Source organism: Hemitrygon akajei, chromosome 1 (assembly GCF_048418815.1).
Source record: "Hemitrygon akajei chromosome 1, sHemAka1.3, whole genome shotgun sequence".
Classification (NCBI taxonomy): Eukaryota; Metazoa; Chordata; class Chondrichthyes; order Myliobatiformes; family Dasyatidae; genus Hemitrygon; species Hemitrygon akajei.
This window is the reverse complement of record NC_133124.1, coordinates 10,944,036-11,016,124: the sequence shown is the minus strand read 5'-3', so window position 1 is coordinate 11,016,124 and position 72,089 is coordinate 10,944,036.

Below are 72,089 nucleotides of genomic sequence, written 5' to 3'. Positions count from 1 at the left end.
TGGGGGAGAGAGATGATGGGGGAGAGATGATTGGGAGGCAGATGATTGGGGAGTCAGATGATGGGGGAGTGAGATGATGGGGGAGAGAGATGATGTGGAGAAAGATGATGTGGAGATTGATGATGGGGAGAGAGTGATGGTGGGGAAGAGATTATGGGGAGAGATGATAGGGGGAGAGATGATGGGGAGAGAGATGATAGGGGAGAGAGACGACGGGGAGAGAGATGCTGGGTGGAGATAGATGATGGGGAGAGATGACAGTGGAGAGATGAAAGGGGAGAGAGATGATACGGCAGAGAGATGATAGGGGAGAGAGATGATGGGGAGAGAGCAATAATCGGGGAGAGATGATAGGGAGAGAGATGATGTGGAGAGAGATGATGGGGAGAGAGATGATGGGGGAGAGAGATGATGGGGAGAGTGATGATGGGGGGAGAGATGATGGGGGTGCAATGATAGTGTGAGATGATAGGGGGAAGATGATAGGGGAGAGAGATGATAGGGGAGAGAGACGATGGGGAGAGAGATGCTGGGTGGAGATAGATGATGGGGAGAGATGATAGGGGAGAGATGACACTGGAGAGATGAAAGGGGAGAGAGATGATACGGCAGAGAGATGATAGGGGAGAGAGATGATGGGGAGAGAGCAATAATGGGGGAGAGATGATGGGGAGAGAGATGATGGGGTGTGAGATGATGGGGGAGAGAGATGATGTAGAGAAAGATGATGGGGAGATTGATGATGGGGAGAGAGTGATGATGGGGAAGAGATGATGGGGAGAGATGATAGGGGAGAGATGATGGGGAGAGATGATAGGGGAGAGATGATAGGGGGAAGATGAAAGGGGAGAGAGATGATGGGGAGAGAGATGATAGGCGAGTGAGACGATGGGGAGAGAGATGCTGGGTGGAGATAGATGATGGGGAGAGATGATAGAGGAGAGATGACAGTGGAGAGATGAAAGGGGAGTGAGATGATAGGGCAGAGAGATGATAGGGGAGAGAGTTGTTGGGGAGAGAGCAATAATGGGCGAGAGAAGATGGGGAGAGAGATGATGCGGAGAGAGATGTTGGGGAGAGAGTGACCATGGGAGAGAGAGGATGGGGAAAGAGTGACGATGGGGAGAGATGATGGCGAGAAATGATGGGGGAGAGATGATGGGGAGAGAGTTGATGCTCAGTGGATGGGGGAGAGATGATGGGGAGATGATGCTCAGTTGAATGGGGAGAGATGATGGGAGAGTGAGATGATAGGGGAGAGAGATGATAGGGGAGAGAGATGATAGGGCAGAGAGATGATAGGGGAGAGAGTTGTTGGGGAGAGTGCAATGATGGGCGAGAGAAGATGGGGAGAGAGATGATGCGGAGAGAGATGTTGGGGAGAGAGTGACCATGGGAGAGAGAGGATGGGGAAAGAGTGACGATGGGGAGAGATGATGGCGAGAAATGATGGGGGAGAGATGATGGGGAGATGATGCTCAGTTGAATGGGGAGAGATGATGGGAGAGTGAGATGATAGGGGAGAGAGATTATGGGGAGAGAGCAATGATGGGGGAGAGATGATGGGGAGAGAGATGATGGGGAGAGTGATGATGGGGGAGAGAGATGATGGGGAGAGAGATGATGGGGAGAGAGATGATGGGGAGAGAGATGATGGGGTGTGAGATGATGGGGGAGAGAGATGATGTAGAGAAAGATGATGGGGAGATTGATGATGGGGAGAGAGTGATGATGGGGAAGAGATGATGGGGAGAGATGATAGGGGAGAGATGATGGGGAGAGATGATAGGGGAGAGATGATAGGGGGAAGATGAAAGGGGAGAGAGATGATGGGGAGAGATGATAGGCGAGTGAGACGATGGGGAGAGAGATGCTGGGTGGAGATAGATGATGGGGAGAGATGATAGAGGAGAGATGACAGTGGAGAGATGAAAGGGGAGTGAGATGATAGGGCAGAGAGATGATAGGGGAGAGAGTTGTTGGGGAGAGTGCAATGATGGGCGAGAGAAGATGGGGAGAGAGATGATGCGGAGAGAGATGTTGGGGAGAGAGTGACCATGGGAGAGAGAGGATGGGGAAAGAGTGACGATGGGGAGAGATGATGGCGAGAAATGATGGGGGAGAGATGATGCGGAGAGAGTTGATGCTCAGTGGATGGGGGAGAGATGATGGGGAGATGATGCTCAGTTGAATGGGGAGAGATGATGGGAGAGTGAGATGATAGGGGAGAGAGATTATGGGGAGAGAGCAATGATGGGGGAGAGATGATGGGGAGAGAGATGATGGGGAGAGTGATGATGGGGAGAGAGATGATGGGGAGTGAGGTGATAGGGGTGAGAGATGATGGGGAGAGAGCAATGATCGGGGACAGATGAAGGGGGAGAGATGATGGGGAGAGGAGATGATAGGGGAGAGAGACGACGGGGAGAGAGATGCTGGGTGGAGATAGATGATGGGGAGAGATGACAGTGGAGAGATGAAAGGGGAGAGAGATGATACGGCAGAGAGATGATAGGGGAGAGAGATGATGGGGAGAGAGCAATGATGGGGATAGATGATGGGGGCGAAATGATGGGGGAGAGGAGATGATACGGAGAGGAATGGTGGGGAGAGAGCAATGATGGGGGAGAGATGATGGGGAGAGAGAGATAATGGGGTGAGCGATATGATGCACAGAGAGATGATGTGAGAGAGATGATGGGGGAGAGAGATGATAGGGAGAGATGATGGGGAGAGATGATGGGGAGGCAGATGATGGGGGAGTGATTTGATGGGGGAGAGAGATGATGTGGAGAAAGATGATGTGGAGATTGATGATGGGTAGAGAGTGATGATGGGGAAGTGATGATGGGGAGAGATGACAGGAACAGATGATGGGGAGAGATGATAGGTGAGCAATGATAGGGGAGAGATGATAGGGGGAAGATGATAGGGGAGAGAGATGATGGGGAGAGAGATGATAGGGGAGAGAGATGATGGGGAGAGAGATGCTGGGTGGAGATAGATGATGGGGAGAGATGATAGGGGATAGATGACAGTGGAGAGATGAAAGGGGAGAGAGATGATACGGCAGAGAGATGATAGGGGAGAGAGATGATGGGGAGAGAGCAATAATGGGGGAGAGATGATGGGGAGAGAGATGATGGGGAGAGAGATGATGGGGAGAGAGATGATGGGTTAGGGAGATGATGGGGAGAGAGATGATGGGAAGCGAGTGACGATGGCAGAGAGAGGATGGGGAGAGAGTGACGATGGGGGAGAGATGATGGGGAGAGAGATGATGGGGTGAGTGATGATGGGGGAGAGAGATGATGGGGGAGAGTGATGATGGGGGAGAGATGATGGGGAGGCAGATGATGGGGGAGTGAGATGATGGGGGAGTGAGATGATGGGGGAGAGAGATGATGTGGAGAAAGATGATGTGGAGATTGATGATGGGGAGAGAGTGATGGTGGGGAAGAGATGATGGGGAGAGATGATAGGGGGAGAGATGATGGGGAGAGATAATAAGAACAGATGATGGGGGAGAGATGATAGGGGAGCAATGATAGGGTGAGATGATAGGGGGAAGATGATAGGGGAGAGAGATGATAGGGGAGAGAGACGATGGGGAGTGAGATGCTGGGTGGAGATAGATGATGGGGAGAGATGATAGGGGGGAGATGACAGTGGAGAGATGAAAGGGGAGAGAGATGATACGGCAGAGAGATGATAGGGGAGAGAGATGATGGAGAGAGAGCAATAATGGGGGAGAGATGATAGGGAGAGAGATGATGTGGAGAGAGATGATGGGGAGAGAGATGATGGGGGAGAGAGATGATGGGGAGCAATGATAGGGTGAGATGGTAGGGGGAAGATGATAGGGTAGAGAGATGATAGGGGAGAGAGACGATGGGGAGAGAGATGCTGGGTGGAGATAGATGATGGGGAGAGATGATAGGGAGAGATGACAGTGGAGAGATGAAAGGGGAGAGAGTTGATACGGCAGAGAGATGATAGGGGAGAGAGATGATGGGGAGAGAGCAATAATGGGGGAGAGATCATGGGGAGAGAGATGATGGGGTGTGAGATGATGGGGGAGAGAGATGATGTGGAGAAAGATGATGGGGAGATTGATGATGGGGAGAGAGTGATGATGGGGAAGTGATGATGGGGAGAGATGATAGGGGGAGAGATGATGGGGAGAGATGATAGGGGAGAGATGATAGGGGAGAGATGATAGGGGGAAGATGAAAGGGGAGAGAGATGATGGGGAGAGAGATGATAGGGGAGAGAGACGATGGGGAGAGAGACAATGGGGAGAGAGATGCTGGGTGGAGATAGATGATGGGGAAAGATGATAGGGGATAGATGACAGTGGAGAGATGAAAGGGGAGAGAGATGATACGGCAGAGAGATGATAGGGGAGAGAGATGATGGGGAGAGAGCAATAATGGGGGAGAGATGATGGGGAGAGAGATGATGGGGAGAGAGATGATGGGGAGAGAGATGATGGGTTAGGGAGATGATGGGGAGAGAGATGATGGGAAGAGAGTGACGATGGCAGAGAGAGGATGGGGAGAGAGTGACGATGGGGGAGAGATGATGGGGAGAGAGATGATGGGGAGAGTGATGATGGGGGAGAGAGATGATGGGGGAGAGTGATGATGGGGGAGAGATGATGGGGAGGCAGATGATGGGGGAGTGAGATGATGGGGGAGTGAGATGATGGGGGAGAGAGATGATGTGGAGAAAGATGATGTGGAGATTGATGATGGGGAGAGAGTGATGGTGGGGAAGAGATGATGGGGAGAGATGATAGGGGGAGAGATGATGGGGATAGAGATGATAGGGGAGAGAGACGATGGGGAGAGAGATGCTGGGTGGAGATAGATGATGGGGAGAGATGATATGGGGGAGATGACAGTGGAGAGATGAAAGGGGAGAGAGATGATACGGCAGAGAGATGATAGGGGAGAGAGATGATGGGGAGAGAGCAATAATGGGGGAGAGATGATAGGGAGAGAGATGATGTGGAGAGAGATGATGGGGAGAGAGATGATGGGGAGAGAGATGATGGGGAGAGTTATGATGGGGAGAGTTATGATGGGGAGAGAGATGATAGGGGAGAGAGACGATGGGGAGAGAGATGCTGGGTGGAGATAGATGATGGGGAGAGATGATAGGGGGGAGATGACAGTGGAGAGATGAAAGGGGAGAGAGATGATACGGCAGAGAGATGATAGGGGAGAGAGATGATGGGGAGAGAGCAATAATGGGGGAGAGATGATAGGGAGAGAGATGATGTGGAGAGAGATGATGGGGAGAGAGATGATGGGGAGAGAGATGATGGGGAGAGTTATGATGGGGAGAGTTATGATGGGGAGAGAGATGATAGGGGAGAGAGACGATGGGGAGAGAGATGCTGGGTGGAGATAGATGATGGGGAGAGATGATAGGGGGGAGATGACAGTGGAGAGATGAAAGGGGAGAGAGATGATACGGCAGAGAGATGATAGGGGAGAGAGATGATGGGGAGAGAGCAATAATGGGGGAGAGATGATGGGGAGAGAGATGATGGGGTGTGAGATGATGGGGGAGAGAGATGATGTGGAGAAAGATGATGGGGAGATTGATGATGGGGAGAAAGTGATGATGGGGAAGTGATGATGGGGAGAGATGATAGGGGGAGAGATGATGGGGAGAGATGATAGGGGAGAGATGATAGGGGAGAGATGATAGGGGGAAGATGAAAGGGGAGAGAGATGATGGGGAGAGAGATGATAGGGGAGAGAGACGATGGGGAGAGAGATGCTGGGTGGAGATAGATGATGGGGAGAAATGATAGAGGAGAGATGACAGTGTAGAGATGAAAGGGGAGAGAGATGATAGGGCAGAGAGATGATAGGGGAGAGAGATGATGGAGAGAGAGCAATAATGGGGGAGAGATGATAGGGAGAGAGATGATGTGGAGAGAGATGATGGGGAGAGAGATGATGGGGGAGAGAGATGATGGGGAGCAATGATAGGGTGAGATGGTAGGGGGAAGATGATAGGGTAGAGAGATGATAGGGGAGAGAGATGATGTGGAGAAAGATGATGGGGAGATTGATGATGGGGAGAGAGTGATGATGGGGAAGTGATGATGGGGAGAGATGATAGGGGGAGAGATGATGGGGAGAGATGATAGGGGAGAGATGATAGGGGAGAGATGATAGGGGGAAGATGAAAGGGGAGAGAGATGATGGGGAGAGAGATGATAGGGGAGAGAGACGATGGGGAGAGAGACAATGGGGAGAGAGATGCTGGGTGGAGATAGATGATGGGGAAAGATGATAGGGGATAGATGACAGTAGAGAGATGAAAGTGGAGAGAGATGATACGGCAGAGAGATGATAGGGGAGAGAGATGATGGGGAGAGAGCAATAATGGGGGAGAGATGATGGGGAGAGAGATGATGGGGAGAGAGATGATGGGGAGAGAGATGATGGGTTAGGGAGATGATGGGGAGAGAGATGATGGGGAGAGTTATGATGGGGAGAGTTATGATGGGGAGAGATATGATAGGGGAGAGAGACGATGGGGAGAGAGATGCTGGGTGGAGATAGATGATGGGGAGAGATGATAGGGGGGAGATGACAGTGGAGAGATGAAAGGGGAGAGAGATGATACGGCAGAGAGATGATAGGGGAGAGAGATGATGGGGAGAGAGCAATAATGGGGGAGAGATGATAGGGAGAGAGATGATGTGGAGAGAGATGATGGGGAGAGAGATGATGGGGAGCAATGATAGGGTGAGATGATAGGGGGAAGATGATAGGGGAGAGAGATGATAGGGGAGAGAGACGATGGGGAGAGAGATGCTGGGTGGAGATAGATGATGGGGAGAGATGATAGGGAGAGATGACAGTGGAGAGATGAAAGGGGAGAGAGTTGATACGGCAGAGAGATGATAGGGGAGAGAGATGATGGGGAGAGAGCAATAATGGGGGAGAGATGATGGGGAGAGAGATGATGGGGTGTGAGATGATGGGGGAGAGAGATGATGTGGAGAAAGATGATGGGGAGATTGATGATGGGGAGAGAGTGATGATGGGGAAGTGATGATGGGGAGAGATGATAGGGGGAGAGATGATGGGGAGAGATGATAGGGGAGAGATTATAGGGGAGAGATGATAGGGGGAAGATGAAAGGGGTGAGAGATGATGGGGAGAGAGATGATAGGGGAGAGAGACGATGGGGAGAGAGATGCTGGGTGGAGATAGATGATGGGGAGAAATGATAGAGGAGAGATGACAGTGTAGAGATGAAAGGGGAGAGAGATGATAGGGCAGAGAGATGATAGGGGAGAGAGTTGTTGGGGAGAGAGCAATAATGGGTGAAGAAGATGGGGAGAGAGAGGATGCGGAGAGAGATGTTGGGGAGAGAGTGACAATGGGAGAGAGAGGATGGGGAAAGAGTGACGATGGGGAGAGATGATGGTGAGAAATGATTGGGGAGAGATGATAGGGGGAGAGATGATGGGGAGAGAGTTGATGCTCAGTTGATGGGGGAGAAATGATGGGGAGATGATGCTCAGTTGAATGGGGCGAGATGATGGGAGAGTGAGATGATAGGGGAGAGAGATGATGGGGAGAGAGATGATGGGGAGAGTGATGATGGGGAGAGAGATGATGGGGAGTGAGGTGATAGGGGAGAGAGATGATGGGGAGAGAGCAATGACGGGGGATAGATGAGGGTGAGAGATGATGGGGATAGATGATGGGGGTGAGATGATGGGGGAGAGAGATATTGTGGAGAAAGATGATGTGGAGATTGATGATGGGTAGAGAGTGATGATGGGGAAGAGATGATGGGGAGAGATGATAGGGGGAGAGATGATGGGGAGAGATGATAAGAACAGATGATGGGGGAGAGATGATAGGGGAGCAATGATAGGGTGAGATGATAGGGGGAGAGATGATGTGGAGAGAGATGATGGGGAGAGAGATGATGGGGAGAGAGATGATGGGGAGAGTTATGATGGGGAGAGTTATGATGGGGAGAGAGATGATAGGGGAGAGAGACGATGGGGAGAGAGATGCTGGGTGGAGATAGATGATGGGGAGAGATGATAGGGGGGAGATGACAGTGGAGAGATGAAAGGGGAGAGAGATGATACGGCAGAGAGATGATAGGGGAGAGAGATGATGGGGAGAGAGCAATAATGGGGGAGAGATGATAGGGAGAGAGATGATGTGGAGAGAGATGATGGGGAGAGAGATGATGGGGAGCAATGATAGGGTGAGATGATAGGGGGAAGATGATAGGGGAGAGAGATGATATGGGAGAGAGACGATGGGGAGAGAGATGCTGGGTGGAGATAGATGATGGGGAGAGATGATAGGGAGAGATGACAGTGGAGAGATGACAGGGGAGAGAGTTGATACGGCAGAGAGATGATAGGGGAGAGAGATGATGGGGAGAGAGCAATAATGGGGGAGAGATGATGGGGAGAGAGATGATGGGGTGTGAGATGATGGGGGAGAGAGATGATGTGGAGAAAGATGATGGGGAGATTGATGATGGGGAGAGAGTGATGATGGGGAAGTGATGATGGGGAGAGATGATAGGGGGAGAGATGATGGGGAGAGATGATAGGGGAGAGATGATAGGGGAGAGATGAGAGGGGGAAGATGAAAGGGGAGAGAGATGATGGGGAGAGAGATGATAGGGGAGAGAGACGATGGGGAGAGAGATGCTGGGTGGAGATAGATGATGGGGAGAAATGATAGAGGAGAGATGACAGTGTAGAGATGAAAGGGGAGAGAGATGATAGGGCAGAGAGATGATAGGGGAGAGAGTTGTTGGGGAGAGAGCAATAATGGGTGAGAGAAGATGGGGAGAGAGAGTATGCGGAGAGAGATGTTGGGGAGAGAGTGACAATGGGAGAGAGAGGATGGGGAAAGAGTGACGATGGGGAGAGATGATGGTGAGAAATGATTGGGGAGAGATGATAGGGGGAGAGATGATGGGGAGAGAGTTGATGCTCAGTTGATGGGGGAGAAATGATGGGGAGATGATGCTCAGTTGAATGGGGCGAGATGATGGGAGAGTGAGATGATAGGGGAGAGAGATTATGGGGAGAGAGCAATGATGGGGGAGAGATGATGGGGAGAGAGATGATGGGGAGAGTGATGATGGGGGAGAGAGATGATGGGGAGTGAGGTGATAGGGGAGAGAGATGATGGGGAGAGAGCAATGACGGGGGATAGATGAGGGTGAGAGATGATGGGGATAGATGATGGGGGTGAGATGATGGGGGAGAGAGATATTGTGGAGAAAGATGATGTGGAGATTGATGATGGGTAGAGAGTGATGATGGGGAAGAGATGATGGGGAGGCAGATGATGGGGGAGTGAGATGATGGGGGAGTGAGATGATGGGGGAGAGTGATGATGTGGAGAAAGATGATGTGGAGATTGATGATGGGGAGAGAGTGATGGTGGGGAAGAGATGATGGGGAGATGATGGGGGAGAGATGATGGGGACAGATGATGGGGGAGAGATGATAGGGGAGCGATGATGGGGGAGAGAGATATTGTGGAGAAAGATGATGTGGAGATTGATGATGGGTAGAGAGTGATGATGGGGAAGAGATGATGGGGAGAGATGATAGGGGGAGAGATGATGGGGAGAGATGATAAGAACAGATGATGGGGGAGAGATGATAGGGGAGCAATGATAGGGTGAGATGATAGGGGGAGAGATGATGTGGAGAGAGATGATGGGGAGAGAGATGATGGGGAGAGAGATGATGGGGAGAGTTATGATGGGGAGAGTTATGATGGGGAGAGAGATGATAGGGGAGAGAGACGATGGGGAGAGAGATGCTGGGTGGAGATAGATGATGGGGAGAGATGATAGGGGGGAGATGACAGTGGAGAGATGAAAGGGGAGAGAGATGATACGGCAGAGAGATGATAGGGGAGAGAGATGATGGGGAGAGAGCAATAATGGGGGAGAGATGATGGGGAGAGAGATGATGGGGTGTGAGATGATGGGGGAGAGAGATGATGTGGAGAAAGATGATGGGGAGATTGATGATGGGGAGAAAGTGATGATGGGGAAGTGATGATGGGGAGAGATGATAGGGGGAGAGATGATGGGGAGAGATGATAGGGGAGAGATGATAGGGGAGAGATGATAGGGGGAAGATGAAAGGGGAGAGAGATGATGGGGAGAGAGATGATAGGGGAGAGAGACGATGGGGAGAGAGATGCTGGGTGGAGATAGATGATGGGGAGAAATGATAGAGGAGAGATGACAGTGTAGAGATGAAAGGGGAGAGAGATGATAGGGCAGAGAGATGATAGGGGAGAGAGATGATGGAGAGAGAGCAATAATGGGGGAGAGATGATAGGGAGAGAGATGATGTGGAGAGAGATGATGGGGAGAGAGATGATGGGGGAGAGAGATGATGGGGAGCAATGATAGGGTGAGATGGTAGGGGGAAGATGATAGGGTAGAGAGATGATAGGGGAGAGAGATGATGTGGAGAAAGATGATGGGGAGATTGATGATGGGGAGAGAGTGATGATGGGGAAGTGATGATGGGGAGAGATGATAGGGGGAGAGATGATGGGGAGAGATGATAGGGGAGAGATGATAGGGGAGAGATGATAGGGGGAAGATGAAAGGGGAGAGAGATGATGGGGAGAGAGATGATAGGGGAGAGAGACGATGGGGAGAGAGACAATGGGGAGAGAGATGCTGGGTGGAGATAGATGATGGGGAAAGATGATAGGGGATAGATGACAGTAGAGAGATGAAAGTGGAGAGAGATGATACGGCAGAGAGATGATAGGGGAGAGAGATGATGGGGAGAGAGCAATAATGGGGGAGAGATGATGGGGAGAGAGATGATGGGGAGAGAGATGATGGGGAGAGAGATGATGGGTTAGGGAGATGATGGGGAGAGAGATGATGGGGAGAGTTATGATGGGGAGAGTTATGATGGGGAGAGATATGATAGGGGAGAGAGACGATGGGGAGAGAGATGCTGGGTGGAGATAGATGATGGGGAGAGATGATAGGGGGGAGATGACAGTGGAGAGATGAAAGGGGAGAGAGATGATACGGCAGAGAGATGATAGGGGAGAGAGATGATGGGGAGAGAGCAATAATGGGGGAGAGATGATAGGGAGAGAGATGATGTGGAGAGAGATGATGGGGAGAGAGATGATGGGGAGCAATGATAGGGTGAGATGATAGGGGGAAGATGATAGGGGAGAGAGATGATAGGGGAGAGAGACGATGGGGAGAGAGATGCTGGGTGGAGATAGATGATGGGGAGAGATGATAGGGAGAGATGACAGTGGAGAGATGAAAGGGGAGAGAGTTGATACGGCAGAGAGATGATAGGGGAGAGAGATGATGGGGAGAGAGCAATAATGGGGGAGAGATGATGGGGAGAGAGATGATGGGGTGTGAGATGATGGGGGAGAGAGATGATGTGGAGAAAGATGATGGGGAGATTGATGATGGGGAGAGAGTGATGATGGGGAAGTGATGATGGGGAGAGATGATAGGGGGAGAGATGATGGGGAGAGATGATAGGGGAGAGATTATAGGGGAGAGATGATAGGGGGAAGATGAAAGGGGTGAGAGATGATGGGGAGAGAGATGATAGGGGAGAGAGACGATGGGGAGAGAGATGCTGGGTGGAGATAGATGATGGGGAGAAATGATAGAGGAGAGATGACAGTGTAGAGATGAAAGGGGAGAGAGATGATAGGGCAGAGAGATGATAGGGGAGAGAGTTGTTGGGGAGAGAGCAATAATGGGTGAAGAAGATGGGGAGAGAGAGGATGCGGAGAGAGATGTTGGGGAGAGAGTGACAATGGGAGAGAGAGGATGGGGAAAGAGTGACGATGGGGAGAGATGATGGTGAGAAATGATTGGGGAGAGATGATAGGGGGAGAGATGATGGGGAGAGAGTTGATGCTCAGTTGATGGGGGAGAAATGATGGGGAGATGATGCTCAGTTGAATGGGGCGAGATGATGGGAGAGTGAGATGATAGGGGAGAGAGATGATGGGGAGAGAGATGATGGGGAGAGTGATGATGGGGAGAGAGATGATGGGGAGTGAGGTGATAGGGGAGAGAGATGATGGGGAGAGAGCAATGACGGGGGATAGATGAGGGTGAGAGATGATGGGGATAGATGATGGGGGTGAGATGATGGGGGAGAGAGATATTGTGGAGAAAGATGATGTGGAGATTGATGATGGGTAGAGAGTGATGATGGGGAAGAGATGATGGGGAGAGATGATAGGGGGAGAGATGATGGGGAGAGATGATAAGAACAGATGATGGGGGAGAGATGATAGGGGAGCAATGATAGGGTGAGATGATAGGGGGAGAGATGATGTGGAGAGAGATGATGGGGAGAGAGATGATGGGGAGAGAGATGATGGGGAGAGTTATGATGGGGAGAGTTATGATGGGGAGAGAGATGATAGGGGAGAGAGACGATGGGGAGAGAGATGCTGGGTGGAGATAGATGATGGGGAGAGATGATAGGGGGGAGATGACAGTGGAGAGATGAAAGGGGAGAGAGATGATACGGCAGAGAGATGATAGGGGAGAGAGATGATGGGGAGAGAGCAATAATGGGGGAGAGATGATAGGGAGAGAGATGATGTGGAGAGAGATGATGGGGAGAGAGATGATGGGGAGCAATGATAGGGTGAGATGATAGGGGGAAGATGATAGGGGAGAGAGATGATATGGGAGAGAGACGATGGGGAGAGAGATGCTGGGTGGAGATAGATGATGGGGAGAGATGATAGGGAGAGATGACAGTGGAGAGATGACAGGGGAGAGAGTTGATACGGCAGAGAGATGATAGGGGAGAGAGATGATGGGGAGAGAGCAATAATGGGGGAGAGATGATGGGGAGAGAGATGATGGGGTGTGAGATGATGGGGGAGAGAGATGATGTGGAGAAAGATGATGGGGAGATTGATGATGGGGAGAGAGTGATGATGGGGAAGTGATGATGGGGAGAGATGATAGGGGGAGAGATGATGGGGAGAGATGATAGGGGAGAGATGATAGGGGAGAGATGAGAGGGGGAAGATGAAAGGGGAGAGAGATGATGGGGAGAGAGATGATAGGGGAGAGAGACGATGGGGAGAGAGATGCTGGGTGGAGATAGATGATGGGGAGAAATGATAGAGGAGAGATGACAGTGTAGAGATGAAAGGGGAGAGAGATGATAGGGCAGAGAGATGATAGGGGAGAGAGTTGTTGGGGAGAGAGCAATAATGGGTGAGAGAAGATGGGGAGAGAGAGTATGCGGAGAGAGATGTTGGGGAGAGAGTGACAATGGGAGAGAGAGGATGGGGAAAGAGTGACGATGGGGAGAGATGATGGTGAGAAATGATTGGGGAGAGATGATAGGGGGAGAGATGATGGGGAGAGAGTTGATGCTCAGTTGATGGGGGAGAAATGATGGGGAGATGATGCTCAGTTGAATGGGGCGAGATGATGGGAGAGTGAGATGATAGGGGAGAGAGATTATGGGGAGAGAGCAATGATGGGGGAGAGATGATGGGGAGAGAGATGATGGGGAGAGTGATGATGGGGGAGAGAGATGATGGGGAGTGAGGTGATAGGGGAGAGAGATGATGGGGAGAGAGCAATGACGGGGGATAGATGAGGGTGAGAGATGATGGGGATAGATGATGGGGGTGAGATGATGGGGGAGAGAGATATTGTGGAGAAAGATGATGTGGAGATTGATGATGGGTAGAGAGTGATGATGGGGAAGAGATGATGGGGAGGCAGATGATGGGGGAGTGAGATGATGGGGGAGTGAGATGATGGGGGAGAGTGATGATGTGGAGAAAGATGATGTGGAGATTGATGATGGGGAGAGAGTGATGGTGGGGAAGAGATGATGGGGAGATGATGGGGGAGAGATGATGGGGACAGATGATGGGGGAGAGATGATAGGGGAGCGATGATGGGGGAGAGAGATATTGTGGAGAAAGATGATGTGGAGATTGATGATGGGTAGAGAGTGATGATGGGGAAGAGATGATGGGGAGAGATGATAGGGGGAGAGATGATGGGGAGAGATGATAAGAACAGATGATGGGGGAGAGATGATAGGGGAGCAATGATAGGGTGAGATGATAGGGGGAGAGATGATGTGGAGAGAGATGATGGGGAGAGAGATGATGGGGAGAGAGATGATGGGGAGAGTTATGATGGGGAGAGTTATGATGGGGAGAGAGATGATAGGGGAGAGAGACGATGGGGAGAGAGATGCTGGGTGGAGATAGATGATGGGGAGAGATGATAGGGGGGAGATGACAGTGGAGAGATGAAAGGGGAGAGAGATGATACGGCAGAGAGATGATAGGGGAGAGAGATGATGGGGAGAGAGCAATAATGGGGGAGAGATGATAGGGAGAGAGATGATGTGGAGAGAGATGATGGGGAGAGAGATGATGGGGAGCAATGATAGGGTGAGATGATAGGGGGAAGATGATAGGGGAGAGAGATGATATGGGAGAGAGACGATGGGGAGAGAGATGCTGGGTGGAGATAGATGATGGGGAGAGATGATAGGGAGAGATGACAGTGGAGAGATGACAGGGGAGAGAGTTGATACGGCAGAGAGATGATAGGGGAGAGAGATGATGGGGAGAGAGCAATAATGGGGGAGAGATGATGGGGAGAGAGATGATGGGGTGTGAGATGATGGGGGAGAGAGATGATGTGGAGAAAGATGATGGGGAGATTGATGATGGGGAGAGAGTGATGATGGGGAAGTGATGATGGGGAGAGATGATAGGGGGAGAGATGATGGGGAGAGATGATAGGGGAGAGATGATAGGGGAGAGATGAGAGGGGGAAGATGAAAGGGGAGAGAGATGATGGGGAGAGAGATGATAGGGGAGAGAGACGATGGGGAGAGAGATGCTGGGTGGAGATAGATGATGGGGAGAAATGATAGAGGAGAGATGACAGTGTAGAGATGAAAGGGGAGAGAGATGATAGGGCAGAGAGATGATAGGGGAGAGAGTTGTTGGGGAGAGAGCAATAATGGGTGAGAGAAGATGGGGAGAGAGAGGATGCGGAGAGAGATGTTGGGGAGAGAGTGACAATGGGAGAGAGAGGATGGGGAAAGAGTGACGATGGGGAGAGATGATGGTGAGAAATGATTGGGGAGAGATGATAGGGGGAGAGATGATGGGGAGAGAGTTGATGCTCAGTTGATGGGGGAGAAATGATGGGGAGATGATGCTCAGTTGAATGGGGCGAGATGATGGGAGAGTGAGATGATAGGGGAGAGAGATTATGGGGAGAGAGCAATGATGGGGGAGAGATGATGGGGAGAGAGATGATGGGGAGAGTGATGATGGGGGAGAGAGATGATGGGGAGTGAGGTGATAGGGGAGAGAGATGATGGGGAGAGAGCAATGACGGGGGATAGATGAGGGTGAGAGATGATGGGGATAGATGATGGGGGTGAGATGATGGGGGAGAGAGATATTGTGGAGAAAGATGATGTGGAGATTGATGATGGGTAGAGAGTGATGATGGGGAAGAGATGATGGGGAGGCAGATGATGGGGGAGTGAGATGATGGGGGAGTGCGATGATGGGGGAGAGTGATGATGTGGAGAAAGATGATGTGGAGATTGATGATGGGGAGAGAGTGATGGTGGGGAAGAGATGATGGGGAGAGATGATAGGGGGAGAGATGATGGGGAGAGATGATAAGAACAGATGATGGGGGAGAGATGATAGGGGAGCAATGATAGGGTGAGATGATAGGGGGAAGATGATAGGGGAGAGAGATGATAGGGGAGAGAGACGATGGGGAGAGAGATGCTGGGTGGAGGTAGATGATGGGGAGAGATGATCGGGGGGAGATGACAGTGGAGAGATGAAAGGGGAGAGAGATGATACGGCAGAGAGATGATAGGGGAGAGAGATGATGGGGAGAGAGCAATAATGGGGGAGAGATGATAGGGAGAGAGATGATGTGGAGAGAGATGATGGGGAGAGAGATGATGGGGGAGAGAGATGATGGGGAGCAATGATAGGGTGAGATGGTAGGGGGAAGATGATAGGGGAGAGAGATGATAGGGGAGAGAGACGATGGGGAGAGAGATGCTGGGTGGAGATAGATGATGGGGAGAGATGATAGGGAGAGATGACAGTGGAGAGATGAAAGGGGAGAGAGTTGATACGGCAGAGAGATGATAGGGGAGAGAGATGATGGGGAGAGAGCAATAATGGGGGAGAGATCATGGGGAGAGAGATGATGGGGTGTGAGATGATGGGGGAGAGAGATAATGTGGAGAAAGGTGATGGGGAGATTGATGATGGGGAGAGAGTGATGATGGGGAAGTGATGATGGGGAGAGATGATAGGGGGAGAGATGATGGGGAGAGATGATAGGGGAGAGATGATAGGGGAGAGATGATAGGGGAAGATGAAAGGGGAGAGATGATGGGGAGAGAGATGATGGGGGAGAGAGACGATGGGGAGAGAGACGATGGGGAGAGAGATGCTGGGTGGAGATAGATGATGGGGAGAGATGATAGGGGATAGATGACAGTGGAGAGATGAAAGGGGAGAGAGATGATACGGCAGAGAGATGATAGGGGAGAGAGATGATGGGGAGAGAGCAATAATGGGGGAGAGATGATGGGGAGAGAGATGATGGGGAGAGAGATGATGGGTTAGGGAGATGATGGGGAGAGAGATGATGGGAAGAGAGTGACGATGGCAGAGAGAGGATGGGGAGAGAGTGACGATGGGGGAGAGATGATGGGGAGGCAGATGATGGGGAGAGAGTGATGGTGGGGAAGAGATGATGGGGAGAGAGATGATAGGGGAGTGAGACGATGGGGAGAGAGATGCTGGGTGGAGATCGATGATGGGGAGAGATGATATGGGGGAGATGACAGTGGAGAGATGAAAGGGGAGAGAGATGATACGGCAGAGAGATGATAGGGGAGAGAGATGATGGGGAGAGAGCAATAATGGGGGAGAGATGATAGGGAGAGATATGTTGTGGAGAGAGATGATGGGGAGAGAGATGATGGGGAGAGTTATGATGGGGAGAGTTATGATGGGGAGAGAGATGATAGGGGAGAGAGACGATGGGGAGAGAGATGCTGGGTGGAGATAGATGATGGGGAGAGATGATAGGGTGAGATGATAGGGGGAAGATGATAGGGGAGAGAGATGATAGGGGAGAGAGACGATGGGGAGAGAGATGCTGGGTGGAGATAGATGATGGGGAGAGATGATAGGGAGAGATGACAGTGGAGAGATGAAAGGGGAGAGAGTTGATACGGCAGAGAGATGATAGGGGAGAGAGATGATGGGGAGAGAGCAATAATGGGGGAGAGATGATGGGGAGAGAGATGATGGGGTGTGAGATGATGGGGGAGAGAGATGATGTGGAGAAAGATGATGGGGAGATTGATGATGGGGAGAGAGTGATGATGGGGAAGTGATGATGGGGAGAGATGATAGGGGGAGAGATGATGGGGAGAGATGATAGGGGAGAGATTATAGGGGAGAGATGATAGGGGGAAGATGAAAGGGGAGAGAGATGATGGGGAGAGAGATGATAGGGGAGCAATGATAGGGTGAGATGATAGGGGGAGAGATGATGTGGAGAGAGATGATGGGGAGAGAGATGATGGGGAGAGAGATGATGGGGAGAGTTATGATGGGGAGAGTTATGATGGGGAGAGAGATGATAGGGGAGAGAGACGATGGGGAGAGAGATGCTGGGTGGAGATAGATGATGGGGAGAGATGATAGGGGGGAGATGACAGTGGAGAGATGAAAGGGGAGAGAGATGATACGGCAGAGAGATGATAGGGGAGAGAGATGATGGGGAGAGAGCAATAATGGGGGAGAGATGATAGGGAGAGAGATGATGTGGAGAGAGATGATGGGGAGAGAGATGATGGGGAGCAATGATAGGGTGAGATGATAGGGGGAAGATGATAGGGGAGAGAGATGATATGGGAGAGAGACGATGGGGAGAGAGATGCTGGGTGGAGATAGATGATGGGGAGAGATGATAGGGAGAGATGACAGTGGAGAGATGACAGGGGAGAGAGTTGATACGGCAGAGAGATGATAGGGGAGAGAGATGATGGGGAGAGAGCAATAATGGGGGAGAGATGATGGGGAGAGAGATGATGGGGTGTGAGATGATGGGGGAGAGAGATGATGTGGAGAAAGATGATGGGGAGATTGATGATGGGGAGAGAGTGATGATGGGGAAGTGATGATGGGGAGAGATGATAGGGGGAGAGATGATGGGGAGAGATGATAGGGGAGAGATGATAGGGGAGAGATGAGAGGGGGAAGATGAAAGGGGAGAGAGATGATGGGGAGAGAGATGATAGGGGAGAGAGACGATGGGGAGAGAGATGCTGGGTGGAGATAGATGATGGGGAGAAATGATAGAGGAGAGATGACAGTGTAGAGATGAAAGGGGAGAGAGATGATAGGGCAGAGAGATGATAGGGGAGAGAGTTGTTGGGGAGAGAGCAATAATGGGTGAGAGAAGATGGGGAGAGAGAGGATGCGGAGAGAGATGTTGGGGAGAGAGTGACAATGGGAGAGAGAGGATGGGGAAAGAGTGACGATGGGGAGAGATGATGGTGAGAAATGATTGGGGAGAGATGATAGGGGGAGAGATGATGGGGAGAGAGTTGATGCTCAGTTGATGGGGGAGAAATGATGGGGAGATGATGCTCAGTTGAATGGGGCGAGATGATGGGAGAGTGAGATGATAGGGGAGAGAGATTATGGGGAGAGAGCAATGATGGGGGAGAGATGATGGGGAGAGAGATGATGGGGAGAGTGATGATGGGGGAGAGAGATGATGGGGAGTGAGGTGATAGGGGAGAGAGATGATGGGGAGAGAGCAATGACGGGGGATAGATGAGGGTGAGAGATGATGGGGATAGATGATGGGGGTGAGATGATGGGGGAGAGAGATATTGTGGAGAAAGATGATGTGGAGATTGATGATGGGTAGAGAGTGATGATGGGGAAGAGATGATGGGGAGGCAGATGATGGGGGAGTGAGATGATGGGGGAGTGAGATGATGGGGGAGAGTGATGATGTGGAGAAAGATGATGTGGAGATTGATGATGGGGAGAGAGTGATGGTGGGGAAGAGATGATGGGGAGAGATGATAGGGGGAGAGATGATGGGGAGAGATGATAAGAACAGATGATGGGGGAGAGATGATAGGGGAGCAATGATAGGGTGAGATGATAGGGGGAAGATGATAGGGGAGAGAGATGATAGGGGAGAGAGACGATGGGGAGAGAGATGCTGGGTGGAGGTAGATGATGGGGAGAGATGATCGGGGGGAGATGACAGTGGAGAGATGAAAGGGGAGAGAGATGATACGGCAGAGAGATGATAGGGGAGAGAGATGATGGGGAGAGAGCAATAATGGGGGAGAGATGATAGGGAGAGAGATGATGTGGAGAGAGATGATGGGGAGAGAGATGATGGGGGAGAGAGATGATGGGGAGCAATGATAGGGTGAGATGGTAGGGGGAAGATGATAGGGGAGAGAGATGATAGGGGAGAGAGACGATGGGGAGAGAGATGCTGGGTGGAGATAGATGATGGGGAGAGATGATAGGGAGAGATGACAGTGGAGAGATGAAAGGGGAGAGAGTTGATACGGCAGAGAGATGATAGGGGAGAGAGATGATGGGGAGAGAGCAATAATGGGGGAGAGATCATGGGGAGAGAGATGATGGGGTGTGAGATGATGGGGGAGAGAGATAATGTGGAGAAAGGTGATGGGGAGATTGATGATGGGGAGAGAGTGATGATGGGGAAGTGATGATGGGGAGAGATGATAGGGGGAGAGATGATGGGGAGAGATGATAGGGGAGAGATGATAGGGGAGAGATGATAGGGGAAGATGAAAGGGGAGAGATGATGGGGAGAGAGATGATAGGGGAGAGAGACGATGGGGAGAGAGACGATGGGGAGAGAGATGCTGGGTGGAGATAGATGATGGGGAGAGATGATAGGGGATAGATGACAGTGGAGAGATGAAAGGGGAGAGAGATGATACGGCAGAGAGATGATAGGGGAGAGAGATGATGGGGAGAGAGCAATAATGGGGGAGAGATGATGGGGAGAGAGATGATGGGGAGAGAGATGATGGGTTAGGGAGATGATGGGGAGAGAGATGATGGGAAGAGAGTGACGATGGCAGAGAGAGGATGGGGAGAGAGTGACGATGGGGGAGAGATGATGGGGAGGCAGATGATGGGGAGAGAGTGATGGTGGGGAAGAGATGATGGGGAGAGAGATGATAGGGGAGTGAGACGATGGGGAGAGAGATGCTGGGTGGAGATCGATGATGGGGAGAGATGATATGGGGGAGATGACAGTGGAGAGATGAAAGGGGAGAGAGATGATACGGCAGAGAGATGATAGGGGAGAGAGATGATGGGGAGAGAGCAATAATGGGGGAGAGATGATAGGGAGAGATATGATGTGGAGAGAGATGATGGGGAGAGAGATGATGGGGAGAGTTATGATGGGGAGAGTTATGATGGGGAGAGAGATGATAGGGGAGAGAGACGATGGGGAGAGAGATGCTGGGTGGAGATAGATGATGGGGAGAGATGATACGGTGAGATGATAGGGGGAAGATGATAGGGGAGAGAGATGATAGGGGAGAGAGACGATGGGGAGAGAGATGCTGGGTGGAGATAGATGATGGGGAGAGATGATAGGGAGAGATGACAGTGGAGAGATGAAAGGGGAGAGAGTTGATACGGCAGAGAGATGATAGGGGAGAGAGATGATGGGGAGAGAGCAATAATGGGGGAGAGATGATGGGGAGAGAGATGATGGGGTGTGATATGATGGGGGAGAGAGATGATGTGGAGAAAGATGATGGGGAGATTGATGATGGGGAGAGAGTGATGATGGGGAAGTGATGATGGGGAGAGATGATAGGGGGAGAGATGATGGGGAGAGATGATAGGGGAGAGATTATAGGGGAGAGATGATAGGGGGAAGATGAAAGGGGAGAGAGATGATGGGGAGAGAGATGATAGGGGAGAGAGACGATGGGGAGAGAGATGCTGGGTGGAGATAGATGATGGGGAGAAATGATAGAGGAGAGATGACAGTGTAGAGATGAAAGGGGAGAGAGATGATAGGGCAGAGAGATGATAGGGGAGAGAGTTGTTGGGGAGAGAGCAATAATGGGTGAGAGAAGATGGGGAGAGAGAGGATGCGGAGAGAGATGTTGGGGAGAGAGTGACAATGGGAGAGAGGATGGGGAAAGAGTGACGATGGGGAGAGATGATGGTGAGAAATGATTGGGGAGAGATGATAGGGGGAGAGATGATGGGGAGAGAGTTGATGCTCAGTTGATGGGGGAGAAATGATGGGGAGATGATGCTCAGTTGAATGGGGCGAGATGATGGGAGAGTGAGATGATAGGGGAGAGAGATTATGGGGAGAGAGCAATGATGGGGGAGAGATGATGGGGAGAGAGATGATGGGGAGAGTGATGATGGGGAAGAGAGATGATGGGGAGTGAGGTGATAGGGGAGAGAGATGATGGGGAGAGAGCAATGACGGGGGATAGATGAGGGTGAGAGATGATGGGGATAGATGATGGGGGTGAGATGATGGGGGAGAGAGATATTGTGGAGAAAGATGATGTGGAGATTGATGATGGGTAGTGAGTGATGATGGGGAAGAGATGATGGGGAGAGATGATAGGGGGAGAGATGATGGGGAGAGATGATAAGAACAGATGATGGGGGAGAGATGATAGGGGAGCAATGATAGGGTGAGATGATAGGGGGAAGATGATAGGGGAGAGAGATGATAGGGGAGAGAGACGATGGGGAGAGAGATGCTGGGTGGAGATAGATGATGGGGAGAGATGATAGGGAGAGATGACAGTGGAGAGATGAAAGGGGAGAGAGTTGATACGGCAGAGAGATGATAGGGGAGAGAGATGATGGGGAGAGAGCAATAATGGGGGAGAGATGATGGGGAGAGAGATGATGGGGTGTGAGATGATGGGGGAGAGAGATGATGTGGAGAAAAATGATGGGGAGATTGATGATGGGGAGAGAGTGATGATGGGGAAGTGATGATGGGGAGAGATGATAGGGGGAGAGATGATGGGGAGAGATGATAGGGGAGAGATGATAGGGGAGCAATGATAGGGGAGAGATGATAGGGGGAAGATGCTAGGGGAGAGAGATGATGGGGAGAGAGATGATAGGGGAGAGAGACGATGGGGAGAGAGATGCTGGGTGGAGATAGATGATGGGGAGAGATGATAGGGGAGAGATGACAGTGGAGAGATGAAAGGGGAGAGAGATGATACGGCTGAGAGATGATAGCGGAGAGAGATGATGGGGAGAGAGCAATAATGGGGGAGAGATGATGGGGAGAGAGATGATGGGGAGAGAGATGATGGGGAGAGAGATGATGGGTTAGGGAGATGATGGGGAGAGAGTTGATGGGAAGAGAGTGACGATGGGAGAGAGAGGATGGGGAGAGAGTGACGATGGGGGAGAGAGATGATGGGGAGAGAGATGATGGGGGAGAGAGATGATGGGGGAGAGATGATTGGGAGGCAGATGATGGGGGAGTCAGATGATGGGGGAGTGAGATGATGGGGGAGAGAGATGATGTGGAGAAAGATGATGTGGAGATTGATGATGGGGAGAGAGTGATGGTGGGGAAGAGATTATGGGGAGAGATGATAGGGGGAGAGATGATGGGGAGAGAGATGATAGGGGAGAGAGACGACGGGGAGAGAGATGCTGGGTGGAGATAGATGATGGGGAGAGATGACAGTGGAGAGATGAAAGGGGAGAGAGATGATACGGCAGAGAGATGATAGGGGAGAGAGATGATGGGGAGAGAGCAATAATCGGGGAGAGATGATAGGGAGAGAGATGATGTGGAGAGAGATGATGGGGAGAGAGATGATGGGGGAGAGAGATGATGGGGAGAGTGATGATGGGGGGAGAGATGATGGGGGAGCAATGATAGGGTGAGATGATAGGGGGAAGATGATAGGGGAGAGAGATGATTGGGGAGAGAGACGATGGGGAGAGAGATGCTGGGTGGAGATAGATGATGGGGAGAGATGATAGGGGAGAGATGACACTGGAGAGATGAAAGGGGAGAGAGATGATACGGCAGAGAGATGATAGGGGAGAGAGATGATGGGGAGAGAGCAATAATGGGGGAGAGATGATGGGGAGAGAGATGATGGGGTGTGAGATGATGGGGGAGAGAGATGATGTAGAGAAAGATGATGGGGAGATTGATGATGGGGAGATAGTGATGATGGGGAAGAGATGATGGGCAGAGATGATAGGGGAGAGATGATGGGGAGAGATGATAGGGGAGAGATGATAGGGGGAAGATGAAAGGGGAGAGAGATGATGGGGAGAGAGATGATAGGTGAGTGAGACGATGGGGAGAGAGATGCTGGGTGGAAATAGATGATGGGGAGAGATGATAGAGGAGAGATGACAGTGGAGAGATGAAAGGGGAGTGAGATGATAGGGCAGAGAGATGATAGGGGAGAGAGTTGTTGGGGAGAGAGCAATGATGGGCGAGAGAAGATGGGGAGAGAGATGATGCGGAGAGAGATGTTGGGGAGAGAGTGACCATGGGAGAGAGAGGATGGGGAAAGAGTGACGATGGGGAGAGATGATGGCGAGAAATGATGGGGGAGAGATGATGGGGAGAGAGTTGATGCTCAGTGGATGGGGGAGAGATGATGGGGAGATGATGCTCAGTTGAATGGGGAGAGATGATGGGAGAGTGAGATGATAGGGGAGAGAGATTATGGGGAGAGAGCAATGATGGGGGAGAGATGATGGGGAGAGAGATGATGGGGAGAGTGATGATGGGGGAGAGAGATGATGGGGAGAGAGATGATGGGGAGAGAGATGATGGGGAGTGAGGTGATAGGGGAGAGAGATGATGGGGAGAGAGCAATGATCGGGGAGAGATGAAGGGGGAGAGATGATGGGGAGAGGAGATGATAGGGGAGAGAGACGACGGGGAGAGTGATGCTGGGTGGAGATAGATGATGGGGAGTGATGACAGTGGAGAGATGAAAGGGGAGAGAGATGATACGGCAGAGAGATGATAGGGGAGAGAGATGATGGGGAGAGAGCAATGATGGGGATAGATGATGGGGGCGAGATGATGGGGGAGAGGAGATGATACGGAGAGGAATGGTGGGGAGAGAGCAATGATGGGGGAGAGATGATGGGGAGAGAGAGATGATGGGGTGAGAGATATGATGCACAGAGAGATGATGTGAGAGAAATGATGGGGAGAGATGATGGGGAGAGATGATTAGTGAGAGATGATGGCGAGGGAGATGATGGGGGAGAGAGATGATAGGGAGAGATGATGGGGAGAGATGATGGGGAGGCAGATGATGGGGGAGTGAGTTGATGGGGGAGAGAGATGATGTGGAGAAAGATGATGTGGAGATTGATGATGGGTAGAGAGTGATGATGGGGAAGTGATGATGGGGAGAGATGACAGGGGGAGAGATGATGGGGAGAGATGATAGGAACAGATGATGGGGGAGAGATGATAGGTGAGCAATGATAGGGGAGAGATGATAGGTGAGAGAGACGATGGGGAGAGAGATGCTGGGTGGAGATAGATGATGGGGAGAGATGATAGGCGGGAGATGACAGTGGAGAGATGAAAGGGGAGAGAGATGATACGGCAGAGAGATGATAGGGGAGAGAGATGATGGGGAGAGAGCAATAATGGGGGAGAGATGATAGGGAGAGAGATGATGTGGAGAGAGATGATGGGGAGAGAGATGATGGGGAGCAATGATAGGGTGAGATGATAGGGGGAAGATGATAGGGGAGAGAGATGATATGGGAGAGAGACGATGGGGAGAGAGATGCTGGGTGGAGATAGATGATGGGGAGAGATGATAGGGAGAGATGACAGTGGAGAGATGACAGGGGAGAGAGTTGATACGGCAGAGAGATGATAGGGGAGAGAGATGATGGGGAGAGAGCAATAATGGGGGAGAGATGATGGGGAGAGAGATGATGGGGTGTGAGATGATGGGGGAGAGAGATGATGTGGAGAAAGATGATGGGGAGATTGATGATGGGGAGAGAGTGATGATGGGGAAGTGATGATGGGGAGAGATGATGGGGGAGAGATGATGGGGAGAGATGATAGGGGAGAGATGATAGGGGAGAGATGAGAGGGGGAAGATGAAAGGGGAGAGAGATGATGGGGAGAGAGATGATAGGGGAGAGAGACGATGGGGAGAGAGATGCTGGGTGGAGATAGATGATGGGGAGAAATGATAGAGGAGAGATGACAGTGTAGAGATGAAAGGGGAGAGAGATGATAGGGCAGAGAGATGATAGGGGAGAGAGTTGTTGGGGAGAGAGCAATAATGGGTGAGAGAAGATGGGGAGAGAGAGGATGCGGAGAGAGATGTTGGGGAGAGAGTGACAATGGGAGAGAGAGGATGGGGAAAGAGTGACGATGGGGAGAGATGATGGTGAGAAATGATTGGGGAGAGATGATAGGGGGAGAGATGATGGGGAGAGAGTTGATGCTCAGTTGATGGGGGAGAAATGATGGGGAGATGATGCTCAGTTGAATGGGGCGAGATGATGGGAGAGTGAGATGATAGGGGAGAGAGATTATGGGGAGAGAGCAATGATGGGGGAGAGATGATGGGGAGAGAGATGATGGGGAGAGTGATGATGGGGGAGAGAGATGATGGGGAGTGAGGTGATAGGGGAGAGAGATGATGGGGAGAGAGCAATGACGGGGGATAGATGAGGGTGAGAGATGATGGGGATAGATGATGGGGGTGAGATGATGGGGGAGAGAGATATTGTGGAGAAAGATGATGTGGAGATTGATGATGGGTAGAGAGTGATGATGGGGAAGAGATGATGGGGAGGCAGATGATGGGGGAGTGAGATGATGGGGGAGTGAGATGATGGGGGAGAGTGATGATGTGGAGAAAGATGATGTGGAGATTGATGATGGGGAGAGAGTGATGGTGGGGAAGAGATGATGGGGAGAGATGATAGGGGGAGAGATGATGGGGAGAGATGATAAGAACAGATGATGGGGGAGAGATGATAGGGGAGCAATGATAGGGTGAGATGATAGGGGGAAGATGATAGGGGAGAGAGATGATAGGGGAGAGAGACGATGGGGAGAGAGATGCTGGGTGGAGGTAGATGATGGGGAGAGATGATCGGGGGGAGATGACAGTGGAGAGATGAAAGGGGAGAGAGATGATACGGCAGAGAGATGATAGGGGAGAGAGATGATGGGGAGAGAGCAATAATGGGCGAGAGATGATAGGGAGAGAGATGATGTGGAGAGAGATGATGGGGAGAGAGATGATGGGGGAGAGAGATGATGGGGAGCAATGATAGGGTGAGATGGTAGGGGGAAGATGATAGGGGAGAGAGATGATAGGGGAGAGAGACGATGGGGAGAGAGATGCTGGGTGGAGATAGATGATGGGGAGAGATGATAGGGAGAGATGACAGTGGAGAGATGAAAGGGGAGAGAGTTGATACGGCAGAGAGATGATAGGGGAGAGAGATGATGGGGAGAGAGCAATAATGGGGGAGAGATCATGGGGAGAGAGATGATGGGGTGTGAGATGATGGGGGAGAGAGATAATGTGGAGAAAGGTGATGGGGAGATTGATGATGGGGAGAGAGTGATGATGGGGAAGTGATGATGGGGAGAGATGATAGGGGGAGAGATGATGGGGAGAGATGATAGGGGAGAGATGATAGGGGAGAGATGATAGGGGAAGATGAAAGGGGAGAGATGATGGGGAGAGAGATGATAGGGGAGAGAGACGATGGGGAGAGAGACGATGGGGAGAGAGATGCTGGGTGGAGATAGATGATGGGGAGAGATGATAGGGGATAGATGACAGTGGAGAGATGAAAGGGGAGAGAGATGATACGGCAGAGAGATGATAGGGGAGAGAGATGATGGGGAGAGAGCAATAATGGGGGAGAGATGATGGGGAGAGAGATGATGGGGAGAGAGATGATGGGGAGAGAGATGATGGGTTAGGGAGATGATGGGGAGAGAGATGATGGGAAGAGAGTGACGATGGCAGAGAGAGGATGGGGAGAGAGTGACGATGGGGGAGAGATGATGGGGAGGCAGATGATGGGGAGAGAGTGATGGTGGGGAAGAGATGATGGGGAGAGAGATGATAGGGGAGTGAGACGATGGGGAGAGAGATGCTGGGTGGAGATAGATGATGGGGAGAGATGATATGGGGGAGATGACAGTGGAGAGATGAAAGGGGAGAGAGATGATACGGCAGAGAGATGATAGGGGAGAGAGATGATGGGGAGAGAGCAATAATGGGGGAGAGATGATAGGGAGAGATATGATGTGGAGAGAGATGATGGGGAGAGAGATGATGGGGAGAGTTATGATGGGGAGAGTTATGATGGGGAGAGAGATGATAGGGGAGAGAGACGATGGGGAGAGAGATGCTGGGTGGAGATAGATGATGGGGAGAGATGATAGGGTGAGATGATAGGGGGAAGATGATAGGGGAGAGAGATGATAGGGGAGAGAGACGATGGGGAGAGAGATGCTGGGTGGAGATAGATGATGGGGAGAGATGATAGGGAGAGATGACAGTGGAGAGATGAAAGGGGAGAGAGTTGATACGGCAGAGAGATGATAGGGGAGAGAGATGATGGGGAGAGAGCAATAATGGGGGAGAGATGATGGGGAGAGAGATGATGGGGTGTGAGATGATGGGGGAGAGAGATGATGTGGAGAAAGATGATGGGGAGATTGATGATGGGGAGAGAGTGATGATGGGGAAGTGATGATGGGGAGAGATGATAGGGGGAGAGATGATGGGGAGAGATGATAGGGGAGAGATTATAGGGGAGAGATGATAGGGGGAAGATGAAAGGGGAGAGAGATGATGGGGAGAGAGATGATAGGGGAGAGAGACGATGGGGAGAGAGATGCTGGGTGGAGATAGATGATGGGGAGAAATGATAGAGGAGAGATGACAGTGTAGAGATGAAAGGGGAGAGAGATGATAGGGCAGAGAGATGATAGGGGAGAGAGTTGTTGGGGAGAGAGCAATAATGGGTGAGAGAAGATGGGGAGAGAGAGGATGCAGAGAGAGATGTTGGGGAGAGAGTGACAATGGGAGAGAGGATGGGGAAAGAGTGACGATGGGGAGAGATGATGGTGAGAAATGATTGGGGAGAGATGATAGGGGGAGAGATGATGGGGAGAGAGTTGATGCTCAGTTGATGGGGGAGAAATGATGGGGAGATGATGCTCAGTTGAATGGGGCGAGATGATGGGAGAGTGAGATGATAGGGGAGAGAGATTATGGGGAGAGAGCAATGATGGGGGAGAGATGATGGGGAGAGAGATGATGGGGAGAGTGATGATGGGGAAGAGAGATGATGGGGAGTGAGGTGATAGGGGAGAGAGATGATGGGGAGAGAGCAATGACGGGGGATAGATGAGGGTGAGAGATGATGGGGATAGATGATGGGGGTGAGATGATGGGGGAGAGAGATATTGTGGAGAAAGATGATGTGGAGATTGATGATGGGTAGTGAGTGATGATGGGGAAGAGATGATGGGGAGAGATGATAGGGGGAGAGATGATGGGGAGAGATGATAAGAACAGATGATGGGGGAGAGATGATAGGGGAGCAATGATAGGGTGAGATGATAGGGGGAAGATGATAGGGGAGAGAGATGATAGGGGAGAGAGACGATGGGGAGAGAGATGCTGGGTGGAGATAGATGATGGGGAGAGATGATAGGGAGAGATGACAGTGGAGAGATGAAAGGGGAGAGAGTTGATACGGCAGAGAGATGATAGGGGAGAGAGATGATGGGGAGAGAGCAATAATGGGGGAGAGATGATGGGGAGAGAGATGATGGGGTGTGAGATGATGGGGGAGAGAGATGATGTGGAGAAAAATGATGGGGAGATTGATGATGGGGAGAGAGTGATGATGGGGAAGTGATGATGGGGAGAGATGATAGGGGGAGAGATGATGGGGAGAGATGATAGGGGAGAGATGATAGGGGAGCAATGATAGGGGAGAGATGATAGGGGGAAGATGCTAGGGGAGAGAGATGATGGGGAGAGAGATGATAGGGGAGAGAGACGATGGGGAGAGAGATGCTGGGTGGAGATAGATGATGGGGAGAGATGATAGGGGAGAGATGACAGTGGAGAGATGAAAGGGGAGAGAGATGATACGGCTGAGAGATGATAGCGGAGAGAGATGATGGGGAGAGAGCAATAATGGGGGAGAGATGATGGGGAGAGAGATGATGGGGAGAGAGATGATGGGGAGAGAGATGATGGGTTAGGGAGATGATGGGGAGAGAGTTGATGGGAAGAGAGTGACGATGGGAGAGAGAGGATGGGGAGAGAGTGACGATGGGGGAGAGAGATGATGGGGAGAGAGATGATGGGGGAGAGAGATGATGGGGGAGAGATGATTGGGAGGCAGATGATGGGGGAGTCAGATGATGGGGGAGTGAGATGATGGGGGAGAGAGATGATGTGGAGAAAGATGATGTGGAGATTGATGATGGGGAGAGAGTGATGGTGGGGAAGAGATTATGGGGAGAGATGATAGGGGGAGAGATGATGGGGAGAGAGATGATAGGGGAGAGAGACGACGGGGAGAGAGATGCTGGGTGGAGATAGATGATGGGGAGAGATGACAGTGGAGAGATGAAAGGGGAGAGAGATGATACGGCAGAGAGATGATAGGGGAGAGAGATGATGGGGAGAGAGCAATAATCGGGGAGAGATGATAGGGAGAGAGATGATGTGGAGAGAGATGATGGGGAGAGAGATGATGGGGGAGAGAGATGATGGGGAGAGTGATGATGGGGGGAGAGATGATGGGGGAGCAATGATAGGGTGAGATGATAGGGGGAAGATGATAGGGGAGAGAGATGATTGGGGAGAGAGACGATGGGGAGAGAGATGCTGGGTGGAGATAGATGATGGGGAGAGATGATAGGGGAGAGATGACACTGGAGAGATGAAAGGGGAGAGAGATGATACGGCAGAGAGATGATAGGGGAGAGAGATGATGGGGAGAGAGCAATAATGGGGGAGAGATGATGGGGAGAGAGATGATGGGGTGTGTGATGATGGGGGAGAGAGATGATGTAGAGAAAGATGATGGGGAGATTGATGATGGGGAGATAGTGATGATGGGGAAGAGATGATGGGCAGAGATGATAGGGGAGAGATGATGGGGAGAGATGATAGGGGAGAGATGATAGGGGGAAGATGAAAGGGGAGAGAGATGATGGGGAGAGAGATGATAGGTGAGTGAGACGATGGGGAGAGAGATGCTGGGTGGAGATAGATGATGGGGAGAGATGATAGAGGAGAGATGACAGTGGAGAGATGAAAGGGGAGTGAGATGATAGGGCAGAGAGATGATAGGGGAGAGAGTTGTTGGGGAGAGAGCAATGATGGGCGAGAGAAGATGGGGAGAGAGATGATGCGGAGAGAGATGTTGGGGAGAGAGTGACCATGGGAGAGAGAGGATGGGGAAAGAGTGACGATGGGGAGAGATGATGGCGAGAAATGATGGGGGAGAGATGATGGGGAGAGAGTTGATGCTCAGTGGATGGGGGAGAGATGATGGGGAGATGATGCTCAGTTGAATGGGGAGAGATGATGGGAGAGTGAGATGATAGGGGAGAGAGATTATGGGGAGAGAGCAATGATGGGGGAGAGATGATGGGGAGAGAGATGATGGGGAGAGTGATGATGGGGGAGAGAGATGATGGGGAGAGAGATGATGGGGAGAGAGATGATGGGGAGTGAGGTGATAGGGGAGAGAGATGATGGGGAGAGAGCAATGATCGGGGAGAGATGAAGGGGGAGAGATGATGGGGAGAGGAGATGATAGGGGAGAGAGACGACGGGGAGAGTGATGCTGGGTGGAGATAGATGATGGGGAGTGATGACAGTGGAGAGATGAAAGGGGAGAGAGATGATACGGCAGAGAGATGATAGGGGAGAGAGATGATGGGGAGAGAGCAATGATGGGGATAGATGATGGGGGCGAGATGATGGGGGAGAGGAGATGATACGGAGAGGAATGGTGGGGAGAGAGCAATGATGGGGGAGAGATGATGGGGAGAGAGAGATGATGGGGTGAGAGATATGATGCACAGAGAGATGATGTGAGAGAAATGATGGGGAGAGATGATGGGGAGAGATGATTAGTGAGAGATGATGGCGAGGGAGATGATAGGGGAGAGAGATGATGGGGAGAGAGATGATAGGGGAGAGAGACGATGGGGAGAGAGATGCTGGGTGGAGATAGATGATGGGGAGAGATGATAGGGGAGAGATGACAGTGGAGAGATGAAAGGGGAGAGAGATGATACGGCTGAGAGATGATAGGGGAGAGAGATGATGGGGAGAGAGCAATAATGGGGGAGAGATGATGGGGAGAGAGATGATGGGGAGAGAGATGATGGGTTAGGGAGATGATGGGGAGAGAGTTGATGGGAAGAGAGTGACGATGGGAGAGAGAGGATGGGGAGAGAGTGACGATGGGGGAGAGAGATGATGGGGAGAGAGATGATGGGGGAGAGAGATGATGGGGGAGAGATGATTGGGAGGCAGATGATGGGGGAGTCAGATGATGGGGGAGTGAGATGATGGGGGAGAGAGATGATGTGGAGAAAGATGATGTGGAGATTGATGATGGGGAGAGAGTGATGGTGGGGAAGAGATTATGGGGAGAGATGATAGGGGGAGAGATGATGGGGAGAGAGATGATAGGGGAGAGAGACGACGGGGAGAGAGATGCTGGGTGGAGATAGATGATGGGGAGAGATGACAGTGGAGAGATGAAAGGGGAGAGAGATGATAGGGCAGAGAGATGATAGGGGAGAGAGATGATGGGGAGAGAGCAATAATCGGGGAGAGATGATAGGGAGAGAGATGATGTGGAGAGAGATGATGGGGAGAGAGATGATGGGGGAGAGAGATGATGGGGAGAGTGATGATGGGGGGAGAGATGATGGGGGAGCAATGATAGGGTGAGATGATAGGGGGAAGATGATAGGGGAGAGAGATGATAGGGGAGAGAGACGATGGGGAGAGAGATGCTGGGTGGAGATAGATGATGGGGAGAGATGATAGGGGAGAGATGACACTGGAGAGATGAAAGGGGAGAGAGATGATACGGCAGAGAGATGATAGGGGAGAGAGATGATGGGGAGAGAGCAATAATGGGGGAGAGATGATGGGGAGAGAGCAATAATGGGGGAGAGATGATGGGGAGAGAGATGATGGGGTGTGAGATGATGGGGGAGAGAGATGATGTAGAGAAAGATGATGGGGAGATTGATGATGGGGAGAGAGTGATGATGGGGAAGAGATGATGGGGAGAGATGATAGGGGAGAGATGATGGGGAGAGATGATAGGGGAGAGATGATAGGGGGAAGATGAAAGGGGAGACAGATGATGGGGAGAGAGATGATAGGTGAGTGAGACGATGGGGAGAGAGATGCTGGGTGGAGATAGATGATGGGGAGAGATGATAGAGGAGAGATGACAGTGGAGAGATGAAAGGGGAGTGAGATGATAGGGCAGAGAGATGATAGGGGAGAGAGTTGTTGGGGAGAGAGCAATGATGGGCGAGAGAAGATGGGGAGAGAGATGTTGCGGAGAGAGATGTTGGGGAGAGAGTGACCATGGGAGAGAGAGGATGGGGAAAGAGTGACGATGGGGAGAGATGATGGCGAGAAATGATGGGGGAGAGATGATGGGGAGAGAGTTGATGCTCAGTGGATGGGGGAGAGATGATGGGGAGATGATGTCAGTTGAATGGGGAGAGATGATGGGAGAGTGAGATGATAGGGGAGAGAGATTATGGGGAGAGAGCAATGATGGGGGAGAGATGATGGGGAGAGAGATGATGGGGAGAGTGATGATGGGGGAGAGAGATGATGGGGAGAGAGATGATGGGGAGAGAGATGATGGGGAGTGAGGTGATAGGGGAGAGAGATGATGGGGAGAGGAGATGATAGGGGAGAGAGACGACGGGGAGAGTGATGCTGGGTGGAGATAGATGATGGGGAGAGATGACAGTGGAGAGATGAAAGGGGAGAGAGATGATACGGCAGAGAGATGATAGGGGAGAGAGATGATGGGGAGAGAGATGATGGGGAGTGAGGTGATAGGGGAGAGAGATGATGGGGAGAGAGCAATGATCGGGGAGAGATGAAGGGGGAGAGATGATGGGGAGAGGAGATGATAGGGGAGAGAGACGACGGGGAGAGTGATGCTGGGTGGAGATAGATGATGGGGAGAGATGACAGTGGAGAGATGAAAGGGGAGAGAGATGATACGGCAGAGAGATGATAGGGGAGAGAGATGATGGGGAGAGAGCAATGATGGGGATAGATGATGGGGGCGAGATGATGGGGGAGAGGAGATGATACGGAGAGGAATGGTGGGGAGAGAGCAATGATGGGGGAGAGATGATGGGGAGAGAGAGATGATGGGGTGAGAGATATGATGCACAGAGAGATGATGTGAGAGAAATGATGGGGAGAGATGATGGGGAGAGATGATTAGTGAGAGATGATGGCGAGAGAGATGATGGGGGAGAGAGATGATAGGGAGAGATGATGGGGAGAGATGATGGGGAGGCAGATGATGGGGGAGTGAGTTGATGGGGGAGAGAGATGATGTGGAGAAAGATGATGTGGAGATTGATGATGGGTAGAGAGTGATGATGTGGAAGTGATGATGGGGAGAGATGACAGGGGGAGAGATGATGGGGAGAGATGATAGGAACAGATGATGGGGGAGAGATGATAGGTGAGCAATGATAGGGGAGAGATGATAGGTGAGAGAGACGATGGGGAGAGAGATGCTGGGTGGAGATAGATGATGGGGAGAGATGATAGGGGGGAGATGACAGTGGAGAGATGAAAGGGGAGAGAGATGATACGGCAGAGAGATGATAGGGGAGAGAGATGATGGGGAGAGAGCAATAATGGGGGAGAGATGATAGGGAGAGAGATGATGTGGAGAGAGATGATGGGGAGAGAGATGATGGAGGAGAGAGATGATGGGGAGCAATGATAGGGTGAGATGATAGGGGGAAGATGATAGGGGAGAGAGATGATAGGGGAGAGAGACGATGGGGAGAGAGATGCTGGGTGGAGATAGATGATGGGGAGAGATGATAGGGAGAGATGACAGTGGAGAGATGAAAGGGGAGAGAGTTGATACGGCAGAGAGATGATAGGGGAGAGAGATGATGGGGAGAGAGCAATAATGGGGGAGAGATGATGGGGAGAGAGATGATGGGGTGTGAGATGATGGGGGAGAGAGATGATGTGGAGAAAGATGATGGGGAGATTGATGATGGGGAGAGAGTGATGATGGGGAAGTGATGATGGGGAGAGATGATAGGGGGAGAGATGATGGGGAGAGATGATAGGGGAGAGATGATTGGGGAGAGATGATAGGGGGAAGATGAAAGGGGAGAGAGATGATGGGGAGAGAGATGATAGGGGAGAGAGACGATGGGGAGAGAGATGCTGGGTGGAGATAGATGATGGGGAGAAATGATAGAGGAGAGATGACAGTGTAGAGATGAAAGGGGAGAGAGATGATAGGGCAGAGAGATGATAGGGGAGAGAGTTGTTGGGGAGAGAGCAATAATGGGTGAGAGAAGATGGGGAGAGAGATGCTGGGTGGAGATAGATGATGGGGAGAGATGATGGGGGGAGATGACAGTGGAGAGATGAAAGGGGAGAGAGATGATACGGCAGAGAGATGATAGGGGAGAGAGATGATGGGGAGAGAGCAATAATGGGGGAGAGATGATAGGGAGAGAGATGATGTGGAGAGAGATGATGGGGAGAGAGATGATGGGGAGCAATGATAGGGTGAGATGATAGGGGGAAGATGATAGGGGAGAGAGATGATAGGGGAGAGAGACGATGGGGAGAGAGATGCTGGGTGGAGATAGATGATGGGGAGAGATGATAGGGAGAGATGACAGTGGAGAGATGAAAGGGGAGAGAGTTGATACGGCAGAGAGATGATAGGGGAGAGAGATGATGGGGAGAGAGCAATAATGGGGGAGAGATGATGGGGAGAGAGATGATGGGGGAGAGAGATGATGTGGAGAAAGTTGATGGGGAGATTGATGATGGGGAGAGAGTGATGATGGGGAAGTGATGATGGGGAGAGATGATAGGGGGAGAGATGATGGGGAGAGATGTTAGGGGGAAGATGAAAGGGGAGAGAGATGATGGGGAGAGAGATGATAGGGGAGAGAGACGATGGGGAGCGAGATGCTGGGTTGAGATAGATGATGGGGAGAAATGATAGAGGAGAGATGACAGTGTAGAGATGAAAGGGGAGAGAGATGATAGGGCAGAGAGATGATAGGGGAGAGAGTTGTTGGGGAGAGAGCAATAATGGGTGAGAGAAGATGGGGAGAGAGAGGATGCGGAGAGAGATGTTGGGGAGAGAGTGACAATGGGAGAGAGAGGATGGGGAAAGAGTGACGATGGGGAGAGATGATGGTGAGAAATGATTGGGGAGAGATGATAGGGGGAGAGATGATGGGGAGAGAGTTGATGCTCAGTTGATGGGGGAGAAATGATGGGGAGATGATGCTCAGTTGAATGGGGCGAGATGATGGGAGAGTGAGATGATAGGGGAGAGAGATTATGGGAGAGAGCAATGATGGGGGAGAGATGATGGGGAGAGAGATGATGGGGAGAGTGATGATGGGGGAGAGAGATGATGGGGAGTGAGGTGATAGGGGAGAGAGATGATGGGGAGAGAGATGATAGGGGAGAGAGACGATGGGGAGAGAGATGCTGGGTTGAGATAGATGATGGGGAGAAATGATAGAGGAGAGATGACAGTGGAGAGATGAAAGGGGAGAGAGATGATAGGGCAGAGAGATGATAGGGGAGAGAGATGATGGGGAGAGAGCAATAATCGGGGAGAGATGATAGGGAGAGAGATGATGTGGAGAGAGATGATGGGGAGAGAGATGATGGGGGAGAGAGATGATGGGGAGAGTGATGATGGGGGGAGAGATGATGGGGGAGCAATGATAGAGTGAGATGATAGGGGGAAGATGATAGGGGAGAGAGATGATAGGGGAGAGAGACGATGGGGAGAGAGATGCTGGGTGGAGATAGATGATGGGGAGAGATGATAGGGGAGAGATGACACTGGAGAGATGAAAGGGGAGAGAGATGATACGGCAGAGAGATGATAGGGGAGAGAGATGATGGGGAGAGAGCAATAATGGGGGAGAGATGATGGGGAGAGAGATGATGGGGTGTGAGATGATGGGGGAGAGAGATGATGTAGAGAAAGATGATGGGGAGATTGATGATGGGGAGAGAGTGATGATGGGGAAGAGATGATGGGGAGAGATGATAGGGGAGAGATGATGGGGAGAGATGATAGGGGAGAGATGATAGGGGGAAGATGAAAGGGGAGACAGATGATGGGGAGAGAGATGATAGGTGAGTGAGACGATGGGGAGAGAGATGCTGGGTGGAGATAGATGATGGGGAGAGATGATAGAGGAGAGATGACAGTGGAGAGATCAAAGGGGAGTGAGATGATAGGGCAGAGAGATGATAGGGGAGAGAGTTGTTGGGGAGAGAGCAATGATGGGCGAGAGAAGATGGGGAGAGAGATGTTGCGGAGAGAGATGTTGGGGAGAGAGTGACCATGGGAGAGAGAGGATGGGGAAAGAGTGACGATGGGGAGAGATGATGGCGAGAAATGATGGGGGAGAGATGATGGGGAGAGAGTTGATGCTCAGTGGATGGGGGAGAGATGATGGGGAGATGATGTCAGTTGAATGGGGAGAGATGATGGGAGAGTGAGATGATAGGGGAGAGAGATTATGGGGAGAGAGCAATGATGGGGGAGAGATGATGGGGAGAGAGATGATGGGGAGAGTGATGATGGGGGAGAGAGATGATGGGGAGAGAGATGATGGGGAGAGAGATGATGGGGAGTGAGGTGATAGGGGAGAGAGATGATGGGGAGAGAGCAATGATCGGGGAGAGATGAAGGGGGAGAGATGATGGGGAGAGGAGATGATAGGGGAGAGAGACGACGGGGAGAGTGATGCTGGGTGGAGATAGATGATGGGGAGAGATGACAGTGGAGAGATGAAAGGGGAGAGAGATGATACGGCAGAGAGATGATAGGGGAGAGAGATGATGGGGAGAGAGATGATGGGGAGTGAGGTGATAGGGGAGAGAGATGATGGGGAGAGAGCAATGATCGGGGAGAGATGAAGGGGGAGAGATGATGGGGAGAGGAGATGATAGGGGAGAGAGACGACGGGGAGAGTGATGCTGGGTGGAGATAGATGATGGGGAGAGATGACAGTGGAGAGATGAAAGGGGAGAGAGATGATACGGCAGAGAGATGATAGGGGAGAGAGATGATGGGGAGAGAGCAATGATGGGGATAGATGATGGGGGCGAGATGATGGGGGAGAGGAGATGATACGGAGAGGAATGGTGGGGAGAGAGCAATGATGGGGGAGAGATGATGGTGAGAGAGAGATGATGGGGTGAGAGATATGATGCACAGAGAGATGATGTGAGAGAAATGATGGGGAGAGATGATGGGGAGAGATGATTAGTGAGAGATGATGGCGAGAGAGATGATGGGGGAGAGAGATGATAGAGAGAGATGATGGGGAGAGATGATGGGGAGGCAGATGATGGGGGAGTGAGTTGATGGGGGAGAGAGATGATGTGGAGAAAGATGATGTGGAGATTGATGATGGGTAGAGAGTGATGATGGGGAAGTGATGATGGGGAGAGATGACAGGGGGAGAGATGATGGGGAGAGATGATAGGAACAGATGATGGGGGAGAGATGATAGGTGAGCAATGATAGGGGAGAGATGATAGGTGAGAGAGACGATGGGGAGAGAGATGCTGGGTGGAGATAGATGATGGGGAGAGATGATAGGGGGGAGATGACAGTGGAGAGATGAAAGGGGAGAGAGATGATACGGCAGAGAGATGATAGGGGAGAGAGATGATGGGGAGAGAGCAATAATGGGGGAGAGATGATAGGGAGAGAGATGATGTGGAGAGAGATGATGGGGAGAGAGATGATGGGGGAGAGAGATGATGGGGAGCAATGATAGGGTGAGATGATAGGGGGAAGATGATAGGGGAGAGAGATGATAGGGGAGAGAGACGATGGGGAGAGAGATGCTGGGTGGAGATAGATGATGGGGAGAGATGATAGGGAGAGATGACAGTGGAGAGATGAAAGGGGAGAGAGTTGATACGGCAGAGAGATGATAGGGGAGAGAGATGATGGGGAGAGAGTGATGATGGGGAAGTGATGATGGGGAGAGATGATAGGGGGAGAGATGATGGGGAGAGATGATAGGGGAGAGATGATTGGGGAGAGATGATAGGGGGAAGATGAAAGGGGAGAGAGATGATAGGGGAGAGAGACGATGGGGAGAGAGATGCTGGGTGGAGATAGATGATGGGGAGAGATGATAGGGAGAGATGACAGTGGAGAGATGAAAGGGGAGAGAGTTGATACGGCAGAGAGATGATAGGGGAGATTGATGATGGGGAGAGAGTGATGATGGGGAAGTGATGATGGGGAGAGATGATAGGGGGAGAGATGATGGGGAGAGATGATAGGGGAGAGATGATTGGGGAGAGATGATAGGGGGAAGATGAAAGGGGAGAGAGATGATGGGGAGAGAGATGATAGGGGAGAGAGGCGATGGGGAGAGAGATGCTGGGTGGAGATAGATGATGGGGAGAAATGATAGAGGAGAGATGACAGTGTAGAGATGAAAGGGGAGAGAGATGATAGGGCAGAGAGATGATAGGGGAGAGAGTTGTTGGGGAGAGAGCAATAATGGGTGAGAGAAGATGGGGAGAGAGATGCTGGGTGGAGATAGATGATGGGGAGAGATGATGGGGGGAGATGACAGTGGAGAGATGAAAGCGGAGAGAGATGATACGGCAGAGAGATGATAGGGGGAGAGATGATGGGGAGAGATGTTAGGGGGAAGATGAAAGGGGAGAGAGATGATGGGGAGAGAGATGATAGGGGAGAGAGACGATGGGGAGCGAGATGCTGGGTTGAGATAGATGATGGGGAGAAATGATAGAGGAGAGATGACAGTGTAGAGATGAAAGGGGAGAGAGATGATAGGGCAGAGAGATGATAGGGGAGAGAGTTGTTGGGGAGAGAGCAATAATGGGTGAGAGAAGATGGGGAGAGAGAGGATGCGGAGAGAGATGTTGGGGAGAGAGTGACAATGGGAGAGAGAGGATGGGGAAAGAGTGACGATGGGGAGAGATGATGGTGAGAAATGATTGGGGAGAGATGATAGGGGGAGAGATGATGGGGAGAGAGTTGATGCTCAGTTGATGGGGGAGAAATGATGGGGAGATGATGCTCAGTTGAATGGGGCGAGATGATGGGAGAGTGAGATGATAGGGGAGAGAGATTATGGGAGAGAGCAATGATGGGGGAGAGATGATGGGGAGAGAGATGATGGGGAGAGTGATGATGGGGGAGAGAGATGATGGGGAGTGAGGTGATAGGGGAGAGAGATGATGGGGAGAGAGATGATAGGGGAGAGAGACGATGGGGAGAGAGATGCTGGGTTGAGATAGATGATGGGGAGAAATGATAGAGGAGAGATGACAGTGGAGAGATGAAAGGGGAGAGAGATGATAGGGCAGAGAGATGATAGGGGAGAGAGATGATGGGGAGAGAGCAATAATCGGGGAGAGATGATAGGGAGAGAGATGATGTGGAGAGAGATGATGGGGAGAGAGATGATGGGGGAGAGAGATGATGGGGAGAGTGATGATGGGGGGAGAGATGATGGGGGAGCAATGATAGGGTGAGATGATAGGGGGAAGATGATAGGGGAGAGAGATGATAGGGGAGAGAGACGATGGGGAGAGAGATGCTGGGTGGAGATAGATGATGGGGAGAGATGATAGGGGAGAGATGACACTGGAGAGATGAAAGGGGAGAGAGATGATACGGCAGAGAGATGATAGGGGAGAGAGATGATGGGGAGAGAGCAATAATGGGGGAGAGATGATGGGGAGAGAGATGATGGGGTGTGAGATGATGGGGGAGAGAGATGATGTAGAGAAAGATGATGGGGAGATTGATGATGGGGAGAGAGTGATGATGGGGAAGAGATGATGGGGAGAGATGATAGGGGAGAGATGATGGGGAGAGATGATAGGGGAGAGATGATAGGGGGAAGATGAAAGGGGAGACAGATGATGGGGAGAGAGATGATAGGTGAGTGAGACGATGGGGAGAGAGATGCTGGGTGGAGATAGATGATGGGGAGAGATGATAGAGGAGAGATGACAGTGGAGAGATCAAAGGGGAGTGAGATGATAGGGCAGAGAGATGATAGGGGAGAGAGTTGTTGGGGAGAGAGCAATGATGGGCGAGAGAAGATGGGGAGAGAGATGTTGCGGAGAGAGATGTTGGGGAGAGAGTGACCATGGGAGAGAGAGGATGGGGAAAGAGTGACGATGGGGAGAGATGATGGCGAGAAATGATGGGGGAGAGATGATGGGGAGAGAGTTGATGCTCAGTGGATGGGGGAGAGATGATGGGGAGATGATGTCAGTTGAATGGGGAGAGATGATGGGAGAGTGAGATGATAGGGGAGAGAGATTATGGGGAGAGAGCAATGATGGGGGAGAGATGATGGGGAGAGAGATGATGGGGAGAGTGATGCTGGGGGAGAGAGATGATGGGGAGAGAGATGATGGGGAGAGAGATGATGGGGAGTGAGGTGATAGGGGAGAGAGATGATGGGGAGAGAGCAATGATCGGGGAGAGATGAAGGGGGAGAGATGATGGGGAGAGGAGATGATAGGGGAGAGAGACGACGGGGAGAGTGATGCTGGGTGGAGATAGATGATGGGGAGAGATGACAGTGGAGAGATGAAAGGGGAGAGAGATGATACGGCAGAGAGATGATAGGGGAGAGAGATGATGGGGAGAGAGATGATGGGGAGTGAGGTGATAGGGGAGAGAGATGATGGGGAGAGAGCAATGATCGGGGAGAGATGAAGGGGGAGAGATGATGGGGAGAGGAGATGATAGGGGAGAGAGACGACGGGGAGAGTGATGCTGGGTGGAGATAGATGATGGGGAGAGATGACAGTGGAGAGATGAAAGGGGAGAGAGATGATACGGCAGAGAGATGATAGGGGAGAGAGATGATGGGGAGAGAGCAATGATGGGGATAGATGATGGGGGCGAGATGATGGGGGAGAGGAGATGATACGGAGAGGAATGGTGGGGAGAGAGCAATGATGGGGGAGAGATGATGGTGAGAGAGAGATGATGGGGTGAGAGATATGATGCACAGAGAGATGATGTGAGAGAAATGATGGGGAGAGATGATGGGGAGAGATGATTAGTGAGAGATGATGGCGAGAGAGATGATGGGGGAGAGAGATGATAGAGAGAGATGATGGGGAGAGATGATGGGGAGGCAGATGATGGGGGAGTGAGTTGATGGGGGAGAGAGATGATGTGGAGAAAGATGATGTGGAGATTGATGATGGGTAGAGAGTGATGATGGGGAAGTGATGATGGGGAGAGATGACAGGGGGAGAGATGATGGGGAGAGATGATAGGAACAGATGATGGGGGAGAGATGATAGGTGAGCAATGATAGGGGAGAGATGATAGGTGAGAGAGACGATGGGGAGAGAGATGCTGGGTGGAGATAGATGATGGGGAGAGATGATAGGGGGGAGATGACAGTGGAGAGATGAAAGGGGAGAGAGATGATACGGCAGAGAGATGATAGGGGAGAGAGATGATGGGGAGAGAGCAATAATGGGGGAGAGATGATAGGGAGAGAGATGATGTGGAGAGAGATGATGGGGAGAGAGATGATGGGGGAGAGAGATGATGGGGAGCAATGATAGGGTGAGATGATAGGGGGAAGATGATAGGGGAGAGAGATGATAGGGGAGAGAGACGATGGGGAGAGAGATGCTGGGTGGAGATAGATGATGGGGAGAGATGATAGGGAGAGATGACAGTGGAGAGATGAAAGGGGAGAGAGTTGATACGGCAGAGAGATGATAGGGGAGAGAGATGATGGGGAGAGAGTGATGATGGGGAAGTGATGATGGGGAGAGATGATAGGGGGAGAGATGATGGGGAGAGATGATAGGGGAGAGATGATTGGGGAGAGATGATAGGGGGAAGATGAAAGGGGAGAGAGATGATAGGGGAGAGAGACGATGGGGAGAGAGATGCTGGGTGGAGATAGATGATGGGGAGAGATGATAGGGAGAGATGACAGTGGAGAGATGAAAGGGGAGAGAGTTGATACGGCAGAGAGATGATAGGGGAGATTGATGATGGGGAGAGAGTGATGATGGGGAAGTGATGATGGGGAGAGATGATAGGGGGAGAGATGATGGGGAGAGATGATAGGGGAGAGATGATTGGGGAGAGATGATAGGGGGAAGATGAAAGGGGAGAGAGATGATGGGGAGAGAGATGATAGGGGAGAGAGGCGATGGGGAGAGAGATGCTGGGTGGAGATAGATGATGGGGAGAAATGATAGAGGAGAGATGACAGTGTAGAGATGAAAGGGGAGAGAGATGATAGGGCAGAGAGATGATAGGGGAGAGAGTTGTTGGGGAGAGAGCAATAATGGGTGAGAGAAGATGGGGAGAGAGATGCTGGGTGGAGATAGATGATGGGGAGAGATGATGGGGGGAGATGACAGTGGAGAGATGAAAGGGGAGAGAGATGATACGGCAGAGAGATGATAGGGGAGAGAGATGATGGGGAGAGAGCAATAATGGGGGAGAGATGATAGGGAGAGAGATGATGTGGAGAGAGATGATGGGGAGAGAGATGATGGGGAGCAATGATAGGGTGAGATGATAGGGGGAAGATGATAGGGGAGAGAGGTGATAGGGGAGAGAGACGATGGGGAGAGAGATGCTGGGTGGAGATAGATGATGGGGAGAGATGATAGGGAGAGATGACAGTGGAGAGATGACAGTGGAGAGAGTTGATACGGCAGAGAGATGATAGGGGAGAGAGATGATGGGGAGAGAGCAATAATGGGGGAGATATGATGGGGAGAGAGATGATGGGGGAGAGAGATGATGTGGAGAAAGATGATGGGGAGATTGATGATGGGGAGAGAGTGATGATGGGGAAGTGATGATGGGGAGAGATGATAGGGGGAGAGATGATGGGGAGAGATGATAGGGGAGAGATTATAGGGGAGAGATGATAGGGGGAAGATGAAAGGGGAGAGAGATGATGGGGAGAGTGATGATGGGGAGAGAGATGATGGGGAGTGAGGTGATAGGGGAGAGAGATGATGGGGAGAGAGATGATAGGGGAGAGAGACGATGGGAGAGAGCAATGATGGGGGAGAGATGATGGGGAGAGAGATGATGGGGAGAGTGATGATGGGGGAGAGAGATGATGGGGAGTGAGGTGATAGGGGAGAGAGATGATGGGGAGAGAGATGATAGGGGAGAGAGACGATGGGGAGAGAGATGCTGGGTTGAGATAGATGATGGGGAGAAATGATAGAGGAGAGATGACAGTGGAGAGATGAAAGGGGAGAGAGATGATAGGGCAGAGAGATGATAGGGGAGAGAGATGATGGGGAGAGAGCAATAATCGGGGAGAGATGATAGGGAGAGAGATGATGTGGAGAGAGATGATGGGGAGAGAGATGATGGGGGAGAGAGATGATGGGGAGAGTGATGATGGGGGGAGAGATGATGGGGGAGCAATGATAGGGTGAGATGATAGGGGGAAGATGATAGGGGAGAGAGATGATAGGGGAGAGAGACGATGGGGAGAGAGATGCTGGGTGGAGATAGATGATGGGGAGAGATGATAGGGGAGAGATGACACTGGAGAGATGAAAGGGGAGAGAGATGATACGGCAGAGAGATGATAGGGGAGAGAGATGATGGGGAGAGAGCAATAATGGGGGAGAGATGATGGGGAGAGAGATGATGGGGTGTGAGATGATGGGGGAGAGAGATGATGTAGAGAAAGATGATGGGGAGATTGATGATGGGGAGAGAGTGATGATGGGGAAGAGATGATGGGGAGAGATGATAGGGGAGAGATGATGGGGAGAGATGATAGGGGAGAGATGATAGGGGGAAGATGAAAGGGGAGACAGATGATGGGGAGAGAGATGATAGGTGAGTGAGACGATGGGGAGAGAGATGCTGGGTGGAGATAGATGATGGGGAGAGATGATAGAGGAGAGATGACAGTGGAGAGATCAAAGGGGAGTGAGATGATAGGGCAGAGAGATGATAGGGGAGAGAGTTGTTGGGGAGAGAGCAATGATGGGCGAGAGAAGATGGGGAGAGAGATGTTGCGGAGAGAGATGTTGGGGAGAGAGTGACCATGGGAGAGAGAGGATGGGGAAAGAGTGACGATGGGGAGAGATGATGGCGAGAAATGATGGGGGAGAGATGATGGGGAGAGAGTTGATGCTCAGTGGATGGGGGAGAGATGATGGGGAGATGATGTCAGTTGAATGGGGAGAGATGATGGGAGAGTGAGATGATAGGGGAGAGAGATTATGGGGAGAGAGCAATGATGGGGGAGAGATGATGGGGAGAGAGATGATGGGGAGAGTGATGATGGGGGAGAGAGATGATGGGGAGAGAGATGATGGGGAGAGAGATGATGGGGAGTGAGGTGATAGGGGAGAGAGATGATGGGGAGAGAGCAATGATCGGGGAGAGATGAAGGGGGAGAGATGATGGGGAGAGGAGATGATAGGGGAGAGAGACGACGGGGAGAGTGATGCTGGGTGGAGATAGATGATGGGGAGAGATGACAGTGGAGAGATGAAAGGGGAGAGAGATGATACGGCAGAGAGATGATAGGGGAGAGAGATGATGGGGAGAGAGATGATGGGGAGTGAGGTGATAGGGGAGAGAGATGATGGGGAGAGAGCAATGATCGGGGAGAGATGAAGGGGGAGAGATGATGGGGAGAGGAGATGATAGGGGAGAGATGATTGGGGAGAGATGATAGGGGGAAGATGAAAGGGGAGAGAGATGATAGGGGAGAGAGACGATGGGGAGAGAGATGCTGGGTGGAGATAGATGATGGGGAGAGATGATAGGGAGAGATGACAGTGGAGAGATGAAAGGGGAGAGAGTTGATACGGCAGAGAGATGATAGGGGAGATTGATGATGGGGAGAGAGTGATGATGGGGAAGTGATGATGGGGAGAGATGATAGGGGGAGAGATGATGGGGAGAGATGATAGGGGAGAGATGATTGGGGAGAGATGATAGGGGGAAGATGAAAGGGGAGAGAGATGATGGGGAGAGAGATGATAGGGGAGAGAGGCGATGGGGAGAGAGATGCTGGGTGGAGATAGATGATGGGGAGAAATGATAGAGGAGAGATGACAGTGTAGAGATGAAAGGGGAGAGAGATGATAGGGCAGAGAGATGATAGGGGAGAGAGTTGTTGGGGAGAGAGCAATAATGGGTGAGAGAAGATGGGGAGAGAGATGCTGGGTGGAGATAGATGATGGGGAGAGATGATGGGGGGAGATGACAGTGGAGAGATGAAAGGGGAGAGAGATGATACGGCAGAGAGATGATAGGGGAGAGAGATGATGGGGAGAGAGCAATAATGGGGGAGAGATGATAGGGAGAGAGATGATGTGGAGAGAGATGATGGGGAGAGAGATGATGGGGAGCAATGATAGGGTGAGATGATAGGGGGAAGATGATAGGGGAGAGAGGTGATAGGGGAGAGAGACGATGGGGAGAGAGATGCTGGGTGGAGATAGATGATGGGGAGAGATGATAGGGAGAGATGACAGTGGAGAGATGAAAGGGGAGAGAGTTGATACGGCAGAGAGATGATAGGGGAGAGAGATGATGGGGAGAGAGCAATAATGGGGGAGATATGATGGGGAGAGAGATGATGGGGGAGAGAGATGATGTGGAGAAAGATGATGGGGAGATTGATGATGGGGAGAGAGTGATGATGGGGAAGTGATGATGGGGAGAGATGATAGGGGGAGAGATGATGGGGAGAGATGATAGGGGAGAGATTATAGGGGAGAGATGATAGGGGGAAGATGAAAGGGGAGAGAGATGATGGGGAGAGTGATGATGGGGAGAGAGATGATGGGGAGTGAGGTGATAGGGGAGAGAGATGATGGGGAGAGAGATGATAGGGGAGAGAGACGATGGGAGAGAGCAATGATGGGGGAGAGATGATGGGGAGAGAGATGATGGGGAGAGTGATGATGGGGGAGAGAGATGATGGGGAGTGAGGTGATAGGGGAGAGAGATGATGGGGAGAGAGATGATAGGGGAGAGAGACGATGGGGAGAGAGATGCTGGGTTGAGATAGATGATGGGGAGAAATGATAGAGGAGAGATGACAGTGGAGAGATGAAAGGGGAGAGAGATGATAGGGCAGAGAGATGATAGGGGAGAGAGATGATGGGGAGAGAGCAATAATCGGGGAGAGATGATAGGGAGAGAGATGATGTGGAGAGAGATGATGGGGAGAGAGATGATGGGGGAGAGAGATGATGGGGAGAGTGATGATGGGGGGAGAGATGATGGGGGAGCAATGATAGGGTGAGATGATAGGGGGAAGATGATAGGGGAGAGAGATGATAGGGGAGAGAGACGATGGGGAGAGAGATGCTGGGTGGAGATAGATGATGGGGAGAGATGATAGGGGAGAGATGACACTGGAGAGATGAAAGGGGAGAGAGATGATACGGCAGAGAGATGATAGGGGAGAGAGATGATGGGGAGAGAGCAATAATGGGGGAGAGATGATGGGGAGAGAGATGATGGGGTGTGAGATGATGGGGGAGAGAGATGATGTAGAGAAAGATGATGGGGAGATTGATGATGGGGAGAGAGTGATGATGGGGAAGAGATGATGGGGAGAGATGATAGGGGAGAGATGATGGGGAGAGATGATAGGGGAGAGATGATAGGGGGAAGATGAAAGGGGAGACAGATGATGGGGAGAGAGATGATAGGTGAGTGAGACGATGGGGAGAGAGATGCTGGGTGGAGATAGATGATGGGGAGAGATGATAGAGGAGAGATGACAGTGGAGAGATCAAAGGGGAGTGAGATGATAGGGCAGAGAGATGATAGGGGAGAGAGTTGTTGGGGAGAGAGCAATGATGGGCGAGAGAAGATGGGGAGAGAGATGTTGCGGAGAGAGATGTTGGGGAGAGAGTGACCATGGGAGAGAGAGGATGGGGAAAGAGTGACGATGGGGAGAGATGATGGCGAGAAATGATGGGGGAGAGATGATGGGGAGAGAGTTGATGCTCAGTGGATGGGGGAGAGATGATGGGGAGATGATGTCAGTTGAATGGGGAGAGATGATGGGAGAGTGAGATGATAGGGGAGAGAGATTATGGGGAGAGAGCAATGATGGGGGAGAGATGATGGGGAGAGAGATGATGGGGAGAGTGATGATGGGGGAGAGAGATGATGGGGAGAGAGATGATGGGGAGAGAGATGATGGGGAGTGAGGTGATAGGGGAGAGAGATGATGGGGAGAGAGCAATGATCGGGGAGAGATGAAGGGGGAGAGATGATGGGGAGAGGAGATGATAGGGGAGAGAGACGACGGGGAGAGTGATGCTGGGTGGAGATAGATGATGGGGAGAGATGACAGTGGAGAGATGAAAGGGGAGAGAGATGATACGGCAGAGAGATGATAGGGGAGAGAGATGATGGGGAGAGAGATGATGGGGAGTGAGGTGATAGGGGAGAGAGATGATGGGGAGAGAGCAATGATCGGGGAGAGATGAAGGGGGAGAGATGATGGGGAGAGGAGATGATAGGGGAGAGAGACGACGGGGAGAGTGATGCTGGGTGGAGATAGATGATGGGGAGAGATGACAGTGGAGAGATGAAAGGGGAGAGAGATGATACGGCAGAGAGATGATAGGGGAGAGAGATGATGGGGAGAGAGCAATGATGGGGATAGATGATGGGGGCGAGATGATGGGGGAGAGGAGATGATACGGAGAGGAATGGTGGGGAGAGAGCAATGATGGGGGAGAGATGATGGTGAGAGAGAGATGATGGGGTGAGAGATATGATGCACAGAGAGATGATGTGAGAGAAATGATGGGGAGAGATGATGGGGAGAGATGATTAGTGAGAGATGATGGCGAGAGAGATGATGGGGAGAGAGATGATAGAGAGAGATGATGGGGAGAGATGATCGGGAGGCAGATGATGGGGGAGTGAGTTGATGGGGGAGAGAGATGATGTGGAGAAAGATGATGTGGAGATTGATGATGGGTAGAGAGTGATGATGGGGAAGTGATGATGGGGAGAGATGACAGGGGGAGAGATGATGGGGAGAGATGATAGGAACAGATGATGGGGGAGAGATGATAGGTGAGCAATGATAGGGGAGAGATGATAGGTGAGAGAGACGATGGGGAGAGAGATGCTGGGTGGAGATAGATGATGGGGAGAGATGATAGGGGGGAGATGACAGTGGAGAGATGAAAGGGGAGAGAGATGATACGGCAGAGAGATGATAGGGGAGAGAGATGATGGGGAGAGAGCAATAATGGGGGAGAGATGATAGGGAGAGAGATGATGTGGAGAGAGATGATGGGGAGAGAGATGATGGGGGAGAGAGATGATGGGGAGCAATGATAGGGTGAGATGATAGGGGGAAGATGATAGGGGAGAGAGATGATAGGGGAGAGAGACGATGGGGAGAGAGATGCTGGGTGGAGATAGATGATGGGGAGAGATGATAGGGAGAGATGACAGTGGAGAGATGAAAGGGGAGAGAGTTGATACGGCAGAGAGATGATAGGGGAGAGAGATGATGGGGAGAGAGTGATGATGGGGAAGTGATGATGGGGAGAGATGATAGGGGGAGAGATGATGGGGAGAGATGATAGGGGAGAGATGATTGGGGAGAGATGATAGGGGGAAGATGAAAGGGGAGAGAGATGATAGGGGAGAGAGACGATGGGGAGAGAGATGCTGGGTGGAGATAGATGATGGGGAGAGATGATAGGGAGAGATGACAGTGGAGAGATGAAAGGGGAGAGAGTTGATACGGCAGAGAGATGATAGGGGAGATTGATGATGGGGAGAGAGTGATGATGGGGAAGTGATGATGGGGAGAGATGATAGGGAGAGAGATGATGGGGAGAGATGATAGGGGAGAGATGATTGGGGAGAGATGATAGGGGGAAGATGAAAGGGGAGAGAGATGATGGGGAGAGAGATGATAGGGGAGAGAGACGATGGGGAGAGAGATGCTGGGTGGAGATAGATGATGGGGAGAAATGATAGAGGAGAGATGACAGTGTAGAGATGAAAGGGGAGAGAGATGATAGGGCAGAGAGATGATAGGGGAGAGAGTTGTTGGGGAGAGAGCAATAATGGGTGAGAGAAGATGGGGAGAGAGATGCTGGGTGGAGATAGATGATGGGGAGAGATGATGGGGGGAGATGACAGTGGAGAGATGAAAGGGGAGAGAGATGATACGGCAGAGAGATGATAGGGGAGAGAGATGATGGGGAGAGAGCAATAATGGGGGAGAGATGATAGGGAGAGAGATGATGTGGAGAGAGATGATGGGGAGAGAGATGATGGGGAGCAATGATAGGGTGAGATGATAGGGGGAAGATGATAGGGGAGAGAGATGATAGGGGAGAGAGACGATGGGGAGAGAGATGCTGGGTGGAGATAGATGATGGGGAGAGATGATAGGGAGAGATGACAGTGGAGAGATGAAAGGGGAGAGAGTTGATACGGCAGAGAGATGATAGGGGAGAGAGATGATGGGGAGAGAGCAATAATGGGGGAGATATGATGGGGAGAGAGATGATGGGGGAGAGAGATGATGTGGAGAAAGATGATGGGGAGATTGATGATGGGGAGAGAGTGATGATGGGGAAGTGATGATGGGGAGAGATGATAGGGGGAGAGATGATGGGGAGAGATGATAGGGGAGAGATTATAGGGGAGAGATGATAGGGGGAAGATGAAAGGGGAGAGAGATGATGGGGAGAGAGATGATAGGGGAGAGAGACGATGGGGAGAGAGATGCTGGGTTGAGATAGATGATGGGGAGAAATGATAGAGGAGAGATGACAGTGTAGAGATGAAAGGGGAGAGAGATGATAGGGCAGAGAGATGATAGGGGAGAGAGTTGTTGGGGAGAGAGCAATAATGGGTGAGAGAAGATGGGGAGAGAGAGGATGCGGAGAGAGATGTTGGGGAGAGAGTGACAATGGGAGAGAGAGGATGGGGAAAGAGTGACGATGGGGAGAGATGATGGTGAGAAATGATTGGGGAGAGATGATAGGGGGAGAGATGATGGGGAGAGAGTTGATGCTCAGTTGATGGGGGAGAAATGATGGGGAGATGATGCTCAGTTGAATGGGGCGAGATGATGGGAGAGTGAGACGATGGGGAGAGAGATGCTGGGTGGAGAGAGATGCTGGGTGGAGATAGATGATGGGGAGAGATGATATGGGGGAGATGACAGTGGAGAGATGAAAGGGGAGAGAGATGATACGGCAGAGAGATGATAGGGGAGATAGATGATGGGGAGAGAGCAATAATGGGGGAGAGATGATAGGGAGAGAGATGATGTGGAGAGAGATGATGGGCAGAGAGATGATGGGGAGAGAGATGATGGGGAGAGTTATGATGGGGAGAGTTATGATGGGGAGAGAGATGATAGGGGAGAGAGACGATGGGGAGAGAGATGCTGGGTGGAGATAGATGATGGGGAGAGATGATAGGGTGAGATGATAGGGGGAAGATGATAGGGGAGAGAGATGATAGGGGAGAGAGACGATGGGGAGAGAGATGCTGGGTGGAGATAGATGATGGGGAGAGATGATAGGGAGAGATGACAGTGGAGAGATGAAAGGGGAGAGAGTTGATACGGTAGAGAGATGATAGGGGGGAGAGATGATGGGGAGAGAGCAATAATGGGGGAGAGATCATGGGGAGAGAGATGATGGGGTGTGAGATGATGGGGGAGAGAGATGATGTGGAGAAAGATGATGGGGAGATTGATGATGGGGAGAGAGTGATGATGGGGAAGTGATGATGGGGAGAGATGATAGGGGGAGAGATGATGGGGAGAGATGATAGGGGAGAGATGATAGGGGAGAGATGATAGGGGGAAGATGAAAGGGGAGAGATGATGGGGAGAGAGATGATAGGGGAGAGAGACGATGGGGAGAGAGACGATGGGGAGAGAGATGCTGGGTGGAGATAGATGATGGGGAGAGATGATAGGGGATAGATGACAGTGGAGAGATGAAAGGGGAGAGAGATGATACGGCAGAGAGATGATAGGGGAGAGAGATGATGGGGAGAGAGCAATAATGGGGGAGAGATGATGGGGAGAGAGATGATGGGGAGAGAGATGATGGGTTAGGGAGATGATGGGGAGAGAGATGATGGGAAGAGAGTGACAATGGCAGAGAGAGGATGGGGAGAGAGTGACGATAGGGGAGAGATGATGGGGAGGCAGATGATGGGGAGAGAGTGATGGTGGGGAAGAGATGATGGGGGGAGAGATGATAGGGGAGTGAGACGATGGGGAGAGAGATGCTGGGTGGAGATAGATGATGGGGAGAGATGATATGGGGGAGATGACAGTGGAGAGATGAAAGGGGAGAGAGATGATACGGCAGAGAGATGATAGGGGAGATAGATGATGGGGAGAGAGCAATAATGGGGGAGAGATGATAGGGAGAGAGATGATGTGGAGAGAGATGATGGGCAGAGAGATGATGGGGAGAGAGATGATGGGGAGAGTTATGATGGGGAGAGTTATGATGGGGAGAGAGATGATAGGGGAGAGAGACGATGGGGAGAGAGATGCTGGGTGGAGATAGATGATGGGGAGAGATGATAGGGTGAGATGATAGGGGAAGATGATAGGGGAGAGAGATGATAGGGGAGAGAGACGATGGGGAGAGAGATGCTGGGTGGAGATAGATGATGGGGAGAGATGATAGGGAGAGATGACAGTGGAGAGATGAAAGGGGAGAGAGTTGATACGGCAGAGAGATGATAGGGGAGAGAGATGATGGGGAGAGAGCAATAATGGGGGAGAGATGATGGGGAGAGAGATGATGGGGTGTGAGGTGATGGGGGAGAGAGATGATGTGGAGAACGATGATGGTGAGATTGATGATGGGGAGAGAGTGATGATGGGGAAGTGATGATGGGGAGAGATGATAGGGGAGAGATGATGGGGAGAGATGATAGGGGAGAGATGATAGGGGAGAGATGATAGGGGGAAGATGAAAGGGGAGAGAGATGATGGGGAGAGAGATGATAGGGGAGAGAGACGATGGGGAGAGAGATGCTGGGTGGAGATAGATGATGGGGAGAAATGATAGAGGAGAGATGACAGTGTAGAGATGAAAGGGGAGAGAGATGATAGGGCAGAGAGATGATAGGGGAGAGAGTTGTTGGGGAGAGAGCAATAATGGGTGAGAGAAGATGGGGAGAGAGAGGATGCGGAGAGAGATGTTGGGGAGAGAGTGACAATGGGAGAGAGAGGATGGGGAAAGAGTGACGATGGGGAGAGATGATGGTGAGAAATGATTGGGGAGAGATGATAGGGGGAGAGATGATGGGGAGAGAGTTGATGCTCAGTTGATGGGGGAGAAATGATGGGGAGATGATGCTCAGTTGAATGGGGCGAGATGATGGGAGAGTGAGATGATAGGGGAGAGAGATTATGGGGAGAGAGCAATGATGGGGGAGAGATGATGGGGAGAGAGATGATGGGGAGAGTGATGATGGGGGAGAGAGATGATGGGGAGTGAGGTGATAGGGGAGAGAGATGATGGGGAGAGAGCAATGACGGGGGATAGATGAGGGTGAGAGATGATGGGGATAGATGATGGGGGTGAGATGATGGGGGAGAGAGATATTGTGGAGAAAGATGATGTGGAGATTGATGATGGGTAGAGAGTGATGATGGGGAAGAGATGATGGGGAGAGATGATAGGGGGAGAGATGATGGGGAGAGATGATAAGAACAGATGATGGGGGAGAGATGATAGGGGAGCAATGATAGGGTGAGATGATAGGGGGAAGATGATAGGGGAGAGAGATGATAGGGGAGAGAGACGATGGGGAGAGAGATGCTGGGTGGAGATAGATGATGGGGAGAGATGATAGGGAGAGATGACAGTGGAGAGATGAAAGGGGAGAGAGTTGATACGGCAGAGAGATGATAGGGGAGAGAGATGATGGGGAGAGAGCAATAATGGGGGAGAGATGATGGGGAGAGAGATGATGGGGTGTGAGATGATGGGGGAGAGAGATGATGTGGAGAAAAATGATGGGGAGATTGATGATGGGGAGAGAGTGATGATGGGGAAGTGATGATGGGGAGAGATGATAGGGGGAGAGATGATGGGGAGAGATGATAGGGGAGAGATGATAGGGGAGCAATGATAGGGGAGAGATGATAGGGGGAAGATGATAGGGGAGAGAGATGATGGGGAGAGAGATGATAGGGGAGAGAGACGATGGGGAGAGAGATGCTGGGTGGAGATAGATGATGGGGAGAGATGATAGGGGAGAGATGACAGTGGAGAGATGAAAGGGGAGAGAGATGATACGGCTGAGAGATGATAGGGGAGAGAGATGATGGGGAGAGAGCAATAATGGGGGAGAGATGATGGGGAGAGAGATGATGGGGAGAGAGATGATGGGGAGAGAGATGATGGGTTAGGGAGATGATGGGGAGAGAGTTGATGGGAAGAGAGTGACGATGGGAGAGAGAGGATGGGGAGAGAGTGACGATGGGGGAGAGAGATGATGGGGAGAGAGATGATGGGGGAGAGAGATGATGGGGGAGAGATGATTGGGAGGCAGATGATGGGGCAGTCAGATGATGGGGGAGTGAGATGATGGGGGAGAGAGATGATGTGGAGAAAGATGATGTGGAGATTGATGATGGGGAGAGAGTGATGGTGGGGAAGAGATTATGGGGAGAGATGATAGGGGGAGAGATGATGGGGAGAGAGATGATAGGGGAGAGAGACGACGGGGAGAGAGATGCTGGGTGGAGATAGATGATGGGGAGAGATGACAGTGGAGAGATGAAAGGGGAGAGAGATGATACGGCAGAGAGATGATAGGGGAGAGAGATGATGGGGAGAGAGCAATAATCGGGGAGAGATGATAGGGAGAGAGATGATGTGGAGAGAGATGATGGGCAGAGAGATGATGGGGAGAGAGATGATGGGGAGAGTTATGATGGGGAGAGTTATGATGGGGAGAGAGATGATAGGGGAGAGAGACGATGGGGAGAGAGATGCTGGGTGGAGATAGATGATGGGGAGAGATGATAGGGTGAGATGATAGGGGGAAGATGATAGGGGAGAGAGATGATAGGGGAGAGAGGCGATGGGGAGAGAGATGCTGGGTGGAGATAGATGATGGGGAGAGATGATAGGGAGAGATGACAGTGGAGAGATGAAAGGGGAGAGAGTTGATACGGCAGAGAGATGATAGGGGAGAGAGATGATGGGGAGAGAGCAATAATGGGGGAGAGATGATGGGGAGAGAGATGATGGGGTGTGAGGTGATGGGGGAGAGAGATGATGTGGAGAAAGATGATGGGGAGATTGATGATGGGGAGAGAGTGATGATGGGGAAGTGATGATGGGGAGAGATGATAGGGGAGAGATGATGGGGAGAGATGATAGGGGAGAGATGATAGGGGAGAGATGATAGGGGGAAGATGAAAGGGGAGAGAGATGATGGGGAGAGAGATGATAGGGGAGAGAGACGATGGGGAGAGAGATGCTGGGTGGAGATAGATGATGGGGAGAGATGACAGTGGAGAGATGAAAGGGGAGAGAGATGATACGGCAGAGAGATGATAGGGGAGAGAGATGATGGGGAGAGAGCAATAATCGGGGAGAGATGATAGGGAGAGAGATGATGTGGAGAGAGATGATGGGCAGAGAGATGATGGGGAGAGAGATGATGGGGAGAGTTATGATGGGGAGAGTTATGATGGGGAGAGAGATGATAGGGGAGAGAGACGATGGGGAGAGAGATGCTGGGTGGAGATAGATGATGGGGAGAGATGATAGGGTGAGATGATAGGGGGAAGATGATAGGGGAGAGAGATGATAGGGGAGAGAGACGATGGGGAGAGAGATGCTGGGTGGAGATAGATGATGGGGAGAGATGATAGGGAGAGATGACAGTGGAGAGATGAAAGGGGAGAGAGTTGATACGGCAGAGAGATGATAGGGGAGAGAGATGATGGGGAGAGAGCAATAATGGGGGAGAGATGATGGGGAGAGAGATGATGGGGTGTGAGGTGATGGGGGAGAGAGATGATGTGGAGAAAGATGATGGGGAGATTGATGATGGGGAGAGAGTGATGATGGGGAAGTGATGATGGGGAGAGATGATAGGGGAGAGATGATGGGGAGAGATGATAGGGGAGAGATGATAGGGGAGAGATGATAGGGGGAAGATGAAAGGGGAGAGAGATGATGGGGAGAGAGATGATAGGGGAGAGAGACGATGGGGAGAGAGATGCTGGGTGGAGATAGATGATGGGGAGAAATGATAGAGGAGAGATGACAGTGTAGAGATGAAAGGGGAGAGAGATGATAGGGCAGAGAGATGATAGGGGAGAGAGTTGTTGGGGAGAGAGCAATAATGGGTGAGAGAAGATGGGGAGAGAGAGGATGCGGAGAGAGATGTTGGGGAGAGAGTGACAATGGGAGAGAGAGGATGGGGAAAGAGTGACGATGGGGAGAGATGATGGTGAGAAATGATTGGGGAGAGATTATAGGGGGAGAGATGATGGGGAGAGAGTTGATGCTCAGTTGATGGGGGAGAAATGATGGGGAGATGATGCTCAGTTGAATGGGGCGAGATGATGGGAGAGTGAGATGATAGGGGAGAGAGATTATGGGGAGAGAGCAATGATGGGGGAGAGATGATGGGGAGAGAGATGATGGGGAGAGTGATGATGGGGGAGAGAGATGATGGGGAGTGAGGTGATAGGGGAGAGAGATGATGGGGAGAGAGCAATGACGGGGGATAGATGAGGGTGAGAGATGATGGGGATAGATGATGGGGGTGAGATGATGGGGGAGAGAGATATTGTGGAGAAAGATGATGTGGAGATTGATGATGGGTAGAGAGTGATGATGGGGAAGAGATGATGGGGAGAGATGATAGGGGGAGAGATGATGGGGAGAGATGATAAGAACAGATGATGGGGGAGAGATGATAGGGGAGCAATGATAGGGTGAGATGATAGGGGGAAGATGATAGGGGAGAGAGATGATAGGGGAGAGAGACGATGGGGAGAGAGATGCTGGGTGGAGATAGATGATGGGGAGAGATGATAGGGAGAGATGACAGTGGAGAGATGAAAGGGGAGAGAGTTGATACGGCAGAGAGATGATAGGGGAGAGAGATGATGGGGAGAGAGCAATAATGGGGGAGAGATGATGGGGAGAGAGATGATGGGGTGTGAGATGATGGGGGAGAGAGATGATGTGGAGAAAAATGATGGGGAGATTGATGATGGGGAGAGAGTGATGATGGGGAAGTGATGATGGGGAGAGATGATAGGGGGAGAGATGATGGGGAGAGATGATAGGGGAGAGATGATAGGGGAGCAATGATAGGGGAGAGATGATAGGGGGAAGATGATAGGGGAGAGAGATGATGGGGAGAGAGATGATAGGGGAGAGAGACGATGGGGAGAGAGATGCTGGGTGGAGATAGATGATGGGGAGAGATGATAGGGGAGAGATGACAGTGGAGAGATGAAAGGGGAGAGAGATGATACGGCTGAGAGATGATAGGGGAGAGAGATGATGGGGAGAGAGCAATAATGGGGGAGAGATGATGGGGAGAGAGATGATGGGGAGAGAGATGATGGGGAGAGAGATGATGGGTTAGGGAGATGATGGGGAGAGAGTTGATGGGAAGAGAGTGACGATGGGAGAGAGAGGATGGGGAGAGAGTGACGATGGGGGAGAGAGATGATGGGGAGAGAGATGATGGGGGAGAGAGATGATGGGGGAGAGATGATTGGGAGGCAGATGATGGGGGAGTCAGATGATGGGGGAGTGAGATGATGGGGGAGAGAGATGATGTGGAGAAAGATGATGTGGAGATTGATGATGGGGATAGAGTGATGGTGGGGAAGAGATTATGGGGAGAGATGATAGGGGGAGAGATGATGGGGAGAGAGATGATAGGGGAGAGAGACGACGGGGAGAGAGATGCTGGGTGGAGATAGATGATGGGGAGAGATGACAGTGGAGAGATGAAAGGGGAGAGAGATGATACGGCAGAGAGATGATAGGGGAGAGAGATGATGGGGAGAGAGCAATAATCGGGGAGAGATGATAGGGAGAGAGATGATGTGGAGAGAGATGATGGGGAGAGAGATGATGGGGGAGAGAGATGATGGGGAGAGTGATGATGGGGTAGAGATGATGGGGGAGCAATGATAGGGTGAGATGATACGGGGAAGATGATAGGGGAGAGAGATGATAGGGGAGAGAGACGATGGGGAGAGAGATGCTGGGTTGAGATAGATGATGGTGAGAGATGATAGGGGAGAGATGACACTGGAGAGATGAAAGGGGAGAGAGATGATACGGCAGAGAGATGATAGGGGAGAGAGATGATGGGGAGAGAGCAATAATGGGGGAGAGATGATGGGGTGTGAGATGATGGGGGAGAGAGATGATGTAGAGAAAGATGATGGGGAGATTGATGATGGGGAGAGAGTGATGATGGGGAAGAGATGATGGGGAGAGATGATAGGGGAGAGATGATGGGGAGAGATGATAGGGGAGAGATGATAGGGGGAAGATGAAAGGGGAGAGAGATGATGGGGAGAGAGATGATAGGTGAGTGAGACGATGGGGAGAGAGATGCTGGGTGGAGATAGATGATGGGGAGAGATGATAGAGGAGAGATGACAGTGGAGAGATGAAAGGGGAGTGAGATGATAGGGCAGAGAGATGATAGGGGAGAGAGTTGTTGGGGAGAGAGCAATGATGGGCGAGAGAAGATGGGGAGAGAGATGATGCGGAGAGAGATGTTGGGGAGAGAGTGACCATGGGAGAGAGAGGATGGGGAAAGAGTGACGATGGGGAGAGATGATGGCGAGAAATGATGGGGGAGAGATGATGGGGAGAGAGTTGATGCTCAGTGGATGGGGGAGAGATGATGGGGAGATGATGCTCAGTTGAATGGGGAGAGATGATGGGAGAGTGAGATGATAGGGGAGAGAGATTATGGGGAGAGAGCAATGATGGGGGAGAGATGATGGGGAGAGAGATGATGGGGAGAGTGATGATGGGGGAGAGAGATGATGGGGAGAGAGATGATGGGGAGAGAGATGATGGGGAGTGAGGTGATAGGGGAGAGAGATGATGGGGAGAGAGCAATGATCGGGGAGAGATGAAGGGGGAGAGATGATGGGGAGAGGAGATGATAGGGGAGAGAGACGACGGAGAGAGTGATGCTGGGTGGAGATAGATGATGGGGAGAGATGACAGTGGAGAGATGAAAGGGGAGAGAGATGATACGGCAGAGAGATGATAGGGGAGAGAGATGATGGGGAGAGAGCAATGATGGGGATAGATGATGGGGGCGAGATGATGGGGGAGAGGAGATGATACGGAGAGGAATGGTGGGGAGAGAGCAATGATGGGGGAGAGATGATGGGGAGAGAGAGATGATGGGGTGAGTGATATGATGCACAGAGAGATGATGTGAGAGAAATGATGGGGAGAAATGATGGGGAGAGATGATTAGTGAGAGATGATGGCGAGAGAGATGATGGGGGAGAGAGATGATAGGGAGAGATGATGGGGAGAGATGATGGGGAGGCAGATGATGGGGGAGTGAGTTGATGGGGAGAGAGATGATGTGGAGAAAGATGATGTGGAGATTGATGATGGGTAGAGAGTGATGATGGGGAAGTGATGATGGGGAGAGATGACAGGGGGAGAGATGATGGGGAGAGATGATAGGAACAGATGATGGGGGAGAGATGATAGGTGAGCAATGATAGGGGAGAGATGATAGGGGGAAGATGATAGGGGAGAGAGATGATGGGGAGAGAGATGATAGGTGAGAGAGACGATGGGGAGAGAGATGCTGGGTGGAGATATATGATGGGGAGAGATGATAGGGGGGAGATGACAGTGGAGAGATGAAGGGGGAGAGAGATGATACGGCAGAGAGATGATAGGGGAGAGAGATGATGGGGAGAGAGCAATAATGCGGGAGAGATGATAGGGAGAGAGATGATGTGGAGAGAGATGATGGGGAGAGAGATGATGGGGGAGAGAGATGATGGGGAGCAATGATAGGGTGAGATGATAGGGGGAAGATGATAGGGGAGAGAGATGATAGGGGAGAGAGACGATGGGGAGAGAGATGCTGGGTGGAGATAGATGATGGGGAGAGATGATAGGGAGAGATGACAGTGGAGAGATGAAAGGGGAGAGAGTTGATACGGCAGAGAGATGATAGGGGAGAGAGATGATGGGGAGAGAGCAATAATGGGGGAGAGATGATGGGGAGAGAGATGATGGGGTGTGAGATGATGGGGGAGAGAGATGATGTGGAGAAAGATGATGGGGAGATTGATGATGGGGAGAGAGTGATGATGGGGAAGTGATGATGGGGAGAGATGATAGGGGGAGAGATGATGGGGAGAGATGATAGGGGAGAGATGATAGGGGAGAGATGATTGGGGAGAGATGATAGGGGGAAGATGAAAGGGGAGAGAGATGATGGGGAGAGAGATGATAGGGGAGAGAGACGATGGGGAGAGAGATGCTGGGTGGAGATAGTTGATGGGGAGAAATGATAGAGGAGAGATGACAGTGTAGAGATGAAAGGGGAGAGAGATGATAGGGCAGAGAGATGATAGGGGAGAGAGCTGTTGGGGAGAGAGCAATAATGGGTGAGAGAAGATGGGGAGAGAGAGGATGCGGAGAGAGATGTTGGGGAGAGAGTGACAATGGGAGAGAGAGGATGGGGAAAGAGTGACGATGGGGAGAGATGATGGTGAGAAATGATTGGGGAGAGATGATAGGGGGAGAGATGATGGGGAGAGAGTTGATGCTCAGTTGATGGGGGAGAAATGATGGGGAGATGATGCTCAGTTGAATGGGGCGAGATGATGGGAGAGTGAGATGATAGGGGAGAGAGATTATGGGGAGAGAGCAATGATGGGGGAGAGATGATTGGGAGAGAGATGATGGGGAGAGTGATGATGGGGGAGAGAGATGATGGGGAGTGACGTGATAGGGGAGAGAGATGATGGGGAGAGAGCAATGACGGGGGATAGATGAGCGTGAGAGATGATGGGGATAGATGATGGGGGTGAGATGATGGGGGAGAGAGATATTGTGGAGAAAGATGATGTGGAGATTGATGATGGGTAGAGAGTGATGATGGGGAAGAGATGATGGGGAGAGATGATAGGGGGAGAGATGATAGGGGGAGAGATGATAAGAACAGATGATGGGGGAGAGATGATGGTGAGCAATTATAGGGTGAGATGAAAGGGGGAAGATGATAGCAGAGAGAGATGATAGGGGAGAGAGACGATGGGGAGAGAGATGCTGGGTGGAGATAGATGATGGGGAGAGATGATAGGGGAGAGATGACACTGGAGAGATGAAAGGGGAGAGAGATGATACGGCAGAGAGATGATAGGGGAGAGAGATGATGGGGAGAGAGCAATAATGGGGGAGAGATGATGGGGAGAGAGATGATGGGGTGTGAGATGATGGGGGAGAGAGATGATGTAGAGAAAGATGATGGGGAGATTGATGATGGGGAGAGAGTGATGATGGGGAAGAGATGATGGGGAGAGAGAGATGATGGGGTGAGCGATATGATGCACAGAGAGATGATGGGAGAGAGATGATGGGGAGATGATGGGGGAGAGATGATGGGGGAGAGATAATGGGGACAGATGATGGGGTAGAGATGATAGGGGAGCGATGATAGGGGAGAGATGATAGGGGAGAGAGATGATAGGGAAGAGAGATGATAGGGAAGAGAGATGATAGGGGAGAGAGATGATAGGGGGAGAGAGACGATGGGTGAGAGAGACGATGGGGGAGAGAGATGATGGGCGGAGATAGATGATGGGGGGACTGTGATGACGGGGGAGAGAGATGATAGGGGAGAGATGATGGGGAGAGATGATAGGGGAGAGAGATGATGGGGCAGAGAGATGGTACGGGAGAGAGTAGTTGGGGAGAGAGCAATAATGGGGGAGAGATGATGGGGAGAGAGATGATGCGGAGAGAGATGTTGGGGAGAGAGTGACAATGCGAGAGAGAGGATGGGGAAAGAGTGACGATGTGGAGAGATGATGGCGAGAAATGATGGGGGAGAGATGATAGGGGGAGAGATGGTGGGAAGAGAGGTGATGCTCAGTTGATGGGGGAGAGAATATGGGGAGATGTTGCTCAGTTGAATGGGGAGAGATGATGGGAGAGTGAGATGATAGGGGAGAGAGATGATGGGGAGAGAGCAATGATGGGGGAGAGAGATGATGTGGAGTCAGGTGATAGGTGAGAGAGATTATGGGGAGAGAGCAATGATGGGAGAGAGATGAAGGGGCGGAGATGCTGGGGGAGAGGAGATGATACGGAGAGAGATGATGGGGAGAGAGCAATAATGGGGGAGAGATGATGGGGAGAGAGATGATGGGGTGTGAGATGATGGGGGAGAGAGATGATGTGGAGAAAGATGATGGGGAGATTGATGATGGGGAGAGAGTGATGATGGGGAAGTGATGAAGGGGAGAGATGATAGGGGGAGAGATGATGGGGAGAGATGATAGGGGAGAGATGATAGGGGAGAGATGATTGGGGAGAGATGATAGGGGGAAGATGAAAGGGGAGAGAGATGATGGGGAGAGAGATGATAGGGGAGAGAGACGATGGGGAGAGAGATAGTTGATGGGGAGAAATGATAGAGGAGAGATGACAGTGTAGAGATGAAAGGGGAGAGAGATGATAGGGCAGAGAGATGATAGGGGAGAGAGCTGTTGGGGAGTGAGCAATAATGGGTGAGAGAAGATGGGGAGAGAGAGGATGCGGAGAGAGATGTTGGGGAGAGAGTGACAATGGGAGAGAGAGGATGGGGAAAGAGTAACGATGGGGAGAGATGATGGTGAGAAATGATTGGGGAGAGATGATAGGGGGAGAGATGATGGGGAGAGAGTTGATGCTCAGTTGATGGGGGAGAAATGATGGGGAGATGATGCTCAGTTGAATGGGGCGAGATGATGGGAGAGTGAGATGATAGGGGAGAGAGATTATGGGGAGAGAGCAATGATGGGGGAGAGATGATTGGGAGAGAGATGATGGGGAGAGTGATGATGGGGGAGAGAGATGATGGGGAGTGAGGTGATAGGGGAGAGAGATGATGGGGAGAGAGCAATGACGGGGGATAGATGAGGGTGAGAGATGATGGGGATAGATGATGGGGGTGAGATGATGGGGGAGAGAGATATTGTGGAGAAAGATGATGTGGAGATTGATGATGGGTAGAGAGTGATGATGGGGAAGAGATGATGGGGAGAGATGATAGGGGGAGAGATGATGGGGAGAGATGATAAGAACAGATGATGGGGGAGAGATGATAGGGGAGCAATGATAGGGTGAGATGATAGGGGGAAGATGACAGGGGAGAGAGATGATAGGGGAGAGAGACGATGGGGAGAGAGATGATGGGTGGAGATAGATGATGGGGAGAGATGACAGTGGAGAGATGAAAGGGGAGAGAGTTGATACGGCAGAGAGATGATAGGGTAGAGAGATGATGGGGAGAGAGCAATAATGGGGGAGAGATGATGGGGAGAGAGATGATGGGGTGTGAGATGATGGGGGAGAGAGATGATGTGGAGAAAGATGATGGGGAGATTGATGATGGGGAGAGAGTGATGATGGGGAAGTGATGATGGGGAGAGATGATAGGGGGAGAGATGATGGGGAGAGATGATAGGGGGAAGATGATAGGGGAGAGAGATGATGGGGAGAGAGATGATAGGGGAGAGAGACGATGGGGAGAGAGATGCTGGGTGGAGATCGATGATGGGGAGAGATGATAGGGGAGAGATGACAGTGGAGAGATGAAAGGGGAGAGAGATGATACGGCTGAGAGATGATAGGGGAGAGAGATGATGGGGAGAGAGCAATAATGGGGGAGAGATGATGGGGAGAGAGATGATGGGTTAGGGAGATGATGGGGAGAGAGTTGATGGGAAGAGAGTGACGATGGGAGAGAGAGGATGGGGAGAGAGTGACGATGGGGGAGAGAGATGATGGGGAGAGAGATGATGTGGAGAAAGATGATGTGGAGATTGATGATGGGGAGAGAGTGATGGTGGGGAAGAGATTATGGGGAGAGATGATAGGGGGAGAGATGATGGGGAGAGAGATGATAGGGGAGAGAGACGACGGGGAGAGAGATGCTGGGTGGAGATAGATGATGGGGAGAGATGACAGTGGAGAGATGAAAGGGGAGAGAGATGATACGGCAGAGAGATGATAGGGGAGAGAGATGATGGGGAGAGAGCAATAATCGGGGAGAGATGATAGGGAGAGAGATGATGTGGAGAGAGATGATGGGGAGAGAGATGATGGGGGAGAGAGATGATGGGGAGAGTGATGAAGGGGGTAGAGATGATGGGGGAGCAATGATAGGGTGAGATGATAGGGGGAAGATGATAGGGGAGAGAGATGATAGGGGAGAGAGACGATGGGGAGAGAGATGCTGGGTGGAGATAGATGATGGGGAGAGATGATAGGGGAGAGATGACACTGGAGAGATGAAAGGGGAGAGAGATGATACGGCAGAGAGATGATAGGGGAGAGAGATGATGGGGAGAGAGCAATAATGGGGGAGAGATGATGGGGAGAGAGATGATGGGGTGTGAGATGATAGGGGAGAGAGATGATGTAGAGAAAGATGATGGGGAGATTGATGATGGGGAGAGAGTGATGATGGGGAAGAGATGATGGGGAGAGATGATAGGGGAGAGATGATGGGGAGAGATGATAGGGGAGAGATGATAGGGGGAAGATGAAAGGGGAGAGAGATGATGGGGAGAGAGATGATAGGCGAGTGAGATGATAGGGCAGAGAGATGATAGGGGAGAGAGTTGTTGGGGAGAGAGCAATGATGGGCGAGAGAAGATAGGGAGAGAGATGATGCAGAGAGAGATGTTGGGGAGAGAGTGACCATGGGAGAGAGAGGATGGGGAAAGAGTGACGATGGGGAGAGTTGATGGCGAGAAATGATGGGGGAGAGATGATGGGGAGAGAGTTGATGCTCAGTGGATGGGGGAGAGATGATGGGGAGATGATGCTCAGTTGAATGGGGAGAGATGATGGGAGAGTGAGATGATAGGGGAGAGAGATTATGGGGAGAGAGCAATGATGGGGGAGAGATGATGGGGAGAGAGATGACGGGGAGAGTGATGATGGGGGAGAGAGATGATGGGGAGAGAGATGATGGGGAGTGAGGTGATAAGGGAGAGAGATGATGGGGAGAGAGCAATGATCGGGGAGAGATGAAGGGGGAGAGATGATGGGGAGAGGAGATGATAGGGGAGAGAGACGACGGGGAGAGAGATGCTTGGTGGAGATAGATGATGGGGAGAGATGACAGTGGAGAGATGAAAGGGGAGAGAGATGATATGGCAGAGAGATGATAGGGGAGAGAGATGATGGGGAGAGAGCAATGATGGGGATAGATGATGGGGGCGAGATGATGGGGGAGAGGAGATGATACGGAGAGGAATGGTGGGGAGAGAGCAATGATGGGGGAGAGATGATGTGGAGAGAGAGATGATGGGGTGAGCGATATGATGCACAGAGAGATGATGTGAGAGAGATGATGGGGAGAGATGATGGGGAGAGATGATTAGTGAGAGATGATGGCGAGAGAGATGATGGGGGAGAGAGATGATAGGGAGAGATGATGGGGAGAGATGATGGGGAGATTGATGATGGGTAGAGAGTGATGATAGGGAAGTGATGATGGGGAGAGATGACAGGGGTTGAGATGATGGGGAGAGATGATAGGAACAGATGATGGGGGAGAGATGATAGGTGAGCAATGATAGGGGAGAGATGATAGGGGGAAGATGATAGGGGAGAGAGATGATGGGGAGAGAGATGATAGGGGAGAGAGACGATGGGGAGAGAGATGCTGGGTGGAGATAGATGATGGGGAGAGATGATAGGGGGGAGATGACAGTGGAGATGAAAGGGGAGAGAGATGATACGGCAGAGAGATGATAGGGGAGAGAGATGATGGGGAGAGAGAAATAATGGGGGAGAGATGATAGGGAGAGAGATGATGTGGAGAGAGATGATGGGGAGAGAGATGATGGGGGAGAGAGATGATGGGGAGCAATGATAGGGTGAGATGATAGGGGGAAGATGATAGGGGAGAGAGATGATAGGGGAGAGAGACGATGGGGAGAGAGATGCTGGGTGGAGATAGATGATGGGGAGAGATGATAGGGAGAGATGACAGTGGAGAGATGAAAGGGGAGAGAGTTGATACGGCAGAGAGATGATAGGGGAGAGACATGATGGGGAGAGAGCAATAATGGGGGAGAGATGATGGGGAGAGAGATGATGGGGTGTGAGATGATGGGGGAGAGAGATGATGTGGAGAAAGATGATGGGGAGATTGATGATGGGGAGAGAGTGATGATGGGGAAGTGATGATGGGGAGAGATGATAGGGGGAGAGATGATGGGGAGAGATGATAGGGGAGAGATGATAGGGGAGAGATGATAGGGGGAAGATGAAAGGGGAGAGAGATGATGGGGAGAGAGATGATAGGGGAGAGAGACGATGGGGAGAGAGATGCTGGGTGGAGATAGATGATGGGGAGAAATGATAGAGGAGAGATGACAGTGTAGAGATGAAAGGGGAGAGAGATGATAGGGCAGAGAGATGATAGGGGAGAGAGTTCTTGGGGAGAGAGCAATAATGGGTGAGAGAAGATGGGGAGAGTGAGGATGCGGAGAGAGATGTTGGGGAGAGAGTGACAATGGGAGAGAGAGGATGGGGAAAGAGTGACGATGGGGAGAGATGATGGTGAGAAATGATTGGGGAGAGATGATAGGGGGAGAGATGATGGGGAGAGAGTTGATGCTCAGTTGATGGGGGAGAAATGATGGGGAGATGATGCTCAGTTGAATGGGGCGAGATGATGGGAGAGTGAGATGATAGGGGAGAGAGATTATGGGGAGAGAGCAATGATGGGGGAGAGATGATGGGGAGAGAGATGATGGGGAGAGTGATGATGGGGGAGAGAGATGATGGGGAGAGAGATGATGGGGAGTGAGGTGATAGGGGAGAGAGATGATGGGGAGAGAGCAATGACGGGGGATAGATGAGGGTGAGAGATGATGGGGATAGATGATGGGGGTGAGATGATGGGGGAGAGAGATATTGTGGAGAAAGATGATGTGGAGATTGATGATGGGTAGAGAGTGACGATGGGGAAGAGATGATGGGGAGAGATGATAGGGGAGAGATGATGGGGAGAGATGATAAGAACAGATGATGGGGGAGCGATGATAGGGGAGCAATGATAGGGTGAGATGATAGGGGGAAGATGATAGGGGAGAGAGACAATGGGGAGAGAGATGCTGGGTGGAGATAGATGATGGGGAGAGATGATAGGGAGAGATGACAGTGGAGAGATGAAAGGGGAGAGAGTTGATACGGCAGAGAGATGATAGGGTAGAGAGATGATGGGGAGAGAGCAATAATGGGGGAGAGATGATGGGGAGAGAGATGATGGGGTGTGAGATGATGGGGGAGAGAGATGATGTGGAGAAAGATGATGGGGAGATTGATGATGGGGAGAGAGTGATGATGGGGAAGTGATGATGGGGAGAGATGATAGGGGGAGAGATGATGGGGAGAGATGATAGGGGAGAGATGATAGGGGGAAGATGAAAGGGGAGAGAGATGATGGGGAGAGAGATGATGGGGGAGAGATGATTGGGAGGCAGATGATGGGGGAGTCAGATGATGGGGGAGTGAGATGATGGGGGAGAGAGATGATGTGGAGAAAGATGATGTGGAGATTGATGATGGGGAGAGAGTGATGGTGGGGAAGTGATGATGGGGAGAGATGATAGGGGGAGAGATGATGGGGAGAGATGATAGGGGAGAGATGATAGGGGGAAGATGAAAGGGGAGAGAGATGATGGGGAGAGAGATGATGGGGGAGAGATGATTGGGAGGCAGATGATGGGGGAGTCAGATGATGGGGGAGTGAGATGATGGGGGAGAGAGATGATGTGGAGAAAGATGATGTGGAGATTGATGATGGGGAGAGAGTGATGGTGGGGAAGAGATGATGGGGAGAGATGTTAGGGGGAGAGATGATGGGGAGAGAGATGATAGGGGAGAGAGACGACGGGGAGAGAGATGCTGTGTGGAGATAGATGATGGGGAGAGATGACAGTGGAGAGATGAAAGGGGAGAGAGATGATACGGCAGAGAGATGATAGGGGAGAGAGATGATGGGGAGAGAGCAATAATGGGGGAGAGATGATAGGGAGAGAGATGATGTGGAGAGAGGATGGGGAGAGAGATGATGGGGGAGAGAGATGATGGGGAGAGTGATGATGGGGGGAGAGATGATGGGGGAGCAATGATAGGGTGAGATGATGGGGGAAGATGATAGGGGAGAGAGATGATAGGGGAGAGAGACGATGGGGAGAGAGATGCTGGGTGGAGATAGATGATGGGGAGAGATGATAGGGGAGAGATGACACTGGAGAGATGAAAGGGGAGAGAGATGATACGGCAGAGAGATGATAGGGGAGAGAGATGATGGGGAGAGAGCAATAATGGGGGAGAGATGATGGGGAGAGAGATGATGGGGTGTGAGATGATGGGGGAGAGAGATAATGTAGAGAAAGATGATGGGGAGATTGATGATGGGGAGAGAGTGATGATGGGGTGAGCGATATGATGCACAGAGAGATGATGGGAGAGAGATGATGGGGAGATGATGGGGGAGAGATAATGGGGACAGATGATGGGGGAGAGATGATAGGGGAGCGATGATAGGGGAGAGATGATAGGGGAGAGAGATGATAGGGAAGAGAGATGATAGGGAAGAGAGATGATAGGGGAGAGAGATGATAGGGGGAGAGAGACGATGGGTGAGAGAGACGATGGGGGAGAGAGATGATGGGCGGAGATAGATGATGGGGGGACTGTGATGACGGGGGAGAGAGATGATAGGGGAGAGATGATGGGGAGAGATGATAGGGGAGAGAGATGATGGGGCAGAGAGATGATAGGGGAGAGAGTAGTTGGGGAGAGAGCAATAATGGGGGAGAGATGATGGGGAGAGAGATGATGCGGAGAGAGATGTTGGGGAGAGAGTGACAATGCGAGAGAGAGGATGGGGAAAGAGTGACGATGTGGAGAGATGATGGCGAGAAATTATGGGGGAGAGATGATAGGGGGAGAGATGATGGGAAGAGAGGTGATGCTCAGTTGATGGGGGAGAGAATATGGGGAGATGTTGCTCAGTTGAATGGGGAGAGATGATGGGAGAGTGAGATGATAGGGGAGGGAGATGATGGGGAGAGAGCAATGATGGGGGAGAGAGATGATGGGGAGTCAGGTGATAGGTGAGAGAGATGATGGGGAGAGAGCAATGATGGGAGAGAGATGAAGGGGCGGAGATGATGGGGGAGAGGAGATGATACGGAGAGAGATGATGGTGAGAGAGCAATGATGGGGGATAGATGATGGGGGCGAGATAATGGGGGAGAGGAGATGATACGGAGAGGAATGATGGGGAGAGAGCAATGATGGGGGAGCGTTGATGGGGAGAGAGATGATAGGGGGAGAGAGACGATGGGGGAGAGAGACGATGGGCGGAGATAGATGATGGGGCGACAGTGATGACGGGGGAGAGAGATGATAGGGGAGAGAGATGATAGGGGAGAGATGATGGGGAGAGATGATAGGGGAGAGAGATGATAGGGCAGAGAGATGATAGGGGAGAGAGTTGTTGGGGAGAGAGCAATAATGGGGGAGAGATGATGGGGAGAGAGATGATGCGGAGAGAGATGTTGGGGAGACAGTGACAATGGGAGAGAGAGGATGGGGAAAGAGTGACAATGGGGAGTGATGATGGCGAGAAATGATGGGGGAGAGATGATAGGGGGAGAGATGATGGGGAGAGAGGTGATGCTCAGTTAATGGGGCAGAGAATATGGGGAGATGATGCTCTGTTGAATGGGGAGAGATGATGGGAGAGTGAGATGATGGGGGAGAGAGATGATGGGGAGTGAGGTGATAGGTGAGAGAGATGATGGGGAGAGAGCAATGATGGGGGAGAGATGAAGGGGCAGAGATGATGGGGGAGAGGAGATGATACGGAGAGGAATGATGGGGAGAGAGCAATGATGGGGGAGAGATGATGGGGAGAGAGAGATGATGGTGTGAGCGATATGATGCGCAGAGAGATGATGGGAGAGAGATGATGGGGAGAGATGATTAGTGAGAGATGATGGCGCGAGAGATGACGGGGGAGAGAGATGATGGGCAGAGATGATGGGGAGAGATGATGGGGAGGCAGATGATGGGGGAGTGAGATGATGGGGGAGAGAGATGATGTGGAGAAAGATGATGTGGAGATTGATGATGGGTAGAGAGTGATGATGGGGAAGAGATGATGGGGAGAGATGATATGGGGAGAGATGATGGGGAGAGATGATAGGAACAGATGATGGGGGAGAGATGATAGGGGAGCAATGATAGGGGAGAGATGATAGGGGGAAGATGATAGGGGAGAGAGATGATGGGGAGGGAGATGATAGGGGAGAGAGACGATGGGGAGAGAGATGCTGGGTGGAGATAGATGATGGGGAGAGATGATAGGGGAGAGATGACAGTGGAGAGATGAAAGGGGAGAGAGATGATACGGCAGAGAGATTTTAGGGGAGAGCGAAGATGGGGAGAGAGCAATAATGGGGGAGAGATGATGGGGAGAGAGATAATGGGGAGAGAGATGATGTGTTAGGGAGATGATGGGGAGAGAGATGATGGGAAGAGAGTGATGATGGGAGAGAGAGGATGGGGAGAGAGTGATGATGGGGAGAGAGATGATGGGGAGAGATGATGGGGAGAGAGATGATGGGGGAGAGAGATGATGGGGCGAGAGATGATGGGGGAGAGAGATGATGGGGAGCGAGATGATGAGGAGTGAGATGATGGGGAAAGAGAGATGATGGGGAGTGATGATGGGGGAGAGAGATGATGGGGAGAGAGATGATGGGGAGATAATGGGGGAGAGATAATGTGGGAGAGATGATGGGGACAGATGATGGGGGAGATTTGATAGGGGAGCGATGATAGGGGAGAGATGATAGGGGAGAGAGATGATAGGGAAGATAGATGATAGGGAAGGGAGATGATAGGGGGAGAGAGACGATGGGTGAGAGAGACGATGGGGGAGAGAGATGATGGGCGGAGATAGATGATGGGGGTCTGTGATGACTGGGGAGAGAGATGATAGGGGAGAGATGATGGGGAGAGATGATAGGGGAGAGAGATGATAGGGCAGAGAGATGATAGGGGAGAGAGTTGTTGGGGAGAGAGCAATAATGGGGGAGAGAGGATGGGGAGAGAAATGATGCGGAGAGAGATGTTGGGGAGAGTGTGACAATGCGAGAGAGAGGATGGGGAAAGAGTGACGATGCGGAGAGATGATGGCGAGAAATGATGGGGGAGAGATGATAGGGGGAGAGATGATGGGAAGAGAGGTGATGCTCAGTTGATGGGGGAGAGAATATGGGGAGATGATGCTCAGTTGAATGGGGAGAGATGATGGGAGAGTGAGATGATAGCGGAGAGAGATGATGGGGAGAGAGCAATGATGGGGGAGAGAGATGATGGGGAGTCAGGTGATAGGTGAGAGAGATGATGGGGAGAGAGCAATGATGGGAGAGAGATGGAGGGGCGGAGATGATGGGGGAGAGGAGATGATACGGAGAGAGATAATGGTGAGAGAGCAATGATGGGGGATAGATGATGGGGGCGAGATGATGGGGGAGAGGAGATGATACGGACAGGAATGATGGGGAGAGAGCAATGATGGGGGAGAGTTGATGGGGAGAGAGATGATAGGGGAGAGAGACGATCGGGGAGAGAGACGATGGGCGGAGATAGATGATGGGGGGACAGTGATGACGGGGGAGAGAGATGATAGTGGAAAGAGATGATAGGGGAGAGATGATGGGGAGAGATGTTAGGGGAGAGAGATGATAGGGCAGAGAGATGATAGGGGAGAGAGTTGTTGGGGAGAGAGCAATAATGGGGGAGAGATGATGGGGAGAGAGATGATGCGGAGAGAGATGTTGGGGAGACAGTGACATGGGAGAGAGAGGATGGGGAAAGAGTGACAATGGGGAGAGATGATGGCGAGAAATGATGGGGGAGAGATGATAGGGGGAGAGATGATGGGGAGAGAGGTGATGCTCAGTTGATGGGGGAGAGAATATGGGGAGATGATGCTCTGTTGAATGGGGAGAGATGATGGGAGAGTGAGATGATAGGGGAGAGAGATGATGTGGAGAGAGCAATGATGGGGGAGAGAGATGATGGGGAGTGAGGTGATAGGTGAGAGAGATGATGGGGAGAGAGCAATGATGGGGGAGAGATGAAGGGGCGGAGATGATGGGGAGAGGAGATGATACGGAGAGAGATGATGGTGAGAGAGCAATGATGGGGG